Raw genomic sequence first — 72,089 nt, forward strand, 5'->3', positions numbered from 1 at the left:
TACATTTATTCATTTATACCCTGTTGTTCGACAACAACACTACTCACTGCACCACTAGGCCGCATTTTCTAATGCTTTCTTGTGGAATTATATGCTTAGCAATTTAAACCCTTCAAGTGACTAATTATTTTCTTTACATATATTGAAGAATCATGTGTCTGCATCTAGATCTCGACATCTTGACATGTAATGCACTATGGTATTGTTTTCTGCTATGTACACTGCTTTGGAGCAAAGTGTCTGCTAACTGGATAAAGGTAATGTCAGTGTGGATAACCTTATGCCTTCAAGTCATCAAGTTGTGATGGTTTTTGAGAAATACAGGAGTTCCCTGACTGTAATCTTTCAACGCATGAGGCCTGAGTCCAAGAGTGAAATACACATCACCTGAATCGCTTATCCCATGCGGGGTCGCGAGGAGCCGGAGCCTACCCCAGCAACACAGGGTGTAAGGCTAGAGGGAGAGGGGTTGTACACGGGATGGGACGCCAGTCCATCACAAGGCAACCCACAGGGGACTCGAACCCCAGACCCACCGGAGAGCAGGACCAGGTCCAACCCACTGCACCACTGTGCCCCCTGGAGTAAAACACAGCATGGGAAAAAAATACTCCTTCGTGACCAGCCTAAAGGCTTAAAAAAATAAATTCTCTAGCTAAGTGACACTTGATTTCAGACAGCCATTGTTAGTCTTTCAATTATTTTTTATCATGCGTATTTTGATGTCCTCTTCTTATTGTGAGCAGTCAAGCAAAAAAATTGAAGGAATTTAACTGTGTCATGCCAGCTGGCATTTTCATATTGTTAACCATGAAGGATTTTAGTATCCTTTGTTCCATTACAGCATTAATAAATCCCAATTACCATCTAATACACACACACACACATTTTCAGAACCACGTGTCCCATACAGGGTCGCGGAGCCTACCTGGTAACACAGGGCGGAAGGCCAGAGGACACACCCAGAACGGGACACCAGTCCGTCGCAAGGCACCCCAAGCAGGACTCGAACCCCAGACCCAACGAAGAGCAGGACCCGGTTCAACCCACTGCCCCACCGCACCCCTGTCTATCCAATACGGTTAAATCAAAATATTGTGCACTATAATTGGAGAAAAGGGTTACAAACTGAAAAATCCAAATCAATAACTTCTGGTTCAACAGAAATGTGATTCATGTTAAGACTTCATTTGAGTCTGGAAACTAATTTTTGTAAGGCAGATTTTTTTAAAAATCAAATAACAGTGTGCTGGGAAATGTGTAAACCGACCTTAAACAGAAAGCTTTTTTGGAGCTAACAGTCTAGAAGGGTGATTAATTTTTTTCAGACGCAAACCATTTTGGCCCTTGTCTTGGCTTTCTCAAATTAGTGTCCATCTGCAAGCATGTGGTCAAGGCGCCCAGAGAGATAAATCAGGGAGCAGACCCTCCTGCCTTCCTACACGGCTGTCAAAATGTTCCCACTGCAGCAGGATTGGCCTGCTGGACCAACAGCACCAGGGATGATGCTGTCACCCTGATGAGTTGCATGACCTGAAACAATCAATTCCGGTGAAATGGAGTGACATGCTGGCAAACATCTCAGATGCATCTGCATAGTTCTTTTTTTGTCTTCAACCAACGTGGACCTGAGAGAACAATATGGGCAAAGCTTATCTTCATCGCTCAAAGCTAAAATTTTCCTATTTTTTCCCAGTAATTAGGATGTACAAAGCTTGGTGCACTTTGCTAGGATGGGGATGTGCGGGATCATTCACTCAAACATGAGTTTTGCTGCATTAATATAATGAGATCAGGTTGTATGAACAAGCACAATTCACATGAATCACTGCCATGGTTCATGAGGCTACAATCTCTAAGCCACATTCTTTGTAAGGTTATGCCTCATAATCACTGATGTCAGTTAAATTTATTTATTTAGCAGATGCTTTTCTCCAAAGCGACTTCCAATGAACTCTATGTAGTGTTACGAGCCCACACACCTTATTCACCATGGTGACTTACACTGCTAGATACATTACTTGCACTGGGTCACTCATCCATACATCAGTGGGACACACTCACACACTCTGGGGGATCCTGAACAGCATGTCTTTGGACTGTGTGAGGAAACCAGAGCATCTGGAGGAAACCCACACAGACACAGGGAGAACATGCAAACTCCACACAGACTGAGCGGAGATCGAACCCACGCCCTCTCGCACCACCCAGGCGCTGTGAGACAGCAGTGCTACTCGCTGTGCGCCAGCGGTAGTTTTGATGTGCTTTGTACATTAACGCTGTATCCTCAGTTTTCTGCATGGAAATACAGAGAAATCTGAATGAATCCAGCAACTGTCTCCCTGAAAGACATTCAAGAGCAAATAATTAACAAAATATAAAAACTAGGGGAGCTACAGGGAAATGCTTAGTGTGGATCCATTTGGGCTTGGTGAATGCTTGAGGGTTGGTTTGTGTCTGTAGATGAGTGAGATTGTTGAGTACCCTGCTGGAACATCTCTGACTGAAGGTAGGAGGTGATGGGAACATTGGTTGCTATGGTCAGTATATGCTGGTCATACTGTTGCTGAGGGTAGAAAGTGGTTTAATATCAAATTTCTAAATTATATTGGAAATAGTTACAATTATTTCAGTAGCTTTTGAGAATGCTGGTGTGCACTGGCTCCTCAGGTTATGAACAGCAGAGTTATGACCTAACTTGACCCTACCTGAGCTGATAGATGGTAGTAACCTGGGACCCCCTTAATTCAATTATCTTGAAAATTGCTTGCATATCAAGGCTGCTGATTATAAGTGTTGATAATTTTAAACGTGCTGGTAGGAAAAGTTGTACTGTTACCATGGTGACCAAAGTTGAAATGATGCAGAAAATTTAAAGTGGAGAGAAGATGAGAATGTTGCACTTCTCATGGGAAGAATTGGTCCTCAATCAAAATTAGGATTTGTGGTGGCAAAATATTTTATGTTCAGAATTTTAAACTAGTTCTAATTTTACTGCGACTCAAAATCAATGTAAGTATAAGAGAAAGAGTATTTATTAATTAGCTATATGGAAAGTAGGGGGACGTGGTGGTGCAGTGGGTTGGACCGGGTCCTGCTCTCTGGTGGGTCTGGGGTTTGAGTCCCGCTTGGGGTGCCTTGCGGTGGACTGGCGTCCCGTCCTGGGTGTGTCCCCTCTACCCTTACATCCTGTGTTGCCAGGTCAGGCTCTGGTTTGCTGCAACCCCGCTTGGGGCAAGCAGTTTCAGACTGTGTGTGTGTGTGTGTGTGTGTGTGTGTGTGTGTGTGTGTGTGTGTGTGTGTGTGATTTGTGATCTCAGCTGTGTTCATAAGTTTGTAATACACCAGTTATAGTTTGACTGGGAGTTCAGTGCCATCAAACAACTTTGTTGAGCCCATGAGACACTGGACTTCCAAGCCCTTGGTAAAGAATCTGAAATTTATTCAGCTTCATTACTTGAAGAGGCTTTGGAGAGCACACATGTATGGTTTGCATGTGTTAGAATTCCATCTCCAACGATGTGGAGGCAGAATCTTCAGTTCACCCTGAATGGACAAAATACAGGTTAGAACAGAGATGCAGGACTGCTTTAACACTTTTAGGCTGTGGAAGATCGAGAAAGATTTTTAAGCATGTTGAGCTGAAAACAGATTTCATACGTACACTAAAATGTGGCACAAACAGCACAAAATATTTAAGCAAATGGGGAGAGGGATTTTTAATGTTTTAATTTCCCATCTGCTAAATTTAAAAATATCTTCATTCAGCATTTGTTGATAGTAATGTGGAACCTGTTGGGAAGAGGGAGTCCAGCCTGCACAGCCCATGGGGATTGACTCAGACCTAGACACATACCACACAGGCCTCCTTTGCATGTTCGCTTAAATTATTGTGCGAACTGAATCATAACTACATTTACAGTGCTACAGTCAGTATGTTCTAAGGCTGACCACTGCATGGCAATGCTATGGTAGCAAGCATGTGTGTTACCTTTGGAAGTATAACGGGTGGCACAGCAAGTAGCCCTCCTGCCTTATGGCACTATGGTGGTGCCAGAGAACAGGGGTTCAATTCCCACTCAGCCTACATGGAGTTTGCATGTTCTCCCTGTGTCTGTGTAGGTTTCTTCTGGGTGCTCTGGTTTCCTCCCACAGTCCAAAGACATGCTGTTCAAGTTCCCCCGTAGCATGTGAGTGACAGAGAGAGTGTGTTCCACTGATGTATGGATGAGTGACCCAGTGTAAGTAGTGTATCTAGCAGTGTAAGTCACCATGGTGAATAAGGTGTGTGGGCTGATAACACTACATAGTATCCATTGTAAGTCGCTTTGGAGAAAAGCATGTGCTAAATAAATAAATGTAACAGGTCTTTCATAACCATAGCAGTGTCACACAGTGACCCATCTTGTATTTCATTGACTGTAGGTTTGAAATAGCAATGCTTCCATACTACAGCTCATGAGTTCATGATGCTGTGCTCCTTAATGGAAATCACCTGTCCACTTGAATATCATTTTTAGATTTTAGGAGGTATGAAAATCTTCCGGAAGACCCACACGCTCCAGAACCTAAACCCATAACCCAACAAACGAGAACTGGCAGCACTAGCCGCTGATCCACCATCCTAACTGGGGAACCCTTTTCTGAAGTATCTGTGTAGTGCTACCGTGGTTCTCTTCAGCCAGTCCATGGAAGCATCTTTTGCATTCTTTACAACTGCATTATGTTGCTCTGCTGCAGGTGATGTGTGCCGTGCAAGTAATTGCAGATCCTGCACATGAACGAGGCTTTAGAGATATCAGTTTCTTCTCTGACAGGCTTTTACTCAAATTATCACAGGCACCTTTTTTAAAGCCCGTATGGTTACGTTTATTTACACAGTGCCGCACAGGGTTGTCTCCTACAGCGCCTCTTTTGTAGACGCATCGATGAACTTCATGCAATGTGTGCTTTTCCAAGCATCTGCATGTGTTTGAATCCCTCACATCATTGTTACAAGAACATGTCCCCCATAATTTACCCCAATGCTTTATGAGAAGAATGTTCTTTACGTGACCCCGGCATTGCCCACATCACGTTGCCTTCCCATTTTCTTGTTTGCGGTGTACTGTAAGGGACCATGTCTCCTGCTGTGCACTCATAACTACTTCTCTTAGGTTTAGCCTTTATTTCTAGCTCATGATTCCACTCCATGGCAAAAATGGAAATCTCTGTTATTACAGTCGTAGGAATAGACTAAATGAGAAGTAATCATATATTCATGGATGAACACAGTGACATGATGTCTTTTGCAGTTGTTTTAGTCTTGCTGTAAGAGGCCTTAAAAGGCTCATGCTGTGACTGTACTATGGGTCATTACGCAGCCCTGATGGATTTTGGACCACCTACACAGAATCTCCTTTTTAAGGTGTGCAATACAAAGAAAAGCAGCAAAGCAACATAACCTTAAACACACATCCAGCAGCACATGTTTCATCATCATGCATAGTGACAACTGTACCTTCTTGCTTGTTTTTTTTTTTTTTTCCATGAAAATTACTATTCTTACTCCCAAACCGGTTTTTCATCAGCAGCTAAATCACAGAATGAGTTCTTCCATCATTGGCTGAGTCCTTTTTCTTTGTACACTCTAATAAACTGCAGTTAGCAGATTTTAAGTGATTCTGTTGCTATGACTCACATCATTTACCGCAAAAATAGTGCAGGCATGGTATTTCTAAAGGGGGGCATGGTGACGCAGGGGGTTTGGCCTGTGCCTGCTCTCTGGTGAGTCTGGGGTTTGAGTCCTGCTTGGGGTTCCCTGCAAAAGACTGGCGTCCCATCCTGGGTGTGTCTCCTCCTCCTCTGGCCTTGCACCCTGTGTTGCCGAGTTTGGCTCCGGCTCGCCGCGACCCCGCTTGGGACGAGCGGTTTCAGGGTGTGTGTAGGTGTGTGTGTGTGTGTGTGTGTGTGGTAATTCTATGCAGTGGTCAATGCATCTAAAGACATTAGGACAAGTTTTTTAGTTTCTTAATATTTAAACGATGTGTGCTAAGTCGTCTATTTTTGTTTTAAAATCATTTAATACGTTGTTGCATAAAGCTGCCGTTTCGAAGTCATGCGACAAGTTGTTTTCTTGTCCTGTTATCGCTTTAATCGTATCACTTAATTTTTTAAACGGGCCATAAAGGGATTCATTGTCTGTAAGGGGGAATTAAAAGATCCATTAAATGCAAATGCTCTTAGCTACGTACTGCAGTCTCTAGTCTGATACCTCATAATTCCTTGCTTACACGTTCACTCAAAGGTAACTTTCATAGATAACAAGTATTAGTTATGCTTTTACCCCAGTCCGTAGCATAGTATTTGACAATGGAAATGTTCACTGTATATTTAGTCTTTTACCCATTTTCCCAGAAAACTATTTACTAATGAAATATATGTTAAGGACACAACCAGGTGAAACCTAGTGAGTTTCAATCAGCAACATTCTGGCCAACATGTTAATCTCTGTGTCGCTTACTGTCTGTGTACAAGATCCATCGAATTTATATACTCATCACATTTTAATAATAAATATAGTTTCAAAGTACTTAAGCATTTTCTTTTACTATTTATTTTATTCAAACATTCATTCACTCATCACCCCCCCAAAGTTATGCAAGTCAAAAACAGAAGAAACTATGAAAGTCTCACTCTTGCATTTAAAAAAATACTGAAAAGGTCATTTACGTTCATTTTAAGTACATTCGTTGATTTCTGCAGTAGTCAAATGTGATTTCAAACAGTCACCTTCTGAAGTCATTGGTCTGGATTTCCGGGTATTTCGCAAAAAGGCAAATTTACTGAAATGGCAGCAAACACCTGTCAAAAGGGGTAAATTCAAAATTCTAAATGTTTCAAGCATGGTGATTGCCTGTGGCCTCAAGTGGCAAATGTTCATGTCATATGCTGAAAGTGTGAAGTTAAGTCAAAAAATATCTGCTACATATTTTTAGAAGGTAAAACATTATTGCAGATGCTTTTTGACGTTTGACTATCATACACATTGTTTCAAGGCTGCAAGAAATCCAGTATCTATTTTGTGCTATTCACTTAATGTTGTAGAGATGTGGAATAAAGTTGACATTTCACAAAGAATATCAATCTCTTTTTGTAATGATATTGTCTACAGATTTGATGCCAAAAAAAAAAAAATATGGAAGTTCCTCAGTCTGCTCACAGCAAAAGAACATAAATACCTAACTAAATTAATAACAATCATGGCATAATTCATATATCTTTCCAGCTTCCACTACATAAGAATGTACATTAATACAGAACAATTTATTTCAATATTAAAAAATTAGTAAAAACATGTTTTTATGCTCACATAAAAGTATTATTATAAAAGATATATTGGAACATAACATAGGGGGTGCGGTGACACAGTGGGTTGGACCGGGTCCTGCTCTCTAGTGGGTCTGGGGCTCGAGTCCCGCTTGGGGTGCCTTGTGATGGACTGGCGTCCCGTCCTGGATGTGTCCCCTCCCCCTCTAGCCTTATGCCCTGTGTTGCCAGGTGGAACATAACATCAATAATGGTGGAATCCTTAATCACACTGAAAAAAATGAACACATTTATGAATTCCAAATTCTTTCTGAAATACAGTGTATGGGAAAAAACCTATGTGGTGTAACAGGTGTCTGTGTCCTGCTGATTTACTCCCACACACACCCTTACACACTTTCCCAAGTCGCCCATTCACAGCTGCTCTTGCTGCCGCTCAAGGCATTTGGCATACGGCTCGAAGCTCGAGTGCACGGAGTTCAAACGTTGTGATTTAATTAATTCGGCTACCGTGGACATGATGCCACCATGGCACTCGGATGTTCACATTCGTACACTCGGGGCAATTTTGAATCATCGGTTCACCTGAAGCACACGGAGCCCACACAAACACCCGACAGGCTGAGCTAGGACTCGACCTGAACCCGTAACCCAAGAGCTGCGAAGTAACCACCCAACCCACAGCCCCACCGTCATCAGTTAATGTACCACATTAAAATATTCAGTGCGTGTGAAATGATAAATATTAACCCAAATAAATGTCACAGTCTCAACAAGCACTTCAGCATGCAAATCTAAAAGAGTGAAAATACCAGCACTATTTCCAGCGACTTCCCTGCAGAAACACGAGAAAGGAGCGACACTGTGCGAGGCACAAAAGTCCTCCACGCAAGGACACAGCTTCTAGGAAGCCATTTGGCCAAGCCAACTGCTGTACAATGTCAGCCAGTTCACTGTATGAATATCAAACAGATTCCATATTCAGGCAGTTCTTAACAACTGTCACTGCGTTCACTGGCTTCTCTTGGAGGATGATGAGAATCATCTAAAGCAATCCATAATATATGGCTTGTGATGAATTGCATTTCCATTGATTGTTCTAGAGATTATTATTTACCATGGTAAATTAGTGCAGTTTCATATTTTCCTTTAACATTCATATATTAAACTCGCACTTTCTCCAAAGCAGCTTAGAATTATTTACCCATTTGTACAGCTGTGTTATTTTTTTTTACTGGAGCAACTCAGGGTAAACACCTTGCTCAAGGGTACTATAGCTGGAGGTGAGACTCAAACCTGTAACCTTTAGGTACAAGGGCAACAGTTGTAACCATTACACTACCAGCTACTCTTCCATGTCAAGGTAAATAATATATATAGAACTATACACAGTATGTTATCCCTACAAAGTAACTATGAATGTAATTTCTTCAGAAAAAGTTGATATAGGTACATATGGCCGTTTTTTTTGTATATCGAAATGTACAGTTTATGAGTAATGAGTGAATGAAATTAGTACTCTAATTTATACATTCTGAGGAAAAAACGATCAAATTCCACTTTTGCACTTATTCACAATTTTTATGGCATTATTTTACTATTTTCCACATAGGTCTTCCATCTTCTTCTAACATTAGATGAACCCCATCTGTTCAAACATGGTATCTGAAGTACTGTGTTGAAAGAACAGCTTGATACGCGTAATAAATAAGAAAGAAAACCAGCAGCTACAAAACAGCGTTTTTTTCCACCAAAGTCGAGTGTAATTCGGAAAAAAAAGGCAAATCCCAAAGGATTAGCATTCCTTGTCTAGCTTCCCAACCTTTGATGTATTATTCATAGACTGGTTTGTATGTGTGCCACTGCTCTATTAGACTTAGTGAGCGCCTCAGTCCTATTGATCCATCCCTCTGGTGATTTATTTATGATTGAGTTTTCTTGGTTGAATTTAGGCTGAACTCGAAAGAAGTACAGCTACTTTCCAATTATTCCCTATCTAGAATAAACCTGATGGAATTATTGCTCTTGTTTTGCTCAGCCCTGTCGCACGAAGCCAAGAAAGAATCGGCACAATTAACATTTCGAAGAAAATAAAGAATTAAACCCAATTGTTTATATGAATCACACGACTAAGCACAGTACCTTTGTTGTTCTATAATTATTATTTTTTTTTGTTTGGAGCTTTTCACATTTTTCTCCCTCCTGCGTTCGAGCTGTAAAGTGTGTGATCAACACTTAATAATATTCCTTTTGACTGTTTAATGTCAATTGCCATATACAGTTAGAGAGTTTGTGAAAAATAACAGGAAAATACATTTCATCCCTTGTGATGACGTGATTTTTCTTTGGTTTAACATAGAAATGACGGCCGAGGGTAGAGGACAGCGCCGCGAGTCCCCTACATGCTGAGCTTTGTGTGGCTCAAGGTTGCCTTTTGAAATATGACAGAGTCATGAGATGACAAACCCAGCTCTGCCGCCTGGCAGTCTCTCAGCAGGGTCCATTCTCAAAGCCGCGTATCACTGCAGTCCTGTGAGAATATTATTTATTGAACAACACAAGGCATAAGACCTCTAGCCGTGCTCAATATTCCTTCATCCTCGGTTTCCTCCTGTGACGGATGTGCAGCGTGCATTTCAACTTGGTGTTCTTCAAAGTATGAAGCACTGTGAACTGGCCTGCCAAAATGTGAATATACAACATGTTAAATTTTCTAATCATGAAAATATTATGTTTGTGTGTAAGATTACAGCAGTCTTGAAATAAAAACCCAATACATGAATGACATTCTTTCTTTGTTGGTATGGAGAATTAACATTCCTCCATCAACATAAGATTTATTAGTGGTTATGCATGTGAAAACTACCTCATAATAAATGAAATACTAGATTTGCCACATTTTTTAAATTTAAAGCCATCTACAGTAAAAGTTAGTTATTATTATTATTATTATTATTATTATTATCATTATAGTATTTGTTATTCAGTTTATTTATCATTAAACCTTGAATATGTTTTTGCTCTTCGCTCCCTGTACATCTGGCTCCACAGAAATAAAGATAACGATTTAAAATTGAGACATAAGTAAAAGTCTGTTCCTTTAACTGGCTTATTTAATAGCATAAAATTTTGAAAATGCTTGCATTTTCTGTCATAAATGGACCTAACACGTGTCCAAATAATTTCCATTTTAAGTGGCTTTCTTCCTCCAATTTATTGAAGTTCCTTCAACTTTCTCCTGTAAAAATTGTTTAAATCAATGTGATATAATACTTCCTGCGCTGAAAGCACCGGAGTGAATGCTTTGAATGGCACAGCCGAAACTTTTGCACCTTCTTGAGAGCATTTTTAAATGCTAGTACAAGCAGCAGCAACTACATGGCCTTTGCAGTGACATTTGCGTCACTCGTCATTTACAGGACTGAAACACAGAGAGGAGCAAAGGCGCTTTCTTGAGTTGCCTCTTCACATCCAGACGTGCTCGGCTATTCTCCACTTTCAGAAAGTGGGGGCAGAATGCCTGTCTCTTTTTTGTGTCTCTCAAGTTTAATCATTGTAAATTGATAACAGCAATTTAAAATTGCCCATTATTAGATTTCTAATTCATTAGAAATTGAAAGAGGTTGAAAGGACCACTCCCTTAAATATGTTCGCCGAAGGAAAAAAAAAAATAATAAATTCCAGGGTGGTTACCTTAACCGGAATGCTCTGTACGATCGCACCACTTTTTGAGCAATTATGGCTTAAAATTCCATCCAATGCAAATCAAAAACACGTTTGAGCTTTGTGTTATTTTACATAAGCTGATGCATAACTTCAAAACGTCTTTTACATACAACGGCTATCCATCGTAAATTTGAGAATAAAGCCAACCAACAGGGATTCCACTTTTCTTGTGGTTACATAAGTCAGTGGGATTTCCTGGAATGTAACTGTTGTGAAATGAAGTAAGGTTACAGTATGTATTGCTTTAACTTTACTCTGGGTCTTTGGGTGATGAACATTTGTCTTACAAATTTTCCAAAAATGCGAACATAATGTTTTCTAGTCTCTTTGTTTTTATTTGTGTTGTTGTCGTCACTTGTTCATTTAAACTTTTTTTTTTTTTAGACAACCCAGCTTTCATTTTTCCACCCAGCCACTTGCCGGTGGTGTAGAACACCCATACATGGTAGTACTGTGTGACTGTATTCATTCAATCAACTTCCACAGTGTTTATAACTTCTATCTGGTGTTCCTGAGTTTTGCTGATCAAATAACAGGATGAGAAACATTGCACATATTTATGGAAAAAATTAACCCACAGTACGCATTTAATAGGAGGTAGAGTAGATTTAATTTGAATGTTGCTTAAAGTTAATAAAATATTCATGCAGTGTTTTTCCAGAACAGGCTCCAGAACAGTTACTCTACATAAGATGTGTGGTTGATGAAAATGTAACAGTGTCTCGCAGCAAATTTTTATTCATTATAGCTTTATCTGACATTTTTGCACAATCTAACCAATGGATAAATCAAGGGATATTTGTATTAGTAAGATTCTATTGATCGTGATCGATGAGTTACAAATACATGCCCGGTTCTAAGCGTGCTTGTAAACTGAGGACCCAGTGTGCAATCTTGTGTAATGACTTCTCTTGGTGAGTAACAGAAGGATAATTGTATTCTGTACATCTTTCCTGTGATTTATTAATGCTGAGACAAAATATACAGTACCATTACCCACTAATGTCTTCATTTCATTTTCTGAAATCCATCACATTTAATCAAATTAAGAAAAGTATACGTTATTCAGATCAATGTAACTTTGAAAGAAAATCAGATACAATCAAAGCTATATATATATTTCAACCTAATTAAACTAAAGGCTTAATCTGCAAAAGGGCTTTCAATTTATTAACTCTCTTATGTCTATTAAAAGCACCCTTATAATTAGAGAAAAGGTTGCATGATGATCTGAAGCCCTAAGATCATTTTGTTTTCAACGCTGACTTTCCTCGTTTTTGATCCAGCTGAGCTCTTAATTAATTATGCTTGACTGAGTTGTTGATTGAATGCATGATAGGATTCTGGTAACGTTAAGATGAACAAATTGAGGATATTAGAATTTTTCTATTTTAAAAACAGATTCATTTTCCTTACAGTGAGTAATACAGTGGTTAATCTTTGAATTATGCTTTTATGGTAAATAACTGATTGTTTAATTATTATTAGACTAACAAACAATGACGAGAGGGGTGCAGTGGCACAGTGGGTTGGACTGGGTCCTGCTTTCCGGTGGGTCTGGGGTTCGGGTCCCGCTCGGGGTGCCTTGTGATGGACTGGCGTCCCGTCCTGGGTGTGTCCCCTCCCCCTCCGGCCTAACGCCCTGTGTTGCCGGGTAGGCTCCGGTTCCCCGTGACCCTGTATGGGACAAGCGGTTCTGAAAATGTGTGTGTGTGTGTGTGTGTGGTAAATAACTGATTGTTTAATTATTATTAGACTAACAAACAATGACGAGAGGGGTGCAGTGGCACAGTGGGTTGGACTGGGTCCTGCTTTCCGGTGGGTCTGGGGTTCGGGTCCCGCTCGGGGTGCCTTGTGATGGACTGGCGTCCCGTCCTGGGTGTGTCCCCTCCCCCTCCAGCATTTCACCCCATGTTGCTGGGTTAGGCTCCGGGTCCCCGCGACCGCAAATGAGACAAGCAGTTTCAGATGATGTGTGTGTGTAACAAATAATGAGATTCAGCATAAATATATTAATTTTTAGTTAGCATTATCACTACTCAAAGTATGAATTAACTGAATTTTACTGATGCGCAAAGTCATAATTATTGGGGTAAATGGTAGTGGTACAAATTGCCCTATCAGTTTTCAGCAACGATTTAATTTCAGAGGGAAAAAGTATGTTGCATTTGTGGTTAATGCATTTGGCTCAACCGGCTTGTGAAGCAATTTTTCAGTTCAGTCAACAGTTATTCTCTGACAAATTAAATAAATGCACAGGTTGGAATGTAAACTAATATAATCAGGGCTCTGGGAAATAAAGCCTTAGACCAGTAGTTTTCCATCCCAGTGCTATGTATGCAGGCATTTGTTGCACCCAACATCTAAATTGTTTATTGAATGAATTCTAAATAATTTTGCACATTACACTGAGGACTCCGCTCTGTTTTTAATTGTGTAAAACCAAATTTGTGTCACTTAAGAAATACCTGTAACAACGAAAAATATCAGAAAAGTTGTTTCTTAATTTGTTCTTCAATTTCATGCCTCGTTTGAAATGAAGGCATATAGTGGTCATTTTTTTCAGTTGCGAATGTCGAAGGATTGAAGGACTGAAAGGATTAAAGGATTGAAAACCAAGGCCTTGGATGTACTGATTCTGTTCTTCACCACTCATTTCTCCAGAAGACTTAACATTCTGTGCCAAGATGTCTATTCCCAACTTATAGTGTAAAAATAAAGTTAAATATTCTTACATTTAGCATATTGAATTCTGGGCAAATCCATGTTCAAGGTAATACTGCTGTATAACACATTCAGGCGCTCAGTCACAAAAAGTAAATAACGCTGCACTTTCCTCCCATTTCGATGTTCTTAAACCTCAAAAAACTAGCGGGCCTATGCAATGATGGAGGTCAGAATAAAGCTCATAATGAACCATTCTTGTGCATGTAGGAAGAATGTCAGCAGAGCGTTTTAAAGCCGTGGGAAGAGAAGTTAGGAGGTACAAGTTCAGTGACTAGAATAAAAAACAGCTGTACTGATGATCTGAATTAACTTTGCCTTGCAGTTTTCACTTATATACTGTGGCATTTTGTAAAAAGAGAAGTCTTCTGCAAATAACAGACCTACAGCTCAATCCCCAGATGACTTGCGGCACAGAAAGAGCAGACATTGGAGGCAACCTGCCCTTCTCTGGAAGGAGCCTGTCTCAAGGAGCCCTTAAAAGCAACACCTGACAGATGGACGAATGGAAAGAGGACAAACGTCCTTGTTTCTTCTTCATTTTCCTTTCAACTATGCATGAATATGTGCGAATGTGAATTTTTAAATGCTTGCCTTTGTTCGTTGTTATTTTAAAAGTGTCATATGGTGACAGTTCCAACCAGCATGCAGAGGTAATAAAAAGGTAAGTGTAAACTTGAAAAGAATGGCGACATAATGACAAAAAATACACAAAAACGAGCACCGATCGCAAGAATGTCAGCTTTTTGATTGTTTAATTCATCCGCAGTAAACAAATATGTTTTGAAATGTATGCTTAATAAAATGCTTATAGAGGATCAACAAAATCTTGCTAAATAAATAAATACATAAATTATGAATATGTATAAATATTTATATACTAGTTGCAGCAACAGCCATTATGTATATTTTTCATCACCTATATTTTTTTTGGTGAGATTTGGCTTAGAAAGTTTCAACATTCAACGGTTTAGAAATGTAAACTGTCCTAATAATATAGAGCTCTCCCTGCATCGCACACATAAAGGATCAAAACATCACATGTACAGCGTTAAGATAAAATATACATTAGAAAGACAGTGATAATGTTTCGAAATTGCCAAAGCTATTTTTGAATTATACATATATACCAATATGACATTGCGCTACATTACTTTTGATCAGCAGTAGTGTTTTAAACTTTAATTTTTTTTGCCTAAAACACAATATAAAACAATGTGATACAAAATATCTGCTGTTTAACAGGACCACGGTAATGTACACAATCATATGCTATGTTCCTCAATCGAAAATGCTTTGTATTTTAAGTCTCCATGTTACACAGTCTGTTCATATCAATAATTTTAGGCAAAAGCAAGTATAATGATTCACCGAAAAGGACAATAACACTTTATCAATTATTTAAGTGACAGCGTAATATTTAAGGCAATGGAATTGATCTTTTTTCTTTCAAATTCGCTTAACACGTAAGGTAAACCAATAGATGTACGAATAAATAAGCAAGAGCATATCTACCCACTTAAAAAAAGAAAAAATATATCTTTAAGACTGATTAAAGCCCCTTTGTCCCAAATGGTGCATCACTGTCTGTGTCCAAATCCCCAAGCAGGCGTGTGTGGGGATACTCGTCATGCTAGAGCGCCGTGATCTGTGTGAGCTCCATGCTGGAGTTTCCTGGTTTCGGGAGCTCGGCACTGACCAACGGCAGCTCCACCCCTAGTCAGGTGGGGTTACTATTCCCGTCTGCCGCCTTGCAGTTGTACGCCACCTCCCGGGCGATGCTCCGCATACGGCCTGACTGCTGCGCGTCGAGCCGGAAGGACGACGGGTAGCAGAACTCACGGAAGCAGCGCTTGAAGTTCTCATCGAGGAAGGCGTAGAGAACCGGGTTGAGGCTGCTGTTAACGTAGCCGAGGGCAATGAAGAGGTGCATGAGGGCCACGGTGAACAGGCTCCCCGAGTTGACCCCCAGCGACTGAGCTAGGGCCATGATCTGGATGGGGGTCCAGCACACCACAAAGACCACGACCACCACCAGAACCATGCGGGTGATGCGCCGTAGGTTGCGGTCCTTCTCCTTGGAGCCGGACAGGATACGGACACTGCGGAGGCGCTTGACCATCAGGCTGTAGCAGATGCTGATGATCGCCACAGGGATGAGGAAGGAGAAGAGGAACACGCATGTACCGAACACCAGGTCCCAGTAGCTGCGTGGGTCCGGCAGCACCACAATGCATTCGATTCCTGTATGGGTCGACAGCCAGGCGAACCACATCGTTATTTATATCATTAACTATCCTAGCCTTACTCTGGGAGAGGAGACAAACAGTTAAATACAATCCAGCACACACAATCCAACACAAATGGGTAAACGACACTTTGAAATCTCAGAGCATTTGATGAAATGACAAATAGGAACATCTGACTTTGTGCCAGCGGGTGGTGTAATGATCAGAACGATTGCTTCTTGCACTCGAAGAACTAACACTTGAGCCCTACTCCTATTGTAGTATTATTGATCAAGTGACTTATTCTAAATTGATTATTAAATTACTACAGAAAGGGGATCAAAGGTTTGCCGGCTAGTATGGGAACTGACAAAGGTGAAAGGCTAAGGTGTTTATAGTCTGCGTCTCTATAGAAAGAAGTGAGAGGCACATCTTGAGTTTACCAAGAGAAAGTTCACTGTATGAGCAGGAGACAGTGTAGTGGCCTTGTCACCTGAAGCTTTATAACTTGAATTCCTTTTAAGCAGCACACTTGACGAATGTACTTACCCTCAGCTCCTGTAGTGAAATTTTCAATGGCAAAATGGCTCAAATTGGAATTTGCTTTGGGTAAAAAACATGATGGATGATCTGGAGTGGTTCGATTACCTAGACAAGCAGCGGAAGCGATGCACCTGAGATAATAGCAGCTTCTCTAGCACCATGTGGCTGAAGCATGAAACCTTGCTTTTGAAAACTACTCAAGGAACCTTTGTAGCCGGGAAATGCCACCTGGCAACATAAAGCGACTCACACTGTGAAAACAAGGCAAAAGGATGTCAGATTTAGAATAATCAGGGTGTATAAGGTAGCGGATGATCAGGCCGATGCAGCTAAGGGAGGGGTTTAAGAGCATGCTGGTCTAGGAAGTGGGAAAAAGAGACAAGTCCAAGAACAAAACCTGATTAGTAGCGGTATGCAAATGCTTGTACTGTTACAGCAGAACGAGGGGACTGTTAACAGCACAAGGGCTTGCATAAGTCCCATCCCCCCACCCGCATCCTGTCGGCGAAGGAGGAAATGCAAAGTAGTTATAAGAAAGCAGGTCTGAATTATATCCAGCCTGCAGCACAAGTAGTATTCGGTGATCCTTGCAGGCATCTGGTCCCCCATCGCTTTTCCAGCACTACAGAGAGATCAAACAATGCCAAAGCCTGAGGGAGCCTCTACTTACAGAGTGGAGCACATTAGTCACTGTCCTGGACACACAGCAGATTGGATCTAGTTAGGGAAGATATTCTGAAATAGCAGTCACAACAGCGGAGCTTTATCATTGACTCCATTTATATTCCACATATGCCTCTCTAAGGTAAAGTCGCTATGTCAGCTCTTATCAGTTCTCATCCGAAGGTCGTTCTGATCCGGGTCTCCCATACGTTCTGGTTTCAGAACACAAAAAGATGCAGACAAACTATATAGCCATCATCGTCTTCCTTGATAAGTACAGGACATATATCAGAAAATCACACAGTTAGGGTTCTTCCTCACAATTGCTTATATTGTGCATGGCATTCACACATATATATATATATTTTTAATTGTATAAAATATGAAGAGATCATATAATATTCTTTGAAAAATGCACCATTTCCAAATACGACACAAAAATTCGCTCAGCATAAACTAATTCTGTGCAATTAACACAAACAGCCATTTACTGTCTTTCAGGAAAAGCATAAGAGGAAATAAAAGGCCGAAATCTAAATACTTTTAGCTTCATGTTTTAATATTCACTAAACATCCAGGGATGCAAAGCTATTCATGTAGTTAGAGTTATTATATTTAGTGCCATGGTTATTAACTTTCAGTGTTTCAGCACATAATAATAATAATAATAATAATAATAATAATAATAATTTAATTTAATAAGTTTTTGCTCTATTCCACTCTTACCTTTGGAAAGGATTTGGTTGGGATGATACAAAACTGCACTTCTGTAAATAATTCTTTAAATTTTGCAGCAGCATTAGTTAGCTGTACTTTAGTACTTAAGGAGGAAAAAATTGCATTTTGAAGATAAATTAAAATTACAATGGAATGTATTTCTGCAAGGATTGAGCAGGTCAGTTTTACTCCCTTGCATTTGGCATCTTGCTCATCAAACATTTGTTGTGACTATAACAAAGTAATAAAAAAAGCTATAATATGCAAATATTCAAAATTCTTGCTTTCCACCCAACAGCCTGGTGTTCACATAGAACTGCAAAGATTTTTTTTTTCTTTTCTGTCCTATGAATAATACATATTCAGTAGGTATTCAGCTTCTCCACTGGCTTCTCAAGTGATTTTCTCAATATGCAACAAGTGAGGCTGCTAAAAGACTGAATCTTTTGTTGCATTTTAAAACAAATTGTGTTTTATAAAACACGGTAACCCTGCTGGCCAGGTCTGCAGCAGAATGGAGAGCAAAGAAACCAGTTTTAAAAACGTGATGGTGACGGGTTCATGTGAGACGTTTTTTTCTGTAACATGTAACATTAAATAAACAAATGCAATATTTAAAACTCTTTGACATCTGCAGCCATGAAACTGCTGCACAAAGAACTGGAAAAAAAGCCATCCCTTTTCAAGGTCCAGCACCTGGTGTTATGTGCTTATGCTTTACCATGATGTGGCTTTTGAAGACGTGTGAAATCACAGCATCTGCAAAGATAGATTCAAAGGCAAACATCTGTGAATTGCTTGGTTTCCTCAAAACCTCTCTTGTAAGCCTGTTTGGACGGAATACACTACAGCTGCCCGGCTATATGCAGGAGAAGGCCAGACTGGTGTTGGAGCTGTGGGAGTCATCACACCAGTTAATGCGGAGCACCAACTCCCAAGTATGAACACGGCGCAAGGGAAAAGCAGAGGAAGCAGTGAACCAGACCATCACTGGGTAGAAAAACCAGGAAGTAGTCAGATGAACTCAGTCGGGATAAACTAGCCTCGGATGGGGTTGGCACCCAAGCAGATGTCCTCGGCCTCCAGAAAGGAGAGGAAAGAGATGGTTGTCTCAGAATTTCCCACGATGGAGGAGGAACGGTGCAAACTCAAGGTCGTCTGGCTGCGTCAACAAGGCAGCTGGACAACTTGGGCGGATGTGATCAACAGAGCTATAAGCTGGGCTGAGATATGGAAGATGGAAGATGTCACAGGCCTGACTCAACTTTCTTGTTAGGTCCACCTACGACTCCCTCCAAAGCTCCAAAAACCTGTGTGAGTGGTACAGCTTTGAAGAAAAATTACCCCTCTGCAATTGCTTGCATTCATGGTAATCCTTGGGTGTCATCCATGCCGTGGTAGTCACTAGGTTCGATGATTGTTCCACATGGCCATATAAGAAGGTGCACCGAATGGTGCAAACAGAGCCCTGCCATGATGTTCCCGTATTCCAGGGTGATAATGCCCCTAGTCATGCCGCTGAACAAATTTAATGTCTTCTATGGCCTTCACAAGTCACCACATCTAAATATCATTTAACCTTTATCCCTTCAAGTTCTGGAGTGTAGATTTCCACCTCCTTCATTCCTCAAAGAACTGGAGGTTTTCCTTCTCAAAGAATGTAGCAGCATCCCATCAAACACAGTTCAGGACTTTTATGACAGCATTTCAAGAAGGACTGAAGTTGTTCACCATCTAAGTTATATACATTGATTACTTTATATTTATATAGAATATTAATATATTATTATGTGTTTCTTTTATTTTGTCCAAGCCCTGTATATTCCTGTATATTACATTTTATACTGCGGTAATATTTCCAAATATAAAGTAAATCCCAATGCTGGGATTCATACAGAATTGAAGGTAAGAAAATGACACTTAATATTTTTTTTGATATCGGCAATAACTGACCAATTAGCTGTACTGCTGTATTCGTAATTCATAAAAAAGTTAGTAAAGTAACTTAAGTTACTAAAGTAATTTAAAACATAAAAAGAATGCAGATACACTGTATATATTTGCCAGGATACACTTAAAACGCACATCAAGATTATTGCCTGAAAAACCCATTTTCAGACAATGTCTTGCCTTCATTTTGTGTAGCCTCTCAACAGTAAACAAACAGCACAATACCACATTTTGACATTCTGGGTTACAATTCCTAGTCTGCAACCTATTTTATTATGATGCTTTTGGAAATTTTCCCAATTAGTGCTATGATGAATTGTAACAAACAACATTAGCATTTTAAATGTTACAGAATGAACAAACAACATTAACTGTGCACAATATGATCATCGTGATTGCAGATCTCGGTGAAATTGCCCCAGTCATTTGCAAACTATGCTGAAGAGTGACACAATTATAGTACATAAATATTACATAAATATAACCATGTTGTCAACAACACGACAGAACATCTCTAGACTCATAATCCACTGTGTGCTGTGTGCCCTTTGTCAGTATTTGTTTGTTATATGACAAGCATTTAGTACTCTTTTCTGCAAAGCGACTTCCAATGAACTCTGTGTAGTGTTACCAGGCATGGTAACACTACATAGAGTTCACTGGAAGTCGCTTTGCAGAAAAGCGCCTGCTAAATAAATAAATGTAAATCTAATGTATTATTAGCTTACACATGGTAGTGTTTACAGTGACACTAATTTCATTGAATAATCATGCATTATAAGTGTTATGTAGCAGCATTGTGCATATTATCCATTTTGGGAGGAACTGAAAGGCAAGCCAGTCATCGCATATTTGTTTGGTTTAATCACTGATGTTTCTCCATCTTTGTTAGAGACGATTCATAAGCTATTAATTATGAGACAATAATGTACAATAATAGCCTTTCAGCACATAAATGATTTTTTTTTTTGTTTTAGCAGTATAAAATGAATGTTCGTTATGAGATATTTATATAAAGTAAGGTGTGTATTACACAGTGTGTTTGACATTGAGCCACGTTTACATAGTTTTGAGTGCATAGAATTTGAAAATTTGCGAGATATTGTGTCCATGGTGATATTAGTTTTCAAAATGTGAGGTTTATTTGAGAGCTGTGAGAAAAAGGAGTTGAGAAAAATTATGATGCAGAAACATTTTATATGACAGTACATGAAATTGTATGAATATATAAATTGTCCTAATTTATCAGTCTGAAAAAAATATCAATATCAAAATAATTTATGCTGAATTTCAGATGGACAAGGGTTAAAATACTGAAGGTTAGGATTAGATGTGCCTTATGTCTAGGGGTTATAGACTGCCTGTTTTAACTTCTTTCTGATGTATGTGGCAGGTCAGTGGCAGATACAGAAGTAATTGTTTACGTGAAACACAGAGGATCACATACCGTTGGCTTCTGTTTCCACGTCCCCCACCACCATGGCAGGCACCCCGATAGCTGAGGCGAGGATCCAGATGCAGATGTTGATGACCTTGGCTTTGTGAGGTGTGCGCATGTCTAGTGCCTTGACCGGGTGACACACGGCAATGTAGCGGTCCACACTCATCATGGTGAGGGTGAACGTGCTCGTGAACATGTTGTAGTAGTCGATAGAGATGACTATCTTGCACAAGATGTTTCCAAAGGGCCAGAAACCAAGGAAAACGTCGGTACCCTGGAAGGGTAGCGTGGCCAAGACCAGTGAGTCTGCCAATGCCAAATTGAAGATGTAAATGTTGGTAGCCGTCTTCATCTTTGTGTACCTGAGAAGAAAGACCACATCGAAACAGCAATTAATGATTATAAATCAGATCACTCAAAGTGTTGTACTTGAAGGTGTCACTCATTCCAGGTATCATAGTGTCAAAGTACCACAGTATCACATTACATCTTATGTTACTTTATTGTAAACTGTTTTGAACTGATTTTCAAAGGTCAAGTTAGCAATTTATGTACAGCTCATATATTCGTTCTTAATAGTGCATTTACCTTTAAGCTTACTATTTAATAGTAATGAAATCAAAAAATAACATCCAGACTAGGGAGTATTTAACTGCACATGATGTACCACTGTAAGTGGCTTTGGAGAAACATGTCAGCTAAATCATTAAAGAATTTAAAAAATTCAGTTTAATTTCTTTTGCACTTATTGGCCATTATTAGGTCACCTGACCTTTACAAAAAAACAACTTACCCCCCCCACAGTTAGTGAGTCATATGGTTGTAAAATAGTATATGAAACATGCATACAGGGTCAAGAGGTCGAGTTACATTCAGATGATCATTACAATGGACGAGATGTGTCGAAATTACTTTGAACATGACATGATCATTGGAACTGGTTCTCTTAGTGTGATTCTTGCAATACAGGGTCTAGAGTTTACTGAAAATGGTGGGATAAACAAACAAACATCCAGTCAGTGACAGTGGGTGAAAAAAGTCTTGCTGAAAAGAGAGGTCAGAGAAGAAAGGCCAGACTCATTAAAGCCACAAGTGCAAAAGCAACACCTCAACACAAGATCAGCGTGCAGAAAAGCATTTCTGATAGCCTAAATTGTCAAACCTTGAAGCAGATGGGCTACAGCAGCAGAAGACGACACCCGAGATCATCTCCTGAGAGCTCAAAACAAGAAGATGAGGTTGCAGTCGACATGCAGTCACCAAAACTGGACATATGAAGAGCTGACAAATGTTGCCTGTCAAATCCCAGTTTCTGTAGCAACATGCTGATGGCAGGGTCAGAAAGAGACATAAAAAGAATGAATTCACAGCGCCATCCTACCCATCTTATCTACACTGCAGACTGGCGGTGGTGGTGTAATGCTGTGGGGAATGTTTTCTCCATTGGCTGCCAGAAAGTTCAACATTATTGCTGACTAGGTGCCACTCCCTTCATGGCTAGTTCAGCCTTTCTCAGAGTTTTACTTTCCGCTGGAATGTGAATGCCACAAACATATATTATCTCAGGGTGGTTCTACAAATTTAACCATGTCTTTAACTCCTGGGGACTTCTACAGTTCGAACCTCTCAAGTCACTACATCATCTTTCTGGGATGAGGAAGAAAACAAATTTAGCAGAATTAATGTGCTGCCAAAAATCTGCTGAAGCAGTGTGAAGCTTTCAAGCTAGCACTGGCTAAAAAACCCCGTTGAGTTTCTCCAGAACCTTGTTCCTGAAATCGCGCTGTTTTGGAGGCAAAAAAAGGTACCAACCAATACAAGCTGGGTGTGGCTAATAAAGTGGTCAGTCAGTGTATGTGTCTGTGTATTGTCTAAATTTCAGATACACAGCAACCTGCATTATACATAGCAAAAATGTGTCTTGATCTGATGAAAACAACATAATTTATAGAATACAATAATTTTATCAGAAGTTTTACATGCACAAATCTGCGAAAATGCTATTCTGTGAAAATTCTTCACTTATTCAAGAATACGTTCTTGGCAATGCTTTATCAAGAGACTTCAAAATTACTTTCAACAAAGCAGGCAACAAAAAAAATTTCTTTCCTTACCTCAAAACTGCCTTTACATTTTTCTGGTAATTCTTCAGCATGAATTTACATAGATAAGAAGGGGGATGAATTTCCTATTCAAGCACTGAAAGCAAGTGAAGAAAGTACATGTATCTAACGAAGATGGGTGTACAGAGTCAGTCTGTTACCTTTAAATACTATATTTGCACTCTCTTAGGTAATAACCTCTCATTAGTAACAACCTCTTATTTCAATTTTCACAGAAAGAAAATTTCAATGCTCTCCAGTCTTTTGGGAGCTTTTGAAACCCTTGTCTCTTCAAAAAGTATAATTATTAGGTAATTATGCACCAAAGTTCTATTTTTATCTTTTATTTATTTATTTTCTGACTGATTATATAATGGGCACATTAGGCTTGTCACCATGGGCGTACTGGGGGAGGGAGGCAGACTACTAGAACTGCTTGGTTACTCCCCCTCAGCTAGATGTTCCCTTTGGGCTCTTCAGAAATTCCTTTTGATAGCATCTCATTACTCACGGCAAGACCCGCATCTCTGACTGTAATACCACCAGCAAAATCGTCACTCTCTGGCAAAATGTGCAGCGTTTTAAACAGCAGAGAAGCACCTTCATCGTTCTGCTTTTAATATCCGTAAAAGAATTTGAAAAGAAACCACGAGTGTGGATTGTTATGTTCTTGTAGCCTTAACGAAAAGACATGGATCAGTGAGTGTCATGAAACGCAGGCAATGTTTACTGTATTTCCACTTAATAAACATTTGTCAGTGCGGGGTCACCGTGGTTCAGAGCCTATCCCAGAAGCAGAGGGTGCGAGACAGGGTACGTCTTGGATAGAATGCGAGTTGTGTTTATTGTCGTTCATCCTAAACCATTCGGGAACTTCTTTTTTGCATATATTGAAAGTATATTAAAAGGGTTTGTTTTGCTTAGTCTGATGTAGTTCTAGTGTACTGAGGCCATAGATGACCTAGACTGAAGACTGCTGTGGTATTCCTGAAATTATTTTAAACGTTAATACATGTACATATTATAACGTTGACAAATGCGACATTTCAAAACAAAAGGAAAAACTATTTATCTACTCCTTCATGCACTTTGCATTCATTTTTTAAATCTCTGTGTTTTCAGCGCTAACAAAACAACCATGAGTAATGATGCAATTTAATCATCAATATTTTTGACATTTCATGTTTTCTGACTGCTTTAAAACAAACCAAAGCATTTATCAGCCGTACGGCACAGCCTAAGCAAAGGGAAGAAATTAACAGGATTTCATTTTCTGTATAACAGCAGTTGAAATATTAATAACATGCTTCAATTATTTATATAATGGGTGGATATTTGAAACACTGAAGAGAAGGCAGCTTAATTCACCAGAGACTAGTTTTTAAAATATATTTTTAATGGCTATATTGCAGGAAATGGACATAATGCCGGTTACGTGTTCTGAAGAGAGCTCGGCGGACAGAAAATCAATCTGCTGAAAAGAAGAAAACGATCTATTTGGTGGCTGCAGAAATCCAGCATCATCAATTTTCTTTTAAACCAGCCAGTTTTCAACTGTCTCTCTCCTGCAGTACACAGCAGTGTATGTGCGGCCACACAGAAAACACAACCCGTCTTCAAAAGATCATCAAGAAAAGTTTGATTTGTCTCCACGGTGTAGCTGTTGAACCATAATCTAAATTCTTTTTGTTGGACTTATGTGACCCAGGTTTATTATTCTTGCACACCCGGAGAGAAAACGTAAAGCATCGTTATGTTCCATACCAGGAGCTCCCGCAACGAATATGGGCTACAAAAATTGGCATTCGACCTCCATTATCATTCAGACAAATTTTGTGCAAGGGATTACATGACTGCTATGAAATGTTACAGTTCCTCACAATCTGCCAAGGTATGAAGTCCTAATACTGGGGACATTCAATGCGTGTGCTCCTTTCTCAGCGCTGGCTAGATTGTACTGTGCTCTGGTAAGAAGGTTTGAGTTTGGATCTACCGTGTCTTTGTGTAACGCTAATGTTGCCTAAATGCAAAGGTGGGCATCTCTCAAGCAGCAAGAAATTAATTTATGCAAAATATCAATGTGCATGATAAGCAGAAACTGAGAAAAGGTATTTTTTTCCATTCACCTTGCACATCCCAAAGGTTCCTTGTCATACAATGTGTGGAATGTGTATCATTAGAAGCGTCAAGCAGGGCAACATTTGAGACAGAGAAACAAAGGTGTAGAGGTGCAGGAAAAAAAAGAATAATTATTCTATTCATGAGTCAAGCAGTACGAACTTCTGGTGCGTTTCTGCTCTACAAAGATTACGTGCCTTCCCTCTCCCATTTGTAAAAGTTGTTAATTGCAAGTCGAGCTTTAATACCCTACAGTTGGAAGACACACACAAAGCTTGTCACATAGTTTCCCTAATGTGAAACAAAAAAACAACAGCTGTAAGAAGACCATTCATAACCAGAGGCGATGGTGACGTACGGAATCAGTTGTGCGAGAAGTAAAGCTCACGGGCTGCCAGGAGGCAGGGAAACCGGCTCTTTACTGCATAGACGGACTTACATCAGCATGTATGCTGAAAGACTACAAGGACTATGCAAAATTCTGGTCGTTTCTTAATGACATCTGACATATTTACCAGGGATAATCTGTTACTTCACCGCTTGTACCGCTGTAAGATTCAGTACTCTGCTTCCTAACAGTTCCAACAATTTGTCACCTCACATGTCACATGACCGCACTGTTAAGCGCTGAAACAGGTGTCTTCCAAGAGGACAAAATACCAAGTGCATTGGTGGGTTTTTCACACTTTCCTTCTGAGTCCTTAAAGAGTAAAATTATTTGAACTATTTGTGTTCACATTTATTTAGCAGATGCTTTTCTCCAAAGCAACTTACAATTGATACTATATAGTGTTATCAGCCCACACACCTTATTCACCATGGTGACTTACACTGCTAGATACACTACTTACACTGGGTCACTCATCCATACATCAGTGGATGACACTGTCTCTGTCACTCACACACTATGGGGGAAACCTGAACAGGATGCCTTTGGAGTGTGGGAGGAAACCAGAGCACCCAGCAGAAACCCACACAGACACAAAGAGAACATGTAAACTCCACACAGACTAAGCAGGAATCAAACCCACACCCACTGGTACCACCCAGGTGCTGTAAGACAGCAGCGCTACTCACTGTGCCACCGTGCTGCATATTTTAGGTTGCCTTTGTGTCCATTTCCTAACCGTATTATCTGCAGCTGTACATAAGTGTACATCTTTCTGCTTCGCGCAACAAAAAAGCTTGTTGATGATGTCGGGGGAGAAAAGGAGCAGAAATCTAAGGAACAAAAGAGAAATGAATATTGGCTACTTCTCACTGCTTACTGGTGGAAGGAAGAAAAAATAGATGCATAAAATAATTTAAAAAATACACCCAAAAGCAGTACATCTGCTGCCTAGCTTCCCTTATGTTCCACACATGGTTTTTTACGTGATTCATCAAAATAACTCAAAATTCATCTAGGTCTGTTTTAAATATTCTGTCATCACAGACATCATGAATACAGAAACTAAAAGATAAATCTCAAAAAAGATAAAAGGTAATTACATCGTTTTTAGCTTAGCTTAGGTTTTTTCTTCAGATCTGTATATTAAATAGAATGCCAGGACATATGGATATACCAACATATACCTAAAATCACACCTACCTGGGAAATTGTGCGTGCAACTATACCGCATTTAGTTTTAAACTATGGTGTTACATGACATAGTTACGAAACATAAATATTATATTAATTTATCTGTACTGTGGACACTGTCCCTGACATCTGGTTATTTCTGGGTGAATGAAACCCATACGATTGCTAAACAGGCACATGCTTAACTCATGGCTGATAACCTGTTCCACAAAATTAGCTCTAATTTCGTCTGACATTCCATTGAGGTGGGAAATTCTGCGAGGTCCATACGTGCCAGAGCTTTTGGAAAGAAAGAAGCAATCATTTGATCTGGACTTGTGCAGATGATGTGTGTGTGGCATAACTGGCAAGTGGAGTTTGGTAGTTTGACGTGTGTGTTAACGGCACTGCTAGAAGAATGTACACTATGGAAACCGTGCTGGAAATAGAGCCGTGTGTCTGTAGAGTTCTGACAAGTGTTTACAGTCTTCACAAAATGATTGCAAGCAAGGAAAAATGTGTTTGCAGCCGCGCACGCCGGAATGTGTTGTGGCTACGTCTCTCGTTGTGCGCGTAGCGCCACTCGCAGTGTGTGACCAGTTATGTAAAAGAAAATGAAGAATGAATGCAAGAAGACTTTGGTACGTTGCCTTTTTCTTTATGGCATTGCATTAACAGAAGTCTCGATAACACTGCAACAAATCTTGGAGCCGTTGTGTTTTTGTAATAATAATACATTTATCTGAGGCTTTCCCCCCAAAGGAATGTACAGTGTTAAGGCTATAATTATTATAGTTATTAACCAATTCATACAGCTGGATAATTTTACTAGAGCAATTTAGGGTAAGTACTTTGCTCAAGGGCATTGAAGCTAAAGTTGAGACTCGACCCCACAACCTTCGGATCTAAAGACAGTTACTTTAACCACTACACTACCAGTTGTTAACAACAACAAGAACACACACACACGCACTGAAACCGCTTGTTCTGAGTGGGGTTGTGGCAAATAATAATAATAATAATAATAATAATAATAATAATAATAATAATAATAATTATCACCCTGTGTTGCCAGGTTAGGCTCTGGCTCCCCGCAACCCCATATGGGACAAGCAGTTCAGACAATGTGTGTGTATTATTATTATTATTATTATTATTATTATTATTATTATGTTGTTGTTGTTGCTTCCATATAAGTTGTGCACCCATGATGCCCAGAACAGCAATTTCCACTGGTCACAGAGGAAAATACTGTCCCATGAACAACAACATCCTCCATTTGTTATGTGCATATGATCCCGTGTTGAAATGAGGAGGAAATACATGCTTGGGATTACATTAGTTTGCACATGACTAATAGGTTACAACCTGCCACTCATTAGCAGTCACCCTGGGAGCCTTAGAGACCTTCTAAACTCCCAACTAGACTGACAGCGATAATTATGACAGTATGGATGCATGGAGTTTCACATTAGACCCATCTGGTTCTAGTTGTGGAAATACACGTCCCTCAGTTTGCAACAGTATCCCGTTCTTTTCATTTGCACATTTGAATTGATGCCAATTATTATCATTCTAAAATACTAAAGCAGTTCATACTAATCATAATAATCAAATAAGTTAATTGTTGTTTTCATCACATGAAATGTAAATGAAACCAGAGGCTGTAGTAAAATAATATGGCAATGAGGATTTTTATTATGTCAAAATTGTTGTTTCATTGGAGGCATAAGTGCTGTCTTTGACCTTGTTACAGCTCTTTTCTAGTGTAATTTTAGAAAGCAGTTCTAATGCCAGACTCTAGTCCAATTGTACCCTTGAGCGTCCCACTGCATATGTAGTAACTAAGTATTACAATTAGCTCTTGCTTCTTACACTTCTCACTGTGACTTTCCCAAATAATACAAATCTTTGCACAGCATTCATTTCCATTAAGCTATAATTTGCAGGTCCAAGAAAATATAAGACTCATATGATCATTTAGCTAATGCTTTTCTCCGAAGCAACTTGCAATGTTGAACTACTTCCAATTATTTACCCGTTTATACAGCTAGACATTGTTTTTTTACTAGAACAATTGAAGGTAAATACCTTGCTCAAGGGTACTACAATTCAGACCTGTGACCTTTGCAACCTGACCACTACACTGGAAGCTGCCCCTTGTAATACGCTAATAGTCTCTGCCATACCATGAGAAATAATTGCAGATTGCTTGTAAACATATAGATAGGGTCACTGATATACTACACCAATACAGACCTGTCACCCTGACAAAGTGTCCCTATTTTTGGAAAGTGAGTTCTGAAAATTTCAACCCTGTACTTGATATTAAGGCCCTGTCACTTGAAATGAGTTGCATTCCCTCTTCTTTAGTGGATGGGAGTGATGTCTCCTGGTTTGATTATTGTACCAAAATATAGTTTTTTAAGAACACCTTTCTAATCATAAGAGATAAATTACAATTATAAAAGTACTTTTTTGTAACTTTTGATTTCTAGTTAAAATGCATCGCTCTGCGGGTCTAGCACCCTCTCTGCAGGTATAAAGTGTTTGACAGTTGAGACACGATCACAAGTAAGGATTGACGTATCTGCAGAACGACGTATTCTGGGGCACGATATAATGGAGACCATCTGGTCGTCTGAGACTTTGTAAATTATTGTCAAGTTGTAGCAGAGCGGAGCCAAGAGACTTGTTAGAACACTGGATGAGGAAAAGAGGATTTCTATCATATCTCACACTCTTTGTAGCCATATTAATCGTACCACTTTGTATCATAAGATACCCAGTGAAAATCGGAGAAGCCTATTTTACTTTCATGAATGAGTTAATATTAGATTATGTATACTCTGGTATATTTTAGGATGCTGAATTACATGTACATTAATAATGAACTGAACCCTTTGACATTGGCTGGTGGTCATTTTCACACTTTGGAATATTTACTGTACTGTTCTGTCCATGCAAGCATTCAGTTGGCAGTGAAATGCGACATTCAGCATAAACAGTCAAACATTTAAGATTTAAGACTGTTGCTATTTTTCAAGTGGTCTGAATTTAAACAGAAGCAGGATACGAAAAATATCCATGTCGAGGTGTCCTAAATGAGCAAAAATCTCTGACAAGCGGTACATCAGTCTCTAATACAGGATTACTGTTTGTGTGTGTGAGGGATTTACATTTCTCAAGAGTGCTCGAAGTTGAGACATTGTAGATTAAAGATTATACATACAGTGAAAAAAATGCAAGACGAAGAAGCGAAAGTGGTACGAAGGGTCAGAGGAAGTTGAAATTTTAATGACAGACACTGCATTGTGTCTCTATGGGGATTTCTAATCTCATCTGGGTTGTAGTTCTGTACACAGATCAGCACTGTTAATTCACAAACAATTACAGCCCTGCGACATCAACAAGAGATAAATATTTGTTGAATATATGGCCTCTGCACAAATCCCCTTCTGCTCACAGTGCTGCTTCAATAGTATACATAAAGGCCCTATGTATGACAGGTACGATGCAACACCTCATATTTAAGGCAGTTCCTTTCCATTATTCCATATCCCTGACAGCATGAAAAGCTTTCTGAGTTGAATAAATCGCAAGAAACACCAGCTGACAAATTTGTCTGAATTCATTTATCCTTGAGTCTTGGGGACATGAATGATTAAAGGCATTGGGATTAGAAGATGAATTCGCCAACTGAAAGGATAAGGACAAGAAATAAAAAATTTGATATAATGGAAAAGTCTTGAGGTCGGAACAAAAGAAGGCTATGAAGGAATTTCTTAATTGAAAAAAGAACAAAATTTCTGGAAAAATGTTTTATAAATGTTGCTGCATCTTCAGTATTAACTTCATCTTAGCTCATAATATTTAATATCACATTTTGAATGATTTCCAATGATTATTTAGACTTCATCTATAGTTAATTATATTTACATTTACATTTATTCATCTAGCAGATGCTTTTCTCCAAGGCAACATACATCTCATAGAAAATACAATGTGTATGTTAAATTAGGAGAAAGAGAGACGTAGTTGCAGACGTGTGATTCTTCAGTACAGTTAGGTTGTTTCTTTCTGCCATATGAACCAATGTACATCACGTGAGTAGCTGCATAAAGGTTTATGGGAATATCCAGGATTCCAAATCACCTTCCTAGTTTTTTTTGAGATAGATATATAACCATAGGGGGTGTGGTGGCGCAGTGGGTTGGACCACAGTCCTGCTCTCCGGTGGGTCTGGGGTTCGAGTCCTGCTTGGGGTGCCTTGCGACGGACTGGCGTCCTGTCCTGGGTGTGTCCCCTCCCCCTCCGGCCTTATGCCCTGTGTTACCGGGTAGGCTCCGGTTCCCCGCGACCCCGTATGGGACAAGCGGTTCTGAAACTGTGTGTGTATATAAACATTTACGTACAATACAGGAATAGCTGTGTAAAGGTTTATCCGGATATGATCTTAAAATCATGGCGCATGAACATTTACACCTTACGTGAACTTAAGAGATCATAGGCAAAGTGAGTCTGGAAGAGGTGAGTTTTCAGACTCTTTTTAAATGTGGATAGAGATTCAGCAGATCTGAGTAAGAGGGGGAGGTCATTCTATCACAACGGAGCCAGAACTCAGAACCTTTGTGCTTTACCTTTCGTGTGTGGGACCACCAAGCGGGCAGATGGGGAAGAGCGAAGAGGTCTGGATGGGGTGTAACGGATGATCAAGTATGTTAATTGAATAATCCCTATACGAACATAGTAAATTAAAGGCGTTTGCTAGAAGCACAGCAGAATAATTGCAATCATTTAAAACTGTTGATTCCACATTAACATTTGACAGGCTATAAACTCTGACAAACCCAATTTACCTTTATTGAACCCCATCAGCGAAGACATCAATTAAACTTAACCGCAACAGAAAGTAAAACAGCAACGATCTGCCTTTACAACTTAGACCAGTTCTTCATATGTTCTCAAGAATTAACACATTGATTTTGTAGCTGGTTTTCTGCAGTATTAGGACACTCTAAGTTCAGTGTTAAAATTAATTTTGATTTTTGAAGCTGTCGTTTGCTTGTGAACCGTTAATGCAGTTATAACAGTTATAACAGTACAGCATATAGTTTTAATGGTAACACTGCGCACATTTGTATGGCAGTGAGAGACTTTGCAGCAGCCATGTCCTTCACAGACGATGAGTGCGTAGAGATCTTCTCGTACAGCTCCATTTAGTCGGAGATGAGGGGAATTAGTTTTAAACGTCAGGTTGTCGCTGCGATCTATGTAGAGCAATAGCTGTAGAAACGACTGAAATTGGCTAGCCATCAAGTAAATGAAGCGTAAAAAACCTGGTATTTCACTTAAGCAAAAACCAGAATGGGCGAAGGGGGGATTGCTGTCCCGTCCCGCTCCGGTGAGAGCGCTATGACCCAGTCTCCGCTAGAGGTGGACCTGCTGGTGGTCGTGTTGAGGTCATCAGCTGCACGACTGGGTCTCCTTGGGAAGTAGCGAGGCTGTTTTTTGGGCGAACTCAAGGGGCAAATGCTGGCGGGAGCTGAGAGGACGCACTGTTGGCAGCCCATCTGGATGCTCAGCTGTGGCACCAGCGGGAGATTGCCATGGATGCCATCCAGCACCATGTAGGCTATGTACACTGAAGCTACTGTACATGCAGCAGGAGTTTAATTTCACCACATGTTCATGAGCCAACTGTGGGAGCTGTTAAACAGCCCCCTGTACGTTATTAATCGTTTCAGCATTGGGCGTGTAGAGATACAGTATCATCCCTTTTGCGATGGATCTTTGCTCAGTTTCATTGCTTTTTTTACAAAGCAACTCCTAAATTCTTTCCAGTTTCTCACTGCCATTCATATACTGATGTTCCCAACAGTGTGGAATAATGACATTTTTGTAACACAGACATACTTTGTGTTTGACCATAATCATCTGGCCATTGCACTGAAGTGTTATTAAGTATTATTTCATTATGTAAATCGACACAGTATGAGTCAGAAGACAGCGAGTAGGCACTACATGACAGCGTATTCCACGTACTGGGAATAAGGAGAGTGAATCGCAGTGCCGTACATGATGGGCCGTGACTGGCTCTTAATTCACACGTCGCTTTGACAGATCCTATCAGGCCGCTTTGCTTCTACACCTTATAAATTTGCATACTCCGAGAGCATGGGAATCAACAACTAGAATGTAAATGACAGAGAAGCTCGTTAATGTGCTGCTTGTAAATCTTGCAACGGCGGGTATTAACTGGAATTTGAGCAGAGCCCGATGACATTGTGTTCAAACACTCGGGCACAATCTTTCCGGGACATTCTCGCGATCGTAATTTCTCCGTCGCGGCGTTCCCTTTGGCGGAAGGGCCGATCTTGCCGCCCCATGCTAATGCCATCAATCTTGTCTTTTCATGTTACGCTGCTGAATTTGGCTCCACGCGGCATCTATTGACTGTGCTTTACAGGCCCCGGAGGACTGTCTGCATCGGTGTGCGACCGATAATCGAGAACCTGGTACGCTGCCGCTCGCAGCCGGGTCATCGGTCATGATGTTCAGGGGGCCGAGCCCCCGGTCTCACTCCGCCCAGCTCCCTCACACTGGGGTCTTTTCTTGACCCGCAGACTGTGCTTCGTATCCTGGATAATCTGTTCTTTCCCCTGACGTTCCTATTGTACCTTTTCAATACACTTTTTAATTTTCCCATTGGCCATGACAATGGGCCACAGTTCTCATCAGTCCTTTTTTCCAATCAAATGCATCATTTCATGTCTTCACTCCTTTTGATATTTTTCCAATCATTTTGGTGGTTGTTTCAGCTTCTTCTTTTAGTTATGTTTGTGGTGCACTGGACACCACTCATGGCTGTCTTCTTCTCTGTGGTTCCTGACAAACAGCTGCTCTGCAAATGCAGACCATAGTCACATGTTCCTTGGGTGGACTGTACTACATTTACATTTAGTCACTTAGCAGATGCTTTTCTTTAAAGCAACTTCCAATGAACTCTGTGTAGTGTTATGAGCCCACACACCTTATTCACCGTGGTGACTTACACTGCTAGATACACTACTTACACTGGGTCACTCATCCATACATCACTGGAACACACACACTCTTTCTCTGTCACTCACACACTATGGGGGAACCTGACCAGCATGTCTTTGGACTGTGGGAGGAAACCAGAGCACTTGGAGGAAACCCACACGGACACAGGGAGAACACGCAAACTCCACACAGACCGAGCAGGGATCAAACCCACATTCTCTCACACCACCCAGGCACTCTGAGACAGCAGCGCTACTCGCTGTGCCACCATGCCACCGAGACAGCTCCTTTCTGTTGTCATTAGAGTTAGGGTGCACATTAACATGAGGGAACACACCCACATTTGTGTGTTTCACCACGGCAGTAATTTCTGTCCACGCACCGTAGGATTATTCAGGGGTTCACATGTGAGAAACACACATCATCAGCTGGACTCCTGGAAATCTGCAAGTGGCAGGCACCGTGGTTTGGAGGAAAGACAGATCTTTACCTGACACAAACCGAAATTAAGACCAGTTTGAGAAATATACTACAGTGCTGACTCAGCGAGCGCTGCTTATCTGCCATTCCTCACACATGCCTGCAGCATTGGCCTTGTGTCAGTCTTGCAAACATTAGTCTGTGGAACCGACTGCTGGTTAATGTCCCATCCGCCACAGGTGAATACCACGAGTCTAAAGCCATAAAGCCATGTACTGCACCCTTTTCAATAAGTCAATCTGCGAAATGGCTCTAGATTAAATTAAGGACATTTATGATAATTTCTATTACTTGTAACAGGTCTTACCGGAAGCCGTTGTAATTAAGACTATATTTTATCCTTCATAAGCAGCATTTCCCTGTTGTATTTTGTCCACATAATGCAACTTCTATTAGAATCCCATTCCATCTCACAGAGTCATTTTTTGCATTCCAATTTGTGGGGTTGAGTTCACGGACTAATGTGCTCCTTACTGCCCCGATCATCCCCGAGATCACTCTGGCTAGACGGTCTGCCTAGTAACAAGGCAGCCGAAGTACCATAAAGAGTTGACTAAGAAATTTTTTCATAGAGTTTCATATTTTACATGTCATCTGTCAAAAATAAACATGCTGTTCATAAAATACACATTTCCTCCATGCTCTTTGGGTGGCTGTGTGTCATGAACTCATTACTTTCCCCATACAAAATATATAGCCAGGCTCCTAAATACTTGACATACCTGGAATAGTTGGAAAATCTGATCACTAGATAAAGAGGAGAAGAGGGGATGACTAACACTCCTAAAACTTAAGCAGTGATACATTAGAAAATATGACCAGTGGATGTGTATATAAGAACTGATCAGATAAGAGTAGAACAATAAAAAGAAAGTTTGCTGCTCTAGCAATTCTCATATTTACATAGTTTAAACTATGGACATAATTTAAACATATCTACACAGTTAAAATCTGAATTATATGCACAACTGCACTGAACTCTGCTGCTGAGGCTTAAAAATTTGACAATCTAGAAGGTTCTGAATAAAATCTAAATGTGGAAAAGGTAGATATTTGCTTGCAGCCCTAAAACTAACCAATTTATACGTTTCCAAGATATCTGTCAACTGACCTATGCAGTGAATACACTTTTACCTATATGAACTACTACATAAAAGCACAAAATGCAGCATGGTGAAATATAGGCGAAATACAGAAGTGCCTAATCCCAAGAAAAGAGAAAGAAAATTTTTTACCGCAGGTGAGTGGACCATAAAAGTCCCTTCAATTGCCTAACAATCTACACTTTCCGCCAGGTCTCACTGAGGGTTTTCTGCTGAATGACATGCACTAAGGCAACATGAAACTTAATTCAAAGCTAAGACAGATTGAAGGCAATATACAGTTCTGTTTCTAAATCACAGAGGTGAGGCCACACAATAGCTGAAATTATAGAACTACAGCTGGAATCAAATCAGGTTTTTTTTCATTTCTGATTCTTGAAAAATGTGTCCAGCTGAACCTACACCCATCCAGAGAAAGCCGCAGCGCACCAAAGTAGTGGTCACGTGAGCTCAGTGTTGCCTGTGAGCTACATGGCAAAGTGTCGACTGATCAGAGCCCACAGACGGAATTAAAGACATGGAATCGTAACCAGAAGGCTGCTGGTCCAAACCCAACTCCCTGGTCCTGCTGTAATACCACTGAACAAGCTATTTACCACATGAATTGCTCAATCAAAAACATCCAGCCATCTAAATAAGAGAAATACTCTACAGTTATTTATTTAGCAGGCACTTTTCTCCAAAGTGGTATCCAATGAGCTCTGTGTAGCGTTACCAGCCCGTACACCTCATTCACCAAGGTGACTTACACTGCTTAGATACACTTACACTGGGTCACTCATCCGCATATCAGTGGAACACACTCTCTCTGTCACTCACACAATATGGGTGACTTAGAGTCACCAATCCACCTGAACAGCATGTCTTTAGACTGTGGGAGGAAACCAGAGCACCTGCAGGAAACCCACGCAGACATGGCGAGAACATGCAAACTCCACACAGACTGAGCGGGAATCAAAACCACGTCCTTTCACACCACCCAGGTGCTGTGAAACAGCAGCGCTACTCACTGTGCCACCATGCCCAGTGGCAAGCTGTAAGTTGCTTTGGATAAAAGCATCAACTAAGTAATGTATTCATGATGAAAACCCACTCACATTATTATGGTATTATACTCACATTATATTCCCCATTTTCTGTCAACTTCAGACTACGTGCATAAAATGATAAAATAGTTTGTTACTCATAAAAAATTGCAGAGAAGGGTTATAATTGGGGGCGCGGGGGCGCGGTGGCGCAGTGGGTTGGGCCACAGTCCTGCTCTTGGGTGGGTCTGGGGTTCGAGTCCCGCTTGGGGTGCCTTGTGACGGACTGGTGTCCCGTCCTGGGTGTGTCCCCCGCCCCCTCTGGCCTTATGCCCTGTGTTGCCGAGTAGGCTCCGGTTCCCCGTATGGGACAAGCAGTTCTGAAAATGTGTATGTGTGGTTATAATTTTGTAATCCTTTTTGTGCTTGAGTACGCACCCGTCAATGCAGAGCACAGGGTTGGAAGGGAGGGGACGCACCCAGGGCAGGACACCAGTCTACTGGAAGGCACCCCAAGCAGGACTTGAACCCCAGACCCACCAGAGAGGAGGACCTGGCCGAGCCCGCTGGGCCACCACCCCCCCGTGCTTGAGTAGTATTGAATTTTTGATGTTTTCTATACATTTTCCACATAACAGGCCAAGATAATGTAACTTTTTGGTTAACGGATGGTTTGAAATATCTGTTAATGAAGCACCCAAAAACAAAACACTGATAAAAATGATACAAGGACAGGAAACGTTGTTTTCTAAGATTTTACTATAAAAACGGTTTTCATATCCAGAGGAAAAAAATCATAACAATTTGCTTCCGAGTAGTACAACATGGTGCACCTTTGATGGAGATGTTAAAAGTGTCCCCTACTGTAGGACCTCCACTTATGTGCTGATTGCTCTTTTCTCCCAATCAAACAGCTTACAGTGGGCCTTAATGTGCCCTCTCATTTTCAGCATATTTCAGCACCAAACTAAATATAAAACTAAATGTGAAGAATAAAACAATCCACTCACTAAATGTTTAAATAAATATTTATATTAAATATTCATAATAAAACAGAAACATGTGTTCTGGGTGAAACGTAGCCCACGTTCCAACATGTAACCAGACCTAGTTCAAATACAATATGTATTTATAGCTCTGAATTTTCACTTTAAAATCTGTGATTACAGTTTCCTGTCACAGGTTTCTGTTCCAATAACTTGATAATAGCTGTTTGGAAGATCAGTGATCATCCAAGGAGAAACTGGGGAAGAGAGGTCAATGGCCAGCCTTGTAATTAACGAATCCTTATACTGTATATTTCAGTTTATTTTAATTATAATATGTCAGATTTTTCCCTTATATTAGGGTAATTAATGGTTTACCATAAGATTGTCGCCTTTCAATAAATTATAGCAAGGGTATGTGTTGGGAATGAGCTGTCACCATGTTGTAAAACTGTCAGTTGTCTATCTAACCAGTATATGCATGGCTATATATCATACTGCTGAGAGACAAGGAGGTACAATGACAATAACTCTAGCTGGAATGTAATTTGAAGCAATATGACACCCCTAACAATGTGTCACTAGTTGACACGCATCTTAAATGACAGTGAGTATGTAAATGGCAATAAATCTGAGTTTCTCAATCTGGTTGCTGCAGACTTTTGCCAAAAATTTTGACAATTACATCGAGTAAAAGTTGGGTAAGGGAGGTAAAACTATGTGTGCAAAAATCAGTGCAACTGTGGTAAAAAACAAATTTTTACCGCAGAGAAATGTACACATTGTAAACAGAATGTGTGTGATGGTTGGACTGAGCGGAACAGAGCAGCGGTAAACCTTATGATGGATGCAAGATCATCATATGTTTTTTCCACTATGATTTTAAAACACAGTAAATATGGTTTTCCGTTCTAAGCAGCACTTCCAAAATTTTTGCATGAAAATCAACCGAAAATCTTGTCGAGAAAACACACTCTGAATGTGTCCAGGTGCATACAAAGCCTTTACTAACAAATAAGTGCTGTAGAAGGAGTTATCTAACATTTAAAATAAATTAATTAAAAAAAAAAAAAAAAAAAAAAAACTTCTATGGATTAAGTACTTTGGATCACATGCAAAATAACTGCATCTGTCTAGAATTAAATACTAGAGTAAACAATGAAAACAAAACAAATGTTCACCTTTTGAAAAGCTTGAGATTAAATGAGGACAATATTTATCTGTGTAAACAAAGTAATTGAATTTTCTGAAATGCACAGGGCTCGTGAATAACCGCTTGGATAACGGCAAGCGTCCTACCGAGAGGGCGGAAGGCCTGCGGGAATCAAGTGAGGAGCAGACAGTGTCTGAGCGGCAGAAGAAGCCCTATCAGACGTCCTTCACCTGGGCTCAGCACTTGAAGTTGCCATAGAGTAACGCGTCTGAGAGGACTGCACCCAAACCAGCAACTTCTGAAGAGTTCTCCAGTGATCGTGAGAATGACCACCCTGTGTCTCTTGCCGTGTGTTTGCTGGAAGTCTACGGGATCAACTTTTTGGCTACATTGACAGTCAGAAGCGAGAGTCCAGATGCTGGAAACTAGTTTGTTCTCTCAAAGCATTTCGTTACTATCTTAGAAGAAGTAAAGGAAGTGTCATGTCTTCAGTTCTTTGCAGCGCTTCCCAAAGATCTAAGACGCTTGTAAGTTCCTTTGCTTCCCCTTTTCTGCGCAATTCCTCTCGTACAGGTGTTGCCTAGGTTGCCCAAGTGTACTCACACCTTTTGACTGGTACTACATGTGGAACAGCTCAGTAAAACACAGTACAGGGCTGCTTTGACCAGGAAGTTGATGAACAGCTTCTCCCTCAACACTGCTTCTCTTACAGCTGCTGACACTCTACTCTTTCTCATGAGAGGTTGTGGACTGTATCAGTGTTCACAACTGTTGCTGAGCACATGTACATATATTCCAGCTTCCTCTCTTCCTGTACAGTGCCTATCCTGATCACATTACCATGTTTTTCTCCAATGCAACTTACACTTTTAAGGTTACAGTTATTATTACAGTTACAAACTTACAACTATTTACCCATTTATACAACAGGGATTTTTTTTTTTTTTTTTTTTTTTTTTACTGGAGCAATTGAGGGTAAGTACTTTGCTCAAGGGTGCTACAGCCAGAAGTGGGAATCAAACCTGCGACCTTGTTGGATCCAGAGGCAGTAGCTCTAACCGCTACACTACCGGCTACCTTTTTAGGTCTCACCACTGCTCACGGTCAGAAACCATTTGAAATCCTAATGTCTGTAAGATGCCACAACACAGCCTTTTAATGTCAGTGTTAAACTTGTGCATTTGTCTAAATGGCTCTCTAAACATTATTATTAATATATGATGAGGACTATAATTGTATTGATTTGTTCTTCTAACTTAAGTGTCTAAATGTGCTGAAAGCTATCACTTGAAGACATAACAAATGGAGTCAATTAAAAGAATAATCTTAAGAAAAGAGAAATATTGCTCTACAGAAACAGCACTTTTGCGTCTGGGTACACAGGCTGAGAATTACAGATTTTATCTTTAAATGCTGCTGTGCTTTTCCACCGATGTGCAGAAACAATGCGAAATCTCTAAATACCCAAAAGAGAACGAAAATCACTGTTAACAGTAGAAATACTAATTTTTCTTAATTGCAAATGGATGTCAAAGTTATCGGTTAGCGAAATTACAGTATTATTTAATACATTCAACAAGTAATTGTCAAAATCGGAAGAACTGGTAAAGTAATAGTATACATTACGGGTGTTTTTTATATATTATAATAAAATACGTCTTGGAAGCTTGTTGAAGATATACATTCAACCTAAGCTTGCTGCTGACATCATGGCAGCTGTGACTAAAGCAAGTCCTTGCTTTGGGATCGAAGCTTTGTCGACTGCATAAAATGTGCTATCTGACACCTAACAAGAGGACAAAAAAAAGTGCAGCTTGGACCAAAAGGTCAGACTTTTTCCATTGCCCATTAAATAATGTATGAAGAGCCACTTATGACAGTTGAAACCATACAAGCTCTCGTGGCTACTTCTCAGGCACTGATCATTACAGCACCAGGCAGACCACTCTGTTAAAAACCTGTCTTGAAGCATATAATGAGAGACATGTTAAAAGGGCACACTTGGGTTTTACTGATCCCCAAAAGAGGAGTTGAGCACGCGGTAATCCCAGCGATCAGCCATGTCTATGAGTAACAAAGGGAAGCCGAGCTTTATGTAAGAATTTTATTTATAGACTACTCTTCGGTGTATTCATGCGATGGATACTGCAGCATAAGTTACGCAATATGGAAATATACTTCATCTGCAACTCCCTGTTAATGATATTTACATTAACAAGACGAGTTAGACCAACAAACGTGAACTGAGAAGCAGTTTTTCACTTCACTTCCATATAACCGTGATCATTCTCCTTCAGTTTTAATTCACTGTACGTATACTGCATACTAAACTCATGCATGACACAGATAGGACCATAGAGTATATGCCTAAAGTGCTGAAACTGGCTGATTCACGAAGATCATTTTGACCGAATCAAAATTTGTGGCACTGCAATGATAACTGAAAGGGACCTGGATTGTGGTAAATTCTGAAGCCAAGGCACCCTCCTGTTTTAATCGCACTGAGATTTTCTGTTCATGGTACTTTTCCAAGATCTGCTCTGGAGACCTCATTGTTGCACTTCAGCATCAGTCATGTGTCACAACCACAATAAAGCTTCATTCATGGATTCCTCATAGCTATTCTAGAATTTGCGTTTTCCAACCTCCACCCCTCTGCCACCTTCTTGAGGAGCCGGAGAGAAATGTACTCCTTCGGCTCCCACCTGTGCCTGATCTCAACCACATGGACCACTCCCACAAGCGATGAAATATGCAACCTTCAGGGTCAGAGTCGTATTGATATGTTATGGTTCTACTTCAATAAATTGTTCAAATGGCAAGTCTTCATAGGTGACCTGGTAATTTCCTGACCGTATCTGGCGATAAATTCCGTGCGTGCAGAACCATTCACAAAGTGTCAGATTCTTTTAGTAACAATATTTATAGGGCTGTAAACTTCCGACTGCAAGGGAAGCAAAAAAAAATTGCCACAGGACTTTAAAAAAAAAAATAGGCTTCCCCTTTTAAAGAGAGAAATCTACATCTTTTCCGTCAAGTTCTCACTTTTTTTAATGCTCTGGTGGTGCATTGTAAGGTTAAAGCATTAATTTCATATTTTACTTTGAGCCCTAATTTTTGTTACATCTCATGTCCGGCGTAACGTTTTGGCACACATTCTTTTCAAAAAATAATTTTCTCCTCCTTGTTTGCCTTTTCTTTTCATTTCCCACATTAAGGCAGAAGCTAACGAATGAACACGTTATGTTTGTGCACTATTTTAGCCAAATGCAGTAAATAATGTTGGTCAAAAATGAATTTCATCAACTACCTATTTCATTCCATTTCATCATCTCCAGGGAAAAGAGAATAATGCGAGAGTCATTATTCTGACAAACCCTTGCGTCTTCATTTGGCATAGGGAAACGCTCGCTTTGTGTACACTTATTGCACTTCCTTCATTAAGAAAAAAATGACATAAGGGACAATCTTAAGTGAACTAATTAAGGTATTTTGTGCAGTCAGGCAGAAGAAAAAAGAGAGCTAATGTGTCTCGGAAAGGTCATTAAGACCCCAACACCTTCACTAACACCTCACCGACTGTCTCCAAGGGGTCTCTTTGACAGCACTGCCTTGATGACAGTAAAAGGTTGAAAAGCACTGTTATTCATGGAAGTCTTTAACATTCTTCGAGAGTCGTCTTTTGCTCGCTCTCCAGTACAGTCCTTTGCTGCCGTATATTAAATCATAGTTACATTTCACTGATGACATCTTTACGGCACCTCACGGGTATGATGCAAGATCCAGATGCCAGGAGATCTTTCCAAGGTCTCCTCTGCCAAAGTGAAATCCCCCACTGACAGCAGAGCAAGTGTTCTGTCTGAAACATGGAAGCATTGCTGTTTTTAGCATGTAAAAAAGCCCACTCTTCTGAAACGGATTTATTTGCTTTGTCCACAGAGCTCCATGTGTGCTCATAAAACCAGCTGTTAGGCCTGCTTTGTCATTAAAATTTTATGACATATTAGCCATCGACCCAAAAAAGATTAATTCCATCTTTCCTCTCAAATGCTCATCAGCTCATGCTCTCGACCGCAGGTGCTTTATTGGTGTTCAGAGATGAGCGCAACCATGTGTTACCATCTAGAGCAGAACACCAGGAAACACGTCTTTTTTTCTGGTTTTTACAGAGGAAAACTGAAAGATGTCAAATGCTTTCTTTTGCGGTGCCCCCTGGAGAGCAGCATGGTGGTGCAGCGGGAGATTCTGGTGCCTCGCAGAGAGTAACGTGTAGGTCTGGGTGTACAGAACTAATATTATCCCACTGTTCACACTTCAAGGACATGTGTCAGGAAAGGTGTAAATCACCTCTTTACCCTCTCCTACTCTGAAAACCACTAGAGCGATCATCTAGAGCTGAATTCAGCTGGAAGGCACTTACTCACCCTGTCTGAGGAACAGGGGGAAGAAATCAGCATCCATATTGAATTACTCAAATCTTCATGCAAATTTTTACAGGTTATTACATTACATTTATTCATTCAGCTGACGCTTTTCTCCAAAGCGACTTACAATGTTAAGCTACAGTATTTGCAATTATTGACTCATATTCATACACACACTTTCTGAACCGCTTGTCCCATACGGGGTTGCGGGGAACCGGAGCCTACCCGGCAACACAGGGCATAAGGCCGGAGGGGGAGGGGACACACCCAGGACGGGATGCCAGTCCGTCGCAAGGCACCCCAAGCGGGACTCGAACCCCAGACCCACCGGAGAGCAGGACCCATTCCAACCCACTGCGCCACCGCACCCCCCTTGACTCATATAATAAGCTATATTTTCATTTTGTGGAGCTATGTAGCACCTTTAGTACCAAGTACCTTGCTCAAGGGTACTACAGCTGTAGGTTGGATGACTAATATAGTTGACAGCAGATCACATTTTTCAGTACCCTAAGAGAGGTCCAAACACGGTCACGTGGAGGAAGCTGTAGAAAGCCATCTCCTTCAACAGCAGTGAAGGCTTCTTTATGAAGGTAGGACAAGTCCCCTGGGGCAGAACGGCTGACGCTGGAGCAGTCGCTGCGTGACCCAGCGCGGAGCACAGACTGACCGAGCGCAGCTTGTCCCAAACCCTTACTGCGTTACGCAGCACCGGGAGTCCGAGGCAAGTGCCCGGGGGGAACGTCTGTCTTACCGGTAACTTCCTTTTCCGGAAGGGTGCAGCCCAGGCTATGTCACCTTGTCGGTGTTCCTCTAAGGGCTGTATGTGAGGAGTGTCCTCCACATGCAACTGATCCCGTGTCCCTTTGCGCATCCTTCTGTATTCCTGGCTCCGTTTTAAGCTGTTGCCGTTGTTATTTTCGTGATCATTTAGCAGAAGGATTGCGCAAGGTTATGCTCGTCCAGCTTGCTCTCCGCACAAACACTGTCTTGTTCCCTGTCTTTTCCCCTGGGTGGTATTTTCCCTCTGACCTGACTTGTGGCTCGTTCCTCGGCAGGATGGCCCTCAGTGTTGTTTTTTTTTCGGGTATCTTTAATATAGCATGACGCAGGCCCAAATCCTTAGGGCTTGAGGCAGAGCAACCCGTGCCTCTGGTAATGATTATGGCATGTTTCCATTCTGCTTTGGAACAGAACAAAATGCTCTAACTGAGCCTGCCTTAAGGTGCCAAGTTTTTCGTTCACCCAGGGTTACGCATTCCCATTACGTGCAGTTCCGTCTGTAACCGCGACAGCAGAAGAAGCTCTGAGCCCACAGTGGAGCTGGATCGTTAGGTCTGGACCACTCTGAACTCTGCTGTGAAGCCAGAACAGCCCTGGATATGCTGGGCTCTGAGGATTTATGATCCTTTAGCAGACAAGAGGCTTCTGGTGGTCTGACAGAAGAGCCAAGGGAAACAGTGCCTGTAAGAACGCATGAATCAGGGAGATCTTCCTGCAACAGCATGGACGTGGAGGAGCGAAAGAGACCGATAGCTTATTATGGTAAAACAACTGGTCCACAAAAATGTGGACTCCGCAGACTGAATATTTCGAAGGGTGTGGATAAGGGCCAGAGGGCTTTTGACGTATTTTATTTTATGCAAGAAACTACAATTACAGAATGATAATCCTGGATCACGATTAATCATAAAAAAAATTTTCCTATAAACAGCAAGGCTGCACACAATGCCATCGTCTACTGAAAGTGGCTCAAGACTAATTCACACTTAGTAATTGTATGACAGGATATCACAAGATGCACAAGTTTTCTTTTCTACATAGCAACAGCAAAAAAAATGCACTCCTTGCCAAAAAATAAAATAATCTCCTCAGCAGCTGATCAAAAAAAAAATCTTATTTACATGGGTTGAAACCCAAGAACTGTGACTGTGACAAATTATTGATTGATATTTTCCAACTAGAGGTGCGCATGCTGCTCTTTAATTATACTGGGAAAAGTCAGCATGGACAGATGGAGAGTTCAGTCAAAAAAGGCAGACCAGTGAGGTTGTTCCTGTGAATTTAGGCACGACTTGCTAAGGCCGCAGAGCGACTGTGTCTTCGACGCTATCTATAGACCCGCTCCACTATTACGCATCAGCAGGAGGATCACAACAAAGGTGTCATTATTCACACCTGATGAGTGAACAGTTGGATTAGGATTTTTACCAGTATATGAACTGGTGTAAGGGGGTGCGGTGGTGCAGTGGGTTGGACTGCAGTCCTACTCTCTAGTGGGTCTGGGGTTCGAGTCCCGCTTGGGGTGCCTTATGATGGACTGGTGCCCCGTCCTGGGTGTGTCCCCTCCCCCTCTGGCCTTACGCCCTGTGTTACCGGGTAGGTTCTGGTTCCCCGCGACCCCGTATAGGACAGGCGGTTCTGAAAATGTGTGTGTGAACTGGTGTACATGAAGTGCAAACAATTTTTTGTAATTGTTTACATTATTTTTTTAATCGGCTGCTCATGCTACTGAGACAATCTCAGCAAAGCGAATGCAGAGCTTCCCCGTGATTTTCGGAAGCCTGAAGGTCTCCCTGGCTTGAATTTTAAAACATCCAGCAAGTTAAGCCCGACTGACATAAATTTGTTGGAAACATACCTTTGCTTAACTTCTGGTCGGCAACTTTGATTTTTGCAGAGAATATGCTGCTGTGTTTATGGCTGGGTGTACTAATTAATATCAAAGTTTTAAAGGCCAACAAACAAATTATTATTAATTTATTCCACAAACATTTTCTCCAAAGTGATTTATAAGGTTTGATTTGCATACTAAACTACTAACAATCATTTACCCATCTTCACCGCTGGGTCATTTTACTCTATCAGTTCAGGATAAGCACCATGACCTAGAGTACTACTGCTGGAGACAGGGTTCAACCCCGGATCTTTCAACTGTAATACAATGGTTCGAACCACTACGCCACCTGCTGCCCTTGAAAGTCTTGAGGAAGTATGTCTTTAGGATGATATGGAAAAAAGGAATGACCCCGGTACATATACTGTATTTGTTTTGTATTCTCAGATATTGTATGTACATTACCAGAAGTCACAGCTGCACAGCAGGATTTGACTCTGATGAAGTTTTTTGCAAAAAAAATCAAGATATATTTAGATATTTACTGAGAATTGAGTTTGCTTTCATGTGAGGGTAATACACACATACATTTACTGAACCGCTTGTCCCATACAGGGGTCACGGGGAAGCGGAGCCTAACCCAGCAACACAGGGAACAAGGCTGGAGGGGGAGGGGACACACCCAGGACGGGACTCCAGTCCATCGCAAGGCACCCCAAGCGGGACTCAAACCCCAGACCCACCGGAGAGCAGGACCCGGTCCAACCCACTACACCACCAAGGGTAATACAACACCAGTAAAATAACACTATGATTTATTAAACATAACAGGCAAGTTCACATGAACACGCACACGCATAAACGCAGTAGGTGCAGAGTGGCCATTTTTCCACTCAGACACAAAGAACACTGTTTGCCTCTTGTAGCACTAATTCAGTTCCACTTACAAAAGCACAGCATGGGTCTGTCTGCATAGCCTTCTTTCACATCTTACTTTCTTTTTCTCTCCAGAAATGGGTCATCATTATAGGAGGTACAAATTTAACTGTCTGAGTACAAACATTTATCACTTGCAAATGAGATTCCCAAAGAAAGTAATTACCTTTTGGCAACTATTTCCAAAATCCATAACCAGCACTTGTCAGAACACATAAATACATAGGATCACACATCTAAGTGTGTGTATGGTTGTTGTGTTTTTGTGTCTAGTTTTCTATGTAATAGCTGGAAAAAACTACAGTTCAAATTGTTGAAAAGAAAGATCATGAAGGCTATGATCAAGCTTGGGTATCTGAAAAAAAGGTAATACTTAGCCATTCAAAAAACATAATAGCATTGACCTGCCCAGAGTTCCTTTTTAAAATTCTGAACTTGTGGTTAATCAAGAATACAGAAACTCTGAGTGAAATAAAGGTCTGAACCTTCTAGGTAATGAGAAAGGGGTCCAAAGGATGGAAGCAAAATGACACCAGAAGTAGACAAAGCAACTGGATGCCATAAAAATAATTTTTAAAAAGGAAGCTCCCAGTGTATGATGGCTGTATTCGATGCACATTGGATTTCTGCATGGATGAACAAATGGAAACAACAATAAAAAAAGCAACAGTAAAAAGTAACTAACAGAAATACATCAGCATAAATCCATAAATTGCAAAAGGAAAAAAAGAGAACTGAGCTGATCCTCAAAAGAAAGTCAGATTTAGCAGACACCAAACAGGTTATTAAGATCTAAATCTTGGAGAGGGCCCAATGAGGAGTTCTAAAAATTAGAAAAACTATTATCGCCATATTGGTCTCATAAGTTGTTCTTCAAGGTATCTGCCAAAGGGCTCATTGCAGCAGTGACGGCTATAATAACAATAAAATTATAACTATATGACAGCATTATTGCTTTGTGTTTACTGAGCATCATTTATCGAGTTGAAGACTGTGTACATATAGGATATAAGTTTTTGTCTTCCAAAACACAATTATAAATTATCTGTATATGAAGGCTACTTTCTGTAACTGGTATAGAAACAAAAAACACGGTAAAGCCATGTTTACCATCATCTCTGCAGGACTAACTAACGGCCATGGTTAAGTGTCCGAGGTCATACCTAACTAGTCAGAAGACCTTTCTTTGGTCACTTCTTGCCTCTGCTGAAAACTTGAATTCTCCCCCCCCCACCACACACACACACACACACACACACACACACACACACACAGACAAAACAGCATGATGCTGTAGCGCAGGAGAGGTGCGCTGGGCATCCAGGGGCCTCACCTGATGATGACGTACATGACCAGGCAGTTGCCCACGAGCCCCACCACGCACACGATCATGTAGACCACGACGATGGTGACCCGCACGCCCGTGGGCAGGAAGCCGTCCGTGTCGTTGTACACGCTGAAGTTACTCTGGTAAAGGGACTCGTTGTACCACCGGATTTGCTTGGCATCCCGCAGAGCCGCGGGCTCGCTGGAGAACTCCATGAGATGAGGGAGAGGAGGAGGAGGAAGAGGAGGAGGAGGAGGAGGAGGCTTCCACCTGACATGTGGAGGACAAGCCCATTGAAAGAGCGCCTCTACATTTTTAATGATTAAGTTCAAAACACACACACACACACACACACACACATACGCCGTGTGGCCGCCGCTGTCATCCTATAGCGGCTCGCGCCGACGCACACGCACAGATTCTTACATGATTTTTGCGTCACACACTTTGCGTTCTACGGACACCAAAAGGATCATCATGTAGCTGTGATCCGCGGTACTCGACATGCAAACCCAGTGCAAGATTAAATACCGTTTTATTATAGACCTGTATATTCCAATTAGTCGGGGTATTTCAGGTTTTTCTTTTTAAATTAAATTCAATAAAGTGCCGCTCTCTTTCCTGGCGGACACACACACACACACACACACACCGCATCTCAAAAGACATCTCGGTAACCAGATAAATGCAAGATTCCAAGTGAAACACATACCGTGAGGAACGCGGCACCTGCTCTGGGGAGGGGGGGGGCGGGTGCGAACACGGGTCCGAACTGCGGTCCGAGAGAGCGCCCGTCCTTCCGGCCGCGAAGCGTCAGCGCGCGCACCTCACTTATTACCGTAATTCCCGCCCTTGCTCCTCTCGGGGCTGCGCTCGACGGGGAAGCGGGTGAGTGCGGAGCGCTACGGCGCGGGGAGCATCATGATCATCGCTTTTCGCGGCTGCCGTCGCTCCACAGATGAGGGCACGCGGGGGGGGGGGGGGGGGGGGGGGAGGGGGAGGCGCGCTCGCGCCGCGCTACTCGCTACTTCTCTCTCCTCTCTTCTCCCCTTTCTTTCCAGCGTCGCTCCAGCGCGGACGAGCGGCGGATGCCCGCTCTCTGCTGCCTTCCTCCTCCTCCTTCTCCTCCTCCTCCTCCTTCTCCTTCCCCTTCAGTCGATCCTGCCGTCCGATGCTCTTCCGATCTCCGTTTCGCGGCAACTGCGGCCACTTTGTGAGGCCAGGTGCTGCAGGGGAGCGGCCGCTTTGTCTGGTCTCACTTCTTCTTGCCTCTCAGCAGGTTCTCGGACTTCATCTTGACAGAGGTGATCTCCACCCCCCCCCCACCCCACCCGGCACTAGCCGATCCGCAAACTCTTCCTGTTTCATTCTCCGCGAGGAATCCAAACTTCACTCATCATCATCATCATCATCATCATCATGCCCTTGGAATTATTAAACATGTTGCTGCCGCTAAATAAGAAATGAGAAAATTGCGCCCTTTCTCGGTGAACAAATGCCATGGGCCAAAACTGCCGAGCCACTTCAACTTCCACAGGAGCGAAGAGGCACCGTGGGGCGCGGGGCTGCGCACACGTTTCACACACACACACACACACACACACACACACACACACACACACACACACACACACACACTGTAGGCAAGGGTGTGTAGCACTACACATGCGGGGGTAACGTGTTCACAGCGTAGCGCGATCGGCGCTCCCAAAATGCCCCGAGGTCTTACTTTTCTACGGCGCCGCGGGCAGAAACCCTCTCCCTGCGCTCAGTCCACGTTCACTTCTCTGGGTGGGAAACTCTTATAACTGCTGTACTTTATTATAACATTTATTAATATTATTCGCCTTTTTCTCTCGGGATATTTGGCCTGTGGATTTCTGCGCCGCTGTGTGTGTGTGTGTCTGTGTGTGCGGAACCGTATCCATGGCTCATAAATCAGCACATATAGACAGGGTTGAAAGGGTAAAGGGTACAACTTAATTACGTGTGTGTGTGTATGTGTGTGTGTGTGTGGGGGGGGGTTCGGCTGAGTTCCTTGCGCTGATCGATAAGGCAATCAATCAATCAGATTTTCTCACAACCCTTTGTTCGCGGCGTCACGAGTGGCTGTACATCTGGCCCGGAGGAGGGAACTGCGGGCGCACGCACACACACGCATACGGAAAACCCAAAATTGTTCCTTGAATCCTTCACACCTCATACGGAGGAGGTAAGTGCGAATTAATTGGGGAACAGTGCTGTATTTCTGCGACCGCGCGCACGCAACTCTCACTCTGCATATCACGTTCGTGATGGACGGTGAACGGATACAGAGGCTGTGTGTGAAGTGTGTGTGATGGACGCGTCTGAGGCGCTGTCCTTGGTACCAGGCTGCGTCGGAGCGGCCGGCGGTGAACGAATCGGACCCTTTGACAGGAAGGATGGGTGCCCTGCCTTCATCGGATGACACCCAACACACACACACACACAGAGCGTGGAGTCAAAATAGTTGCTTCATCTATTGGGCTCAAAAAGCCAGGTGAAGCAGAGATTTTGTAAAGCAACGACACACACAAACTGGAGGGGGGGGGGGTTCTGGAAAATGATGAAACTTTCATACAGAGACACTTTTGAACTGTGGAACTATTCACCCTTTTTTAAATGCCAACCTATTCCTAAAATGTCAACACTTCACAAACATCTGAAACCAAAAATTCCAGCAACTGGCCGTAATTAAATTAATTAAATGAGTAAATTAATGTCAGCTGCGGGTGAAAAATGACTGAAATAAGATGTAATGTCTGTTGTGCAGCATTTGTTTCAGCAGCGTACGTAAAGTTAAAAGTTTCTTTTTTAAAAAAGCCAGAGCTAAAAATTGATATATGTAAAATAGTAGTGATTTTTCGACCAAGCTTTTGGCACCGCAGTAGTGACTGACGTCTGAGACTCCGTGTGAATAAAAATTCTGCTGAAATAACAACTTTTTCTTTACAGACGTCATTGAAAAAGAAAATGGTACATTGCCAAGAATACCTATGGAGAATTCCAGGTCAACAGAACATACCAGAAGGGAGAAAGGCATTAACTAGATCAACAATGTACTAAAGAGCAAATTTAACTGAAACAGGAATGATCATAAATAATTTAGGTTGCACATCATCCTCCGGTGTGCATCAAAGGTCAGTACTTGCTCAATATCTCATGCCCGCATCTACAGAGGACCTGAATTTCCTCGCGGTCATCGCCTGGGTGATTATTAAAATGGATCTTCACTGACTGGCAGTTTCGTTCTCCTGGATTAAACCGCGTATGGTACATTGGTTCCGACGTTTCGTTTCTCTTGCTGGAAGTATCGTCAGGGTGTGACCACGTCTTGTGGAGGTTTTTGATATGGATCTTCACGTTTTCCATCAATTCACAGTAGAAGATCGGTTCTTCAATGCATCCTACTGCTTGCCTGTTTGAATTGTTGCTTCCGTTTCATAAACACCTCGATGTGCACTAAATGTCAACAACAACAGCAAAACAGAAAAACACAATAGACAACTCAAGCATTGATTTATGAGGATGTTTTATCTACAATAGTATCACGGCAAGCACCCAGCAAGGCTACATAATATCCTGGGCCTGACCTTCATGCATAATTCATCACATGTCATTAAAGTAGAAAGTAGAAAGTAACACTAATCACTAAAGACAGCAAAACCTCAAATTTCACAAAGGTCTTTGATTCAAAACACGCACTCTGCCATCTGCTTGAACAGCTTTGTTCTTTTTGGTATCTACATATCTCAGTCTATTTAAGGTCTTGATGCCATCCTAAATACACTGCTATAGTCCCACTTTGATTGCCTTGAACAGCACTTTGTAACCAGGACAACAAGGTCTGAATGCCATTTGAGATGACTTCCCATTTGATTCAGTGTAGTTCTGGTGGCCCATCCAACCCACAGGCCATGCGCACATAAGAGCTACACTGACAGTTTTTCCACATCTTAACAGCTTCATAGAACCTTCATTTGCATATCAAAGAAAACTGCAGTATTTTCAGTTGTCTACTCATATTGGTAATGTAGGTTCACTCTCTTTCTCATTCTGACATCATAAAAACTTGCTGGACATGTGTGAATACCACAGATCATTCATATGATTGTTTCATCGTTGCGTAGTTTTAGTTTACAATCATTCCTAAAATGAGCCAAAAAAGGACAAAATTGTTTAGAAATAAAATGGAAACAAACAAACAAACAAACAAATAAATAAATAATTGGAAATAAACTTTGGTAAGTCTCAGTATTGGCAAAATAATATGTTTTTTTAATGTTAAATGGTACAAATAGAAAGTCTTGCTTCTTGCCAGCGCAAGGTCCTCCACATCTCCTGGTGCGGTCATTTTCATTTCAACGAGCAGTAAGTAGTCAGAGCAGCCTCCTCTGAACTGAGAGGTTGCTCTTCCTAATATGACTTCTTTGAGCAAAGTGTTTCCCCTGAATTGCTCCAGTAGAAATTTGATTAGGAAAAAATGGGGGATCACACATGAGCTTACCAGAGTAAATCTATTTTTTATACAGCTGGATGGTACTTGAGAAAAATGCAATGAAATTTTTTGTAACATTGTAAGCAAATTCAACTGTTCCAGTAAGCTTGTGTGTGTGCTCTTCCTGTTTTCCTAACCTAGTGTAACCAGAAAGTTTTGAACACCCAGTTGGTCCTTTTTGTCAAAATTACCCATTTAAATGGGTGAATGAAGCACTTGAACACTATGAGATGGTTTGGAGAAAAGCATCAACTTAATGAGTAAATGTACGTCTACAGGTTCGAGATGAAGCGTCATGTTTTACTGTTGGTCTTCGGCATAAAAAGTATAGAGATTGTGACTATGTAATCTACAGTACAGTCTGTTATAGTACAAATTCAAGTCATAATGTTTCTGGATACTCGAACTCTCATGCCCCCAACAACCAGCCCGACTGACCGCGCCTGCAATTGATCAGGAGGCAGGGGATAAAGAGGCAGTTTAGACATTTCTGCGTGCGGAACCTCGTCAGAGCAAACCGCAGCGCTCCATGATCACTCAGTATCCCTTACCTCGCTCTTGTGTTTGTCCTGCCCGGTTACTTACATTTACACTTATTCATTTAGCACACGCTTTTCTCCAAAGCGACGAACATCTCACAGAAAATATAATGTGTACATTACATTAGGAGAAAGAGACATAGTTGCAGACGTGTGATTCTTAAGTTAGTTTCTTTCCTCCATATGCATAAAATTTAGATCTAACAAATCCTGATCACCTTCCTATATTTTTTTTTGTTTTTGAGATACACAAACATTTACGTACATTACAGGAGTAGCGGCTAAAGGCTTATGTGGGCATGATCATAAAGTTATGGTGCATTAACATTTACAGCTTACATGATCTTAAGAAGTCATGGGTGAAGTGAATCTGGAAGAGGTGAAGGTACTTGATCATCTGCTTCTGTCCTCCTGGTTTTTGTCTCTGCCTATCCCTAGGAACGACGTCTGTAGATCGACTGACCCCTGCCTGTCCCTGACCATTCACCCGCCTGCCCTTAAAAACAAACAAAAAAAACCTAAATATTGAACTTCTGAATTGATTTATTCATGAGCTGCCCTCAGAATTCCATTACAGGAGAAACTGACGCCATGAGAAGGACTGGGTTCATTTCACCTACTGTATATGAGATGGATACTACAGGCAGCACCCAAAGTCACATATAATTCCCTGGACTGACAGCTACACCTCAGCAGGTACTCATCCAGGAGAAATGAGCATCAGGAGCAGCACTTTATACAGTTTTGTGAGAGTTGTGTGCAAATGGTTGGGGGCTGTTATGCTGCTGCAGTTCTATTCAGTTCTATTCTGCTCTCAGTAAAAAAAAAAAAAAAAAAAAAACGAAGCTCTTCTTGTGTTAAGGACCCTTTTTTATTTACAACAGAATTTAATCTCACCAGCATTACAACATAACAAAAAACCACAAGTCCACCTGTTGCTGTCTCACGCCTCATCACTTCTGCAGCCAGATGCTCCTTGGAGTATCACAGAGTTTCTTAAATGTAATACTTGGCTTATTAATATACATATTTTTGACACTTGCAGCCAGTATAAGAATGATCTGAGGCATTGACACGTTCCCATGTGTTATGAAACACTTAAAGTGAAAAAAGATTAAACTTTGTCTTTAAAAGGGAAAACTGCTCGATAACTGATGTAAAAATCATGCTAAACTAGAGCTTGCATTAAACATAAATCACTGTGAACATCTATTACTTTCAATGTTTGTAGGTCTGGAAAAGTGTGCCAAATCCATGTCTACGTTTCTGTCAGGAAAGGAATGTAGTGTTTCTAGTCCATTCAGACCATTTTCGTTTTGAAAGTTTTCTTTTTATTTTAGGCCCTTCGTGTCAGCATTTGTCCCATTTTGGAGCCCCAGAAGGCATAGCAAAATGTGTCTTTAAAACGACTTGGACATGAAAGCTGAAGATGTGGCACTGAGCAAGGAGTGATGATACAGTGTGGGTGGTCTCCAAGCGATGAAACGTGGCCAGAAATAGGCTTCAGCAACAAACAGGTTGTTCAGTTATCATTGGAAAAGTCTCATGGAGGAGAAGAGATGGCTCGAAGAAAAAAAGGTCCATTCACTGTAGATTAAGAACATGATTTAATTCAAGTCAAGAGAAGTAAAACACAGCGAAAAAAGAGAAAGCAAACTATAAAATCACAGCAAACTATTAAAAAGACATTTGGCCAGAAATTTGAGCATGGATATTTGAACGGGGTTAAAAGAGGTCAACTGGGTCAGGTTGCGTCAGATCCGGTTGGTTTTTTATGTATCATACTGACCACCATTAAGCAAATGTGCAGATCTCTCTCCAGTTTAGTGATTGAATGGACAATAACAATAATGTTATACAGGAAAAACTTGTAGATTCTAATTAAAAAAATTAATCTGTAATATGGAACTGCTTCGACACTGTTGTCAACAGTAATAACTACTGTGAATATGTTAAATGCAAAAGTTGTACTGCTTTCTTTCAAAATAATATTAAAAGCTGCTATTTGTCCTCTGCAGTTCCCTTTTTATAACAATTTCACAATCACAATATTTGAAATTGTACGTTACCCTGTCCAGTGTGCCAAATGATGCAAAATGCCTTTGGCAAGAGCACCAAAAAGCAGTCGACTCTTTAATGTGCAAATGTACTGAGTCAATATTTACAGATTTATATTAAACCTGACTGCGTTAGACATAAAACTTGTCCTGTTGTTAGGGTTGAATTAGGTATTAAAATGTTCGCATTGGGTGTGATTGCTACAAGAATTTCAGAGCCCAGGAAGGCTGTACACACAATCATGCTAAGTGTAATTTCTGAGGTTACATCCATCGCTGTCATTATCATACTCAAGGACACCGAAGGAATCCTTTGTGAATCTGGATACGTTCCCTTTCTTAGAAGATACAAAAAATGGCAAAGTCCTATTTGAAATTAAGCGTTATTTTGTTCGACTTTCGAAAGCAAGCCGTATCTTAGCGAGCCAAATAACAGTTTCTTTCAGCAATAACAGAACGAACAGCCTGCAGATGTCCAGACGTATTTCTTAATCATAGCTGGCTCCAGCAAGGCAAACATTGCCAAACCTGAGTGATGTCACAAAGATAGGAGAGCGTGGGTTGCGCTCATAATTTGGACCTGACTTTTTCTGTCTTTCAGGGTCCCAGCACCATCCTACTGACAGTTTCGTGAATCTATTCAGTCTGGCAAGGTCCCTGCGGAGTAAATCTTCAGCTTGTCTCGGTGTCCCATCTCTGAAAGGCCAAAATCCCACTCGGATCTCTTATGAACCTTCACCCCCGATGGTGGAACAGCCTGTTCTGCACTGGCGAGTTTTTCGCTGCTCGTGACAAGAGCCAAAATGCACTTCTTCAGGCAGCACTTCATCCCCTGACACGCTGCAGTTACGTCTCATTGGTGAGCCCTGCACGATTACGTACAATGCATGATTATTGTAGATGCACTAAGCACTTCATATATAAAACATCATAAGGTTTGTGCAACTGAACATTGCTTAGAAGATACAGTAGGTATGGAAATGTGGATCCTATGATGACGTCCTTGCTGTGCGACCCCCTTGTATAGGCTGACTGCCTTTTCAGTGGAGTCAGCGTGAATTTGACTATACATGCTTTAACTATAAATGTATAGCCCCTTATTTTATTCTCATGCATTTACTACATCTGTTCTACCTTGAACTGTAAGCTGCTGCCAAGTAAATAAATGGAAGTGTAAAGATAGTGGATTATAAAACAATGGTAGTAACTTATTTTCAATGCACTTGGCTATTTTCAGGCGAATGCCAACAGAGAATACCAGCCTGACTGGTTATGGGGAATGTAAACATGTTGATTTATGCCTGTTGCTCACATTACTATATAAGGGCAGCGGCGCTATGTGACCAGTAAAGTGTCTTGCTGCAGCTGTACATCAAAATATTACATTGATTAAGAGATAACTTTTAAAGTAAGCAAAACGAAATTGCAATTAATCGGGTAAAACCAAAGTCAACACATTTTTATTTGGTAATATGTGTGTAAAAAGCTTCAGGGACTTATGTAGGGAGAAAGAGACAGCATGTGAGTAAGGAAAAGGCACATATTGTGTTCTTTCATCTATTTTTCCGGTGGAGGAAACGGAAGGAATCCACTTTGCGTGAACGAAAGCGGTTTACCAGAAGGTGGGTCGGGATGAAAAATATGAGTTGCACTGTTGGTGAGGGTTAATTGATTCATTAATATCTGTCACGCCCGCACCCGCGAGCAAAACGGCAAAGCCTGGTACCAATCAGCCCGGCCAGGTATTAAGGCAGTGATGTCCTAGTACTGGAATCTTGCAAACACCTCCCTACATGGCCTTGTGGCATTCAGCAATCTTCTCCCTGTACCCAGTTCCCTGTTTCAGCTGTTCTGGTTTCTGACCCTTGCTTGATCTCCTGGTTACATTTAGTCACGTAGCAGATGCTTTTCTCTAAAGCAACTTCTAACAAACTCTATGTAGTGTTACTAGCCCACACACCTTATTCACCAAGATGACTTACACTGCTAGATACACTACTTACACTGGATCACTCATCCATACATCAGTGGAACACACAACACTCTGGGGGAACCTGAACAGCATGTCGTTGGATTGTGGGAGGAAACCAGAGCACCCAGAGGAAACCCACACAGACACAGGGGAACATGCAAACTTCACACAGACTGAGCAGGGATCAAACCCACGTTCGTTCGCACCACCCAGGCACTACGAGACAGCAGCGCTACTCACTGTGCCACTGTAGTTACTGAGTTTTTCCTCGCCCCTGGAAATGACGTCCACGCCACGAAGACCCACGCCTGTCCGCGACCTCTATTTCTGCCTGTCCCTATAAACGCACCCGCACTTGGGTCCAATCCCCGACCATTCCTAGCCTCGGCAGCGACTATAATTAATTACCACTTGTCTAAGGCAAGTTCTCAGAAGCCCGGAACCTGTTTTGGAAGCATAGGGCATGGGGCAGTGGAAAATGTGGACTGGACACCAATACATTGCAGGGCAGTCACACGCATTCATTCACTCACTCACACAAGCACACACTATGGGCAATCTATAGTCACCAACTGCTGACGGTTACTAATAGTTAAAAGACTTTTCAATTCAGTACATCTTTCATACAAAGTTTTTCCTGTGCGTCCTGATAAGCTGAGACTATTATCAGAGGTATGTTAAAAACAAGCTGAAAGACTGCAGGTGCGTGAGAAGCTCACAATTAATTTAGAAACTAAATCAACAGCCTTGCTGTTAAAAAAAAAAACAGCAACAAACAATGACGAAAAAGATCCTCATGCCCTCCGGCAGCCGGGGGGACATTTTTGCTATGGAAACAACAATGACATCAGACCAAAAAGTGAAGGTTAACCCTTTGTGACACGCAAGGTGGCATCTGGTCCAAACAGTGGCCAGGCATGAAGGCGTATTGGGTGAACATACAAAGGCCTTTATTATACTTCTTTCATGCATTAAAAGAAGTAAACAGCAAATAATTTACAAAATTATTGCATTTACTTGACAAAGAATAATGACTTTGCACTCTCCCTGATCATTTTAAAATATATGATAAACGTTTTTAAATATATTCCTTTAATAATAGGTCATAATGCTAAGTATGAATATTTAACTCTAAGTGAATTATTTACCTTTCTAAATATCGGTTGTATTTACACTGATTATGAAACCACTGAAGGTCTCCTGTAGTGTCGTAATTCAGTATTATGACACCCTACAGCTGGAATATTTCTAAAGTAAGGAAGGAGTGGAAGAGTAAACACACTTCTCCCACTCCTGTCACATTAGTCAGCGCAAGTGATGCTCGTGCTCCCGCCGCTATTTGCCCACTGTTTCCCTAGTCTTGCTGAGAGGTTCATGTGCCTTTCAAAAGCTCTCCATTGCAAGTTTCCCCAGCAGATGTTCTCTTTTAAAGCTGCACAGCACTTGTACTCATACAGTGAAAGGGAGGAGTGACTGACATCTGAGGCTTCCCTCACGTAACAAGTGTAATTTCTTCCTGAATATCTGCTCCTGAAAAGAAGTTTCCAAAAATTGTCATGAAAAGAACTCTTCATTGCCATTAATTTAAATAATAAAAATAGATCATGCATTCCTTATCCACAAAAGGTTCACCTCATTTTTCCGCCAAAAGTGTTAAATCCCTATTTACGACATGAAGGAAATCTAATTCGAAAGGCCAGAATATCAAAACTTTTCTGGACGTCTTAAAATCAAAATAAGACACATTCAAAATCATCTATACGCAGCACATTTATACTCTGTTTTCCTGTTCCCATCTTATTTTAGTATTTTTTTCTCTTTTATCCTGTATTTCCACAATACCAAACATTTTTAGTTATCTGACATAGTAGCCGCAACCCCGTTTGAGTCGAATAATCGAGGCTTTACTGTATAGTTATTATCAGCAATTACAATTATTATTAGAAAACCACTAAATCTGGCATATCACGTAATTACTGTAATCACTCCTTACGCTTAAACCTCACTCTGCTGGGCTATTCGTAAAGTATAATTTGCTAAATGAGCAGAAAATGTAGTCACACAAAGTTATTTGTAATGAAATGACCTTTCAAGAGAGTTCTGTACATTATATCACTTGAAGTTTTATGCAAGGCTTTCCTTTGCCTTTTCAGTGTTCTGTAAAACTTTTTTTTTTACTGTGGAGCTCATTGTTATTACGCATGATAAGGATTTACAAAACTGAAAGTGACATACAAGATGGTGTCGCTATGTGACAAATTGACATGTGCAGAAGCCCTTTGCCCCATTGGGGGGGCGGGGGGGGGGGGGATCTGCTCGCCTTTACTGGTGCTCAATGTCAACAAGTAGCTTCTTTGAAACGAAGAACAGTTCTCGTAACGCAGTCAGTCAGTTCTCAGCTCACTATGCAAATTTGGGTATAAATTTGCTCATAAATCAGAATTCTTGTTAAAAAGAAAAGCCTTTGTTGTACGAGGGAAGTCTGTACTTGTAACACATTTTAAAGTTTTGAACGAGCAGAACTTGAACTTGTTGTTGGAGCTGCAGGAATATATTTCGAAGGACATAACAACGACCACAAATGACTTAGACAAATGACACAAATTAGCATATGTCACCAGAAGACTCAATTAGAGGGATGCTTACTGGGAAGGTCAAAGGCCAAAAGATTATGCGGTCACATTTTGGAGCAACACGAGCTGTTTGCGTGTGACACGTTGAGCCCTAACACGCAGCTGCAGTTCTGTGGGGTTCAGTCTCGCTAGTCCTGAATGCTGTGGCTGCTTCGCTTGTCCCATAGTTACAGACAGCACACTTCCGTCCATCCAGATGTTCAGTGGCTTTCAAGTCCAAAACATATTACAGCCTTGTTACTCACCACAGTCCCGGTCTGCTGTGAACAAATCATCTCCCTGTCCTTTTCCTATTTTTTTCCATTTTCACCAACTGCGTATCTAATGCAGGGCTGTTGTGGTCCAGAGCCAATCTTAGGAAGGGGTATGAGGCAAGGTATACCGTGGGTGGGACACTAGCCCACCACTGTGCAATCGCACACAAGCTCATATACTGACAGACAGACAGACTGAGACACTCTCTGTGCAATTTAGAGTCACCAATCCACCTGAAACACATGTCCTTGGACTGTGGGAGGAAACCAGAGCACCTGGAGGAAACCTACATGAACGTGGGGTGAATATGTAAACTACAGACAGACTGAGATGGATTCAAGTCCAAGTCTAATAGCATAGCCCGAGCATCATGAGGCACCATTGATGCTTGCTGTACCATCAAGCCTACTTTGTTTCCTTTCCATCCCAGCAAAAAACGACAGAAAGGCGCAAGTTGTTCATCTTCTATTATTACAGCTATTTTGTTGCTTAGTCATTTTTAGTAGATATTTTCTGTAACAGTTTGGGTGAGGCACCATTTTAAAAAAAGAAGCCCTTGCCCTACCTGCTGTCCTCTGTGTGTACTATAAATAAGCTCAACCCTGCTCAGAATATGTGAAATGAGTCAACAAGTCAGCTGAAGACCAGAGTGTTGAACAAACGGAGCTCTCTGACATCCACGGCCCTACATCTTTAGCCATCTGACTCACTCAGAGGAACATCGGTCCAGAGAATTATGGTGTTATACTCCATAGAGTTGTTCTCATCTGTTGTTTTTCTTCTAATTTTATTAATTTAATTTTATTTTGTTTGGATCTCTTTCTCATACAAAAAGCATATGTGCAAACACATGTATGCATTTCATGGATGCGGTGGAAAGAACATAAATGAAAAAAAATAAATGCATTTTGATGCGCCGTAAGAAGCTTTTCAGGCTCAGGTCAGACGAGTGCAGAACGCTCTCAAGCATTGCACCAAGGAGCTTCCACAAAGGCTGTGCAGATGTCAGAATATTCCCAGGGGAAAAACATCAATGCAGTGTCCTACAGTAGCTGCTTCTGACAGTAGGCTGGGCATGAAGCCATCACAGAGAGATGTCTTGTTTTGGACTTTGTGTTGTCGATCCTATGAGTATGTAACATCTCCTAATCTGTAAAAGATGTGTGCTGTCTTGCACCAGCAATGTGGCCATCCATAGTTTTGGAAATACCCTTTATAATGTAGTTTTATGAACAGCAATTTTGTGTGGGCAACATCATGAAAATGTAGCCATTGTTCACACCATCCTTCGCACTCTACAAACCATTGGTGTAACCTCTAAATTAGCAAAATAGCAATCTAACAATTACTGTGTATCACCATTTTAAAACTGCAGTCATTATCAGTTAAAGACACAAGCACTTAAGTGCTCATTTGGAATGAAAAAAGATACCGTGTAGCCTGGGTGGCTGACCCCAGCTCCAGGCGATAGGTTTGCACAGTGCAAGATCTTTCTGAAAGTCATTAAAGGTACTTGCAATGTCCATCTAAAATCCTTGTAGAATCAACTTACTAGAAAAAGTTCTTAAAAATGTAAAATGCTAGCTTTTTATATTAAAATGGTATTTGGGTTTGTGACTGTGCTGCCTCTGGGTCACTGTGACCTTACATTGGACAAATCAAATCTACATTGATTTAAAAAAAAAAAAAACCAGAAGATACACTGGCAGTTTTTATTGTTTTCTTCGTAACTGTCAGTGCAACAATATCCCATCACTTCTGTCATTTACTTCTTATTTATTTACATTGTTTTGTATTTATACTACTATTTATACTCTCGTGTTTGTATACTCTGGAAAAACATTATTTATTTATTCTGTAATTCTGTGTCAGCTGTTTGATGTCTGTAAATGCTGGTAGCATCAAGAACCACAGCAAATTCTTTGTGTGCGTCAGTACACTTGGCCAATAAAACTCATCCTCATCTTCATTCTCATTCTTATTCTCAACTAGCAGTGGAATCTCGCTAAGTCAAACAACAAGGAACAATGCGGTCTGTAGGTGCCCCATCCAAGATCTTAAAGCCCTGTTTGATGAACTCTTTAGATTATGGCCCTCGAGCCATTAGCCCACAACAAAACAGAGTATGGTTTGTTCTCAGTTTTACAGAGCTTTGTTATCACCGTGACTGCCGATGATTGAGGGACCCAAGAGTTGCGCGTTTTCTTCTCTTTATTTGTGTGCCGCAATATGCAGTACAGACACAAACCCCTAATTCTCCCCTGAAAACACACAGAAACCAAAGAACATCGTGAAATGCAACGTAAAACAAACCGGTGGTAAGGTGACCAAATATTCAATATACACACAGAATACTGTAAGTCACCCTAGTAACCGAGCCATCATTAAAACGAAACAGAACGAATACAATGCAACAAATGCTCACTGAAACATGAGTAAAACAACACTTATATTCTAAACAGCAAGATATGATGGAAAGGGTCCCACCAACCCGCACAGCAATATTAACAAATATCAATATTGTTATGAGCTGCATTACTGCGTGTTTGGGTACGAAGATTCGCTTCTTGTACATAATTGTATTGAGGGTAAATTGTAAATTGGAGTGTGCAACCACTGGGGGCACTTCGAGGGGAAATGATGGGGTGATCGTGTTGGTGAATGTGTTAGAAGAGAGTCTGGGGGCACTAAGCAGGCTGGGAAGGCTGGCTAGAAGCACAGGTCCTGTAGGAAACGGGGTTCTTGGCCCTAGAGCATTATTTCCCTGTGTGCCAGCGTTCTAATAAAACGTTCAAGATGAACACTGTCTCTGCGTCCTTCTTCGCCCCATCCAAATCCATGGTGCTGCGCATCACAATATGTTTAAGCAATAACTTTTTTCTAGTCATGAGTCCCACCAGCAGCATGTTCTTATCTGCACCAATAGATGATTTACGATGGTTTGACTTACGATTTTACGATGGCGAGCTGGCGATGGACATGCAGTAGAAGCCATACTTGGAATTTTGAATTTCAATTTTTTTCCCGGGCAAGTGATATGCGAAGCAATGCTCTCTCACGATACTGGGCAGCAGCAGCGATTCGCATCTCCTAGTCTGTCACGCAGAAGTGTGTATTAGGTGTATCAAATGCATTTTCAACTCACGATATTTTCGACTTACGATGGGTATTGCGGAACGTAACCCCATCATACATTGGAGACCACCTGTATGTGGCTTTTGAGAAAAGTGCCTGCCAAATGAATAAATGTAAATGTAAATGTGAGTACATGAAAAAAAAAAAACAATTGATACCATGGAGGACAGAGACCTCCGGAAAACCAGGGGGTAGCAGGTAGTGTATTGTGTAAGCTCTTGTCTTGGATTCAAGGACCCCGGTTTGAATGCCTTCTCCAGTTGTAGTACCCTTGAGCAAGTTACTTACTGAATTGTCCAGTAAAAATGACTTTGCGGTGTCGACTGGAAAATCACTGTAAGTAACAGCGTAACACTGTAAGTCACTTCGGGAAAGCGCATCAATAAAATGAATAGATAACACTATTCAAGGCTTAGGCAAAGATGAGAACATTGCATTTCAGGATCATTTAAATCATTACTCACAAGTCATCTACATACATTGCTGGGTTAGACTGCTTCTAAGCAGTAGGATTGCTCTTTCATAAATGTATAAGCACAGAAAACAGATATGATGTTTGCTCCTTTGTGAGACACGGACAAACAATAAAGTCTGAAATAAAGCACACGGTAAAATTCCCCATCAAGTATATAGAGTGGAACATCACCCATGCTGCTGCGGAAGTATCGGAACCCCATGCAGCTTGACCCAAGCGCTGGGGCTTTGGGAGGTCCTCTGGGTGTCACTGCGAGAATGGTGGCCAGGTGATCCACACAGCACAAGTGTGCATAAACCAGCACATTAGCAGCATTTGCACGGCAGTGAGATATTAATGAAGACTGACTGAAACACCAGGACAGCAGCCGTAAGCACGTGCCGGTGCCTCGGTGCAAAGACAGGGCGAATCATTGGAACAGGCACAAGTCGAAAGGCCACAGCTCAACACATTAACCACGTTGATGTTTGCTGATAACTTTTTATATTGTGTTGTAAACAAATCTCAGCAGAATTCAGTTTCAAAGACATTTCGCATAACTTTGAAAAAAAGGGGAAGAAAGATGTACCAAAGTTGAACAGCTGCAGTTATAGTGTCACTTCCACTGGACACAGAGCTATGGGCCATGACAATGGGACAATGGGACAATGGGACAATGAACCGGAACCTTCAATAAGCAGGAAAGCCGGAAATCACAGAGCTACGTCGTTTCTCTAATAGGATAAAACACCGTAATTCCCCCAAGCTTACCCACACTCACACACAAAAGAAATTCATTTCCATGGAAACAAATTGCTAAAAAAAATGTATTTCATTCGCATCACGAAGGAAATGCACCAAAGACACAGAAGACATGTGTTATGATCAGCAGAGTGACCTCAGCTTTGAAACTGACAATCACTCTGCTAAAAGAATACACAGTAAGGCACAGATGGTTCAAATGACTCACTGATCACATTTGTCAACCATCACAGCCTATCTCAAAGGCGGAGGTGATACGAGCCACAATATTTTCTCGGGCATAGAAATTACCAGATCCTGTACTGCGGTCCTCCAGAGACTGAATGATGTGACAAGGGTCTTGCGAAACACATTGACCGGGCCCGTCTATAGCTAAACGAATGCCTGCAGACAAAGAGGTCTGCTTCGAACCCGATGGTCAGGCACAGGAGTAAGAGACTGCTATGAATATCTAACCAGTCAGCGTCCAGTGATAGGGCTACCGAAGCATCGGCCTGTAAAGCGGTTAAATGCACAGCTGAGTCATACCGATCGCCAGATCCATGCTTTCTGCCCTCAGACAGCAATGACCCGGCGCTCTGGTAATTGTGATGTCCAGAGCAGGAGGGCAGCTTAATTACATACCGAGCAGCTGTACGAGGCAAACCCCGAAAATGGCACCTCCACGATTAGCCACCTAAGATCTGACACCACTGCTTTAGTCAGATTGAATTTAGAAGCAGCGTCTGTCTGGAGATACGAACAGTCATTAATACGAATTTTAACACAAACCATGTGTTGAGACGCTGAGGTGGACAGGAGGAATTTAAACAAGGAGCGGCTTTACGGGTCGATGCCGGCCCGATTAAGAATCGGTCATACGCCTTTCTCATCGGCTTTTCGGTGATTAGCGCCTTGAGACCATTCCTTCACTGTAGTTTACACCGTCTCATCCGGTGAATGCCACACAGCTGTGGTAAGAGAAAGAGAGAATCAAATTTGACATACTCTCTATTTGTGGTTGTTTGTTGGGGACGGTGACCGAGTTTCGATTTCAGTTAATTTTGTGCAGTCTTTTAGGAATATCTCAGAGCCCAGCCATTATTCTGCATTCCAGTCTGGTTCTAACAAAGGGATCTGAGCTGTGCTGTCAACGAAGCCCAACTTTTCAGATGCCTTCCACATCTGGGCTATCTGCTTTCTTCCAGTGACCTGTCCCTCCCACAAGAGAGCACTCTGTCAAACATCTTTATTTGTGCTCAAACAAGCTTGAGCTGTTGAACCGCTTGTGTAACGTGGAACGTGTGGACTCCTCAAAAATTATGATCTTGGGAGAGAACATCGGCGGGTTAGTGGTTTTACTCAAATAAGGACACACTGGCTGTCTTCTCAAGTTCTCATCACCGGTGCTTCTAAAGCTTTATCATACACAGTGATGTTCTTTTTCTTTTTCCTTTTTCCCTCTAGGAAATTAGAGGACATTACACACACACACACCACAGCAACGGCTGACTGGACGGGTTTTTGTACAGTACTGGAAATGTTTTTCCTGTCTGAAAATGTTGCATTCAACTCAGGCTGCAGGGAGTGTTTAGTTCCTCACGAGCTCTGCTCCCAAACAGTGCTGGTCTATACAGTGGGAGTAACAATGCAATTCACATATACACACACCATCTGAAGCCACTAGCCTAACGCTTTTCCAGTGTTTGTTGGTGTTTCACCTTTTTCACACACACACACACACACACACACACACACACACACACACACACACACACACACACACACACACACCATCTGAAACCGCCTATCTCATACGGGGTCGCGGGGAGCCGGAGCCTAACCTGACAATACAGGGCGAAAGGCTGGAGGGGGATGGGACACACCCAGGACGGGATGCTAGTCCATCACAAGGCACCCCGAGCGGGACTCGAACCCCAGACCCACCAGAGAGCAGGACCCAGCCAAGCCTGCTGTGCCACCGCGCCCCCCAACAGTGCAATTCAATGACATGGTAATGAAGAAATGCTTTCCCATCACTGAATCTGGGAATGCTGTGTAACAGCCAGAGAAAGTCAGCATGTATTATAAATGCAAGGGAAAAAAAAGACAGGACACCTCTACTGCTCCAAGAACACATCATAAACCTCACCGGATCTTAGGTATACTGTATATATGCACGGGCATTGTGATAAAATTTAAAATGTTTTCGTTATATATCACACCAGGATAAGTTCAAGTAGACAGTGGCTTTTTAGGAGCAGAACAGTCTCAGAACTAAGAAGACAGCTGATGGGCCTGAAAGAGTGTTCACTTTGCAGGTTATCTGCAGCTGTCCCCGGCATCATTTTAAACAACTCTGCCGATTGATTTCATGTCGGCGCCTATAGGGATATTGTTTTCTCAAAGATTTCTCAAAAGGGGCAGATTTTTTATTTATTATTTGTCTCGCAATTAGTTTTCAGCACGAAATTTAGCTTTCAGATCTGAGATGTAATAAAAAGTTAATATTTGGAAAGGCAGTTTTAATTAAAATATAAACTAATAAGAGGTTTCCAGCTTACCTGAGGATTTTTGCTGTTTGCGTAAATGCAGCCATTTATTGTTAAATTTAGACCGTGGGGAAAATTTGTGGTTTTTTTTTGTTGTTTATTAAAGCGCAGATATTGCACTCTACAGGAATGTTTCTGACTCAGATGCTTCCCCTCCACTATGAAGTAAAGTTACACAAATACAGTTGTTTGCAGCCAGACAGGGAAAATAATTCTGGCACGTATGGAAATACTAGAAAGTTTTCATTTCAAATGGACATTGTTGTTATAGTCATCACAATTACTATTATTGTGCAACAGTTTTATAACAAGTCATATTACATCAGCCTAGTCTTAGCAGCAGCCCTTTGAAGGGTGGCTTTTTGTTCAAGCTGAGCACTTAATTTATGCTCAGTTGGGCTGTTGACGAAATGCATGGCACCATTCGGACAGCTTGCTGATTTTAACTTGCATTAAAAACTCAGTTTCTGTTATTTGTGCCCTTCTTGCAAGTGTATAAACAATAGCAAACATTTATTTTTGAATCTTCTTCCCCTTAAATAAAACATTGCCATTATTCCAGTCAAACTGTTATCATTCTAGGCCTTTCAATACATAAGTGACAGAAGGATTTTATTACTCCAGTGTTGATTTATTCAGGTTCTAGGAATAAATCAGATATTTTACCGAAGCAAACACGCCTCTAGCAGCTTTATTTCCTTTGACTGTAATAGCAAAAACACAACACATTTGTTCAATGAGGCTTGAACATGCAATTAATTCAAACAACTAAACTGCAGCAAATTAATTTTTGAGCTCAACTGAAAACACAAAGAAAATAGTAAGGGGGGCTCCAGGATCACAGTTAAAGACCACTAGCCTTTAAAATGAAAATTGCATTGAGCTGAACAGAGACTGAGCCGTTCCCCTCGTAGGCATCGTCTGTACTTGGAGAAAGTGCATGCAAAGCACTCCAACACACTCTTTAATCACATATTGATGGGGCTTCTACTTCAGCCCACAGCAAACCTGGCACTTGATACTCAGTGGAGATCTTTAAAACTGGTCGGTCATCATTTTTATTCTCATTTAGCTCTAATGTGCAGAAACACCCTTCTTTCAGGTATGCGCTTTTGAATTAAAGCCCAGGAAGGAGTGTCCCTAAAGCAGTATGAACGGATATTTTCACTAAAACTTTGTTAGAACTGGAAATCTTTTTCTCTTTAATTAATTTCCCTCGCACCCTTTAATAAAATGTGCCCATGAGACACTTGCTGGACGCTTGAAATGAGTCTAGAAATTTGAATTTACATCTTCAGTAGTTGGGAATCAATTTAAAATCTCTGTATGTTTCAATTGATTAAACTGCACATTTTTGTTTTACCCTAATAAATCCTCCATGCCACCAACGGTTTTTCAACGACTTACACAGCTACAAATTTGGCACGTTTTCTCAGCAGACAGCAAAATACAAAACGCCTAACAGCACAGGGGTTAATTTAAAAATCTTCCCGGAAACATGTGAAATATTGACATAATCGACAGGCAGTCACTTTGAATGGTTGAAACTTTACTCTAAAAAAAACTTTCCGCAAATCCACGCAAGCCTTTGAAATAAACAATGACGAATGCGGCACTATTTTCATCATTTTGAACACAAAGGAAATTATCTGTGCCTGTGAGGAAGTGTCTGTTTCTGCGAGCCATCAGCCTGTTTTCCAGGGCACAACACCAACATAACCCACAGACTCCTCCAGAATTTGTCATAAAAGAGATTTTTTTTTTTTTTTTTTTTTCCCCTCTTGCTGCTAAAGGCAAAGCAATTCTCGGAGGAGTACATAGATCCAGAAGTGCATCAAACAGCTGTCCATACTATGATTTCTACCAAAAGGTCACTGGGGGAACACAGGTGCAACAGCTCATTCTCACCTGAAATGAGCCAAACAAAGGCCGTTGCTAACGCATGTATTTTTAGAGCAACATTAGCACAGAGATACTTAAATGACAGTGAGGCACAAAGCAATTAAGTCCATGCTTTGGCCTGGCAACATGGCCAATTAGTGGTGAAGGAGTCTTTTCCTCCAGGAACCCAGAAGTCATTCACTGTAATCACATCCCAGTACACATGTGTTAATAAAGATTGTTTGTTGTTCCTCAATTTCACAAACACCCCTGAGCTACGTGCAAAAGCTGCGAGTTAAAATCACTGTTTCAAAGTCTAAAAGCAAAAACATACTTCTATGTTTCATAAAAGTCAAAGTGCAGTTCTATGATGCATGTCTTCCTGTAATAGATGCTGTGGATTTTTCAAGCACCATTTATTTTTAAAGTGTGTGTGTGTGTGTGTGTGTGTGTGTGTGTGTGTGTGTTCTCTAATGCTGCTTCTGTAGATTGCTTTATCTTTTGATCATTAATAAGGCATGATTCAATGATACCAGAACATAAATGTCTGTTTATGGGTGCATTGTTGTTCTGGTATAACCGGGCTGATCATATGATGACTATTTAATTAAAAACCATGTGCTGAGGCAATTAGGAACTGATTGGTAAGTAGAAGTCGTCTTGATGCAGCTTGGGGCAATCGCTGTAAATGAGCATTTGATGTGATTCGAAAGAGAGAAACGGGCAACAGTCCTTACTTGTAGGAGACAGCTGTTTACCATTGCATTACATGAGTATGTCTTATGCTTTACCTTTCATGGTGGCAGAGCTATTTCCCAAAGTTAGTCAACTTTACTGCTTCCAGCACAGGGACAATTAGTCATGTTGCACCTGAAGTATCGTATCTACACCAAGTAGTTTTTTTTTTTTTTTTTTTCCCCAAGAAATAAAGCTTTTTCACATGCATTTAACATGCCTTTAATTATAAAAAAAATTTGTACATATATTAAGCGCCGCTGCTCATTTCATGTAAAGATATCTTGTTCTTTCTCTAATCAATATGTATTCCTTCATATGACAGCATCCACCTACTGGGTGTTGCGTTCAGCAGTAGCACATGTCAAAGACTTTCCAGAAAATACTTAAGAAAATGGGGACACTGGAATAATTTTACTCAAAATGCCAGGGAAGGAATAAAGCCATGCAGATGTTCACAATTTCCTCAGTCAGATGGATCTTTCTAAAGGGACCTCAGTATGAATCCATACCGTTTCACCATGCAGCAGTATCACCTGAAGATCTCAAAAACAATTTTCCCTGTCAAAGAGCAATTGCTACCTTCTGTAACTCGTCTTGTGATAAGAATCTTGCAGAATTTCAGAATGCTTTGGTCCTGATGGCTTCATTTTTTTTACGATGATTAGGGAAATCATCATCATTATGATTATTAGGAAGTTGATTGTTTTGAGAGCGGTGACCTGGGTTTGGAGTAATGTGTCAAATTGATCGAGAAAAACTGTAATTCTTATTTATTTACTTTTTTATTAATATTTATACTACTATTTATACTCTCGTGTTTGTATACTCTCGTAAATATGTTATTTATTCTGTAATTCTGTGCCAGCTGTTTGTTTCTCTGTAAGGACTGCGGGCACCTAGAACCACAGCAAATTCCTTGTGTGCGTCAGCACACTTGCCCAATAAAACTCATTGTGATTCTGATTCTGAAATATTTCATCTTAATGGTTCTTTACTAAACAGTAATATTAATTCCTCCTGAAACCCGACAAAGAGCCAACTCTCTAGATTGTGTATTCCATCCGTTTTAAACACACGCAGCAATGCTGAAACCAATTAGCTGAATACAAGGCTATTAGGTTAGTTGAATCAATTTTATAAGATATCTAAAATGAGACATCACATCAGCTTTATTGATTTTGCAGTTAACACCCAACGGTTTCCATCGCCTGTGACCGGCTGGCACACGGCCCATCTGTGAGAAGGAAGTGGATTGTTTCTCCTTCCCGAGAAATATGCGGTGGCCTTTAGAATGACCTCACTGTTGATTTTGTAGGAAAGTGGGGAATTAGACAAGTACCATTTCCAGGGAAATAGTAAAGTTTACATTATAGACGGGTAGAGCTGAAGGTGATTCATAAGCTCAGAGATGTAGATGTCCGTGAAAAGATTCGTCATTTAGCTGAACGAACAAAATGTTCTACACGTTACTCAAGCATCGGTGTGAACTGTGGGTTTTCCACCCACTCACTGTTGTGGGATCTCTGAAGCAACAGTATTAATGGCTTTCTGAAGGTGGTATATAATGGACGGAACAGTTTTCGTGGTGCTGGAAAAGAAAGCTTCTGCACAAAAGAGGCGAGCTGAAGAAACACCTATATATGTTGTAATTTTAAGGCAAATTGCTTTCTTTTCAGAACAGGGCATCCATTCTGAAACACAGCTTTTATAATTCTCTCACAAAGGGGTTTCTCCCTCTAGAATTACCTAGTGGTTATTAGCAACTCTGAACCCACCTACTAGTGAGGTGAGAGAGGGAATTTTCCACACCTGTGGGAATACATGGGACTGAACACCTGCCATTTTCATAATGAAAAACCATAAACTGCTTTCCAAACCTATAAGACAGCCATCATACATTTTGATGCCATTGCTTGACCTTTTTCTTAGAGGCGTTTCTAGTTATTTTTTCCAAAAAGGTATAGTTAGAAATGAGGATTCAGAATGCAATCCTTGGTTGTTGGGAAAGCGGTAGACAGGTGTAAGCAGCCAGTTTTAATACCAAAAAGGTAACACTTCAGATCACAAAGGAACTACTCCCATCCTCCTGTTAAACAGGCAGGAACAAAAAGCCTTTCAAAAGATGAAACAAAAAATAAAAACAAAATTAGATCTCCAAATCCAATTAAATGAAGTACCAGCAGGCATTTGCCATTTTTAATTGCCTTCACATTTTGTTTTGATGCAACTTGGCCTCCATCTTTATAAGATGTTGTTCTATGACAGCTGCTTTCCCCCTTGAATGGGATATATATTTTTTGAATGACTGAAAAAGAAGAAGTTTGTTGATGAGAAAAAAAGAGGAAGGAAATCATTGTTTATCATGAAGTGGGGGCTGTTTTGTAAATGGGGACCCAAGGGGAGTGATCCATATGGGACCAACAGAGGTTCCCCA

The 72,089-nt window shown here is 41.1% G+C and overlaps 1 protein-coding gene across 2 annotated transcripts; it reads right to left on the bottom strand.

Annotated features, from left to right (window-relative positions):
* Window positions 1-15,254: 15,254 nt before the first annotated feature.
* On the bottom strand, window positions 15,255-49,157 carry oprl1 (opiate receptor-like 1). 2 transcript variants are annotated; one of them, XM_018737814.2, is made up of 4 exons: window positions 48,892-49,157; window positions 48,186-48,449; window positions 21,307-21,662; window positions 15,255-16,002 (listed from the first exon to the last, which is right to left on the bottom strand). In XM_018737814.2, the coding sequence occupies exons 2-4, from the start codon at window positions 48,392-48,394 to the stop codon at window positions 15,479-15,481; spliced, it is 1,089 nt and encodes a 362-aa protein (XP_018593330.1). In that variant the 5' UTR covers window positions 48,395-48,449; window positions 48,892-49,157; the 3' UTR covers window positions 15,255-15,478. The 2 variants fall into 2 exon arrangements, with proteins under 2 accessions (XP_018593330.1, XP_018593331.1); XM_018737815.1 differs by lacking the exons at window positions 48,186-48,449; window positions 48,892-49,157 and adding an exon at window positions 44,054-44,180.
* Between the last annotated feature and the right edge of the window lie 22,932 nt (window positions 49,158-72,089).

Source organism: Scleropages formosus, chromosome 2, assembly GCF_900964775.1.
Source record: "Scleropages formosus chromosome 2, fSclFor1.1, whole genome shotgun sequence".
NCBI lineage: Eukaryota > Metazoa > Chordata > Actinopteri > Osteoglossiformes > Osteoglossidae > Scleropages > Scleropages formosus.

Bases quoted from the DNA above. Each gene is read 5' to 3' on its own strand.
- oprl1 (XM_018737814.2), bottom strand. From the start codon at position 48,394: ATGGAGTTCTCCAGCGAGCCCGCGGCTCTGCGGGATGCCAAGCAAATC. The intron at 21,663-48,185 runs GTGAGGCCCCTG...CTTTCTTCTCAG, and splicing joins GTCATGTACGTCATCATCAG to GTACACAAAGATGAAGACGG. The intron at 16,003-21,306 runs GTATGTGATCCT...CGACCCATACAG, and splicing joins CGTGGAAACAGAAGCCAACG to GAATCGAATGCATTGTGGTG.